At 39.8% G+C, this 71,162-nt stretch overlaps 1 protein-coding gene across 1 annotated transcript; it reads left to right on the top strand.

Moving 5' to 3' along the window:
* Positions 1–22,780: 22,780 nt before the first annotated feature.
* Positions 22,781–59,781, top strand: SNX30 (sorting nexin family member 30). Its single transcript, XM_081316263.1, has 9 exons — positions 22,781–23,439; positions 41,935–42,123; positions 43,306–43,416; positions 44,929–45,087; positions 45,702–45,897; positions 46,546–46,745; positions 51,936–52,022; positions 56,184–56,336; positions 57,562–59,781. Exons 1-9 carry the CDS (start codon positions 23,266–23,268, stop codon positions 57,619–57,621), a joined length of 1,329 nt encoding a protein of 442 aa, XP_081172389.1. The 5' UTR covers positions 22,781–23,265; the 3' UTR covers positions 57,622–59,781.
* The last annotated feature ends 11,381 nt before the right edge of the window (positions 59,782–71,162 follow it).

Here is a 71,162-nt window from a genome sequence, read left to right as displayed (position 1 = left end):
GTTATCAGTCAATGGTTGACAATTACCTTTGCAAATGTATGGACCCATCCCCTAGTCACAACAAGGACATCATCTCAGTTGGTGATGCCCCCATGGTGGGCAAAAAGATTTTTGGACCCCAGCCTTCTAACCTTCTGGAACATCTTAAAAGGCAGCTTTTCCCCTAGGCCAGGGGTAGGCAACCTCGGCTCTTTTATGACTCATGGACTTCAACTCCCAGAATTCCTGAGCCAGCATAGCTGCCTCAGGAATTCTGGGAGTTGAAGTCCATGAGTCATAGAAGAGCCGAGGTTGCCTACCCCTGCCCTAGGCTTTGGAGCAGGATGAGGCTGAAGCCCAGTGATTGATATTGCCTAGCTACTGACGGGTGTTATTTCAGGGAGCTGGGGGAGAGAATTTTTAATATGGTTACCAGTGTTGCTGTGAGCCACAATTTTATGGCTCACAATTTTGTAGCATAAGTGTGTATGCTGCACTGAGGTTCTTGAAGTACTGTATATGTGCCCCTCCCTCCAATATCTGGATGGTTATTTAGTTACATCCATTTGTTTATTGTATGCTATTGAGTCTAATGTTGCCTCCAGTCTTAAAAACTTATCGAATGAGGAAAAAATGTAGATAAAATGAAATATAGGAAGAGGAATAGGCTGTTTGATTAATTCTGGCAGGTCCTACCATAATGATCCTACTGTACTGGGCCATTCATTGTAGGATGGGCCTTCTTGTGGAAGTTTTAAATACTAACACTTGAGTTCACAGTGGTAACAACTGAGATCATTTTCATTCTAATATGTACCGTAGTTGAAGTTAGTCCAATAGTGTTATTTAAAAACAGGAAAATTAAAACTATGGAAGATTTTAAAGGAAAGTTTTAAATCCACCCTCTATTTGTCATGTTATCTGGGCAGCATAATACATTTAAAAAAGACTTGTGGTATTAAACTATTATAAATAATGACCCATTGATTATAGTAGAGTCACTTCCCACATTATCTCTGGCTTTTATTGCCATCCTTTTGAATAGTTTTCCCCCTTATTTTTTCTCCAATTCTGGAAATGTTATTACTTTGCATCTTTTATTTTGGAATATCAAACATTTGTACTGCCTGCAAACCGTGACAAAATGACAAATAAAAAAAGCTTATTTCTCAGGTTTAATTATGTCTTTGTAATTAAATCTTTAGACCCACATGAAAATCTCTGAGTTGGTTTCAGAGTTACCTAATATAGTAATCTATGTCTTTTATCAGAAGAGTGTATACAAGCCCTAACTAAATTGAAAGAATTTTGTGTAGCCTCATAAACCAATCTTTGCTGAAAAACAAAATAGAGGTAGCATCATTATGGTCATCAGTTTTGACAATTTAACAATGAACAGTAAGAATAATGAAAACAGATCTAAAGATATATTCTGATTATGTTGCTTATACAAAACACTCTTTCAGAACTAAATCTTATATATTACATAGTTAGGTATTCGCACACTCACTTTAAGGACCCAAGCTATGTTAACTTGGGGTTGTTTTAAAAAATAGGTCCATTGGTAACCAAAAGAATAAAATATTTAAAATTAGATGAACAAATGACCAGACTTTCATTCCACCACAACAAACCTCTGCTTGGTTCATTGTGACTCTGGAACCATAGTGATGTCATAGAAAGTGACACAAAAGGCTGGGGGGGATACAGTAAAGCTCACTCAGTTTCTTGTGAAGTTGGGTACTTTTGGTATTAACCATGGGACCCTCATTTCACATGTTTTTATATTTTCTAGTATATCTAGGAGCAGTTGCTAAAGGTACAGATCTATGAAATCTATCTGTCTTTGTTAGGATATAAATTTATTCTGAAATAATAATTTTTATCTGCTAGATTTATATTGTGACTTTCCTCCAAAAGTCTTATAATGGTATATGTTTTCCATTTTTCAATTTTTCTCTATAATAATTTTTAGGGTAGGCTGAACTGAGAATAAGTTAATGATCTCATATGAATGAGCTTCCAAGGCTCAGGGTAGAGTTCAACCTAGATTTCCCTTATTCTAGTTCAGCACTTTAGCCATGACTACAATGGCTAAAAAATGTGTTTTTGAAGTATACATCTGAGGAAGACTTTATACTTTTCAACGATTTTGCGGTTTAACCACCGTGGCTTTTTAGATTCATTAAAGTAGGACTTGATCACAAAAGAGTTAACACGTGCACAAAAAAGCAAGCAAGCAAAAGGGACATCCACCTACTCTCCTAAGAAATATATGCTCAAAAATACAGCAAGCATAATTTGAATCTTGGATTGGACCTGCAACACTATTTAGCTGAGTGGAGAGCTTAGCATCCTCCAGTGCTGCTATTCATTCATACTCTAAACCTAGACTATTCATCAATCTCAGTATCGGTACCTGTATATATATATTTATCAAGTGACTCTGGGTGACTTACATCATAAAAGCAAAGGTACAAAACATTAAATAATTATACCTTCCATTGTTCTCGCTCAGCTCTCTCTTAGTATGTCTTGGTGAGTTTCTTTCTTTCCTTTCTTTCCTTAGGAATTCCATTAAAGAATTCAGCAGTAAAAGAAAATAAAGATACCCGGAAGCTAAAACAAAGCTTGAAGATCTTGCAAGATTATTGTAAGTTGTTCTTTCATTGCATAACCTATTTGATTTAACCATCTAGCTCCCAACCAACCCTATAAACCATAGTTTTTACTGTTTGGAATGGAGTTCCCAGGATAGAGAAGTTGACCTTTCCAATAACATTTTCTTAGATTTCTCTAGCCAACAACTTTCTGATGGGAGAGATACAATACTACTTGTAGCAGACAGCAAACAACTGAGTCCTCAAACCATCTTCTTTAAATAGAAGAGATTTTTGCGGGAATTTGGTTTTTTTTTGTGCTTTTTTGGGGGGTGGGGTTGTTTTTTTTTGAAACTGAAGGTAACTCTTAGAGAGGAAGGAGATAAGCCTGAAGTTGGGTACTGGGCCTAAGAAGTATCGTTCCTCTGTTGGCCCCCTATTCTTTAATTGATTGAGCACCTGATGTTATTTCAATATATGATTGAGCTGTTTAAAAGACAGTTTATACAATACATGGACAATTGTAATGAAATATGGTCAAGCCACACATATACACACACACATATACACACACACATAAATTATACATACAATATCATCTGCAACATCATCTGATTTGCAGATGACGTTGTTCTCACAAGACCCAGAATTGCTACAAAGACACATACAAGAGCTGCACAAAGCAGGAGAACCATTTGGCTTAAAAATAAAGCTGAAAAAGAGCCAGGTTATATTTAATAAATTCACCAAAGAAAGAAAAAAAATATATATCTGAAGAAGAACTAGATGGAGTAGATCATTAATAATATTCCTTGGCCAAAGGCTCTCAATGGAAGGTGATACAATAAAGGAAATTGAATGACGTATTGAGTGTGGTTAGTAGGTATCCGGCAAGCTAAGCATAGTATTCAAGAACAACCTCTTCCTATCCCTGAAAAAAAAGTTTTTTTTATTGAAAAGTTTTGAAATACATTTTAAAATCATAAACTCTCTCCCTCCCACTCCCCCCCACTTCCCCTCCCTCCCCCTCCCCCCCGACTTCCCAGAGCTGAATACAGGGTATTAACTTTTACAAACTTAAGCTAAAAGATGCTAACTAACTACCGTATTTTCCGGCGTATAAGACGACCCGGCGTATAAGACGACCCCCTACTTTTAAGAAGTTTTTCAAGGTTTTTTGTCTTATACGCCAGAAAATACTTACGTGCCCTGCCCTCCCTGTCCGTTGCAGAGGAGGCGAAGGCCCGACTGGCCCCGCCGGCCCTCCCGCTGCTCCCGTGCTTCTGCCGGCCCCCGAGGCGCAGCGTTTCCCGGGCGGCAGGCAGCGCCGGAGGGCAGCCGCCACCCCGCCACGGCCGGCGCCCCTCCTGCTTCCCCCCCAGGCCTTGAACTTCTCCCATTTGGCGCAGGGCGGGGCAGCTCCACCTGCAGCCTCTTTTTCATGTGCCGCTTCCCTCTCACCGTCGGCCGAGGCGTGCTCGGCCCGGGCTCCCGGTCCCTCTTCCTGGCCGGCTTCCCGCCCTGCCCCTCATGGAGCTGGACTGGGCGTGCAGCCTCTCGGTGTGGCTGCTTTTCCTGGGCAGCCTGGCGGTGCGGCTCCTGTGCTCGGACCTCTTGCTGAGCCGGCGGCTGCTGCTGCGCATGGGGCTGCTGGCCGTCCTGAAGGTGCTGGGCCGTCCTGCCGCTGCCCCTCAGCGCCGCGCTCACAGCGGCTGCCTGCTGGCTCGTCTCGGCCAGCACCGCACGGCGGAAGCGCAGCGTCGGACGGGAGCAGGACTTCCCTGCTGGCTCCCGTCCGACGCTCTTCCCTCTTGAGGCAGCTGCTGCCTCAAGAGGGAAGAGCGTCGGACGGGAGCCGGCTCTTCCCTCTTGAGGCAGCAGCTGCCTCAAGAGGGAAGAGCGTCGGATGGGAGCCGGCAGGGAAGTCCTGCGTGCGCACGCATGTGCAGGACCTCCCTGCCGGCTCCCGTCCGACGCTCTTCCCTCTTTTTTTTTTATTGAAAAGTTTTAACATACAGTTTATCTTTAACAGTCCCCCCTCCCCCTCCCTTCTCCCTCCCCCCCTACCTCTCCCCCCTCCCCCCCTCCCCCCCGACTTCCCAGAGCTAAATACAAGGTATATATATAAAAAAACAATCATAAACAACCATATACTAACAACCATAAACTCTAAAATCCATCACTCTCTAGCTTATATAGGATAAAACAAACCTTAGTAATATTAAATATATATAGAGAAGCTAAAAGAGAGGGGAAAAAAAGAAAGAAGACTTATTCAAATGCTACATGAAACTTCTTAACCCTATACTTGTTCTGGATATACTCAATCCATTTTCTCCATTCCATAATAGAACGTTCTTGCGAGTGATCTTTCAAATAAGCCGAAATCTTCGCCATCTCTGCCAGGTCGGAAACCTTTAAAGTCCATTCTTCTATGGTCGGCATTCCTCTTTCTTCCAATACTGACCTATCAAAAGTCTTGCTGCCGTAATTAAATTTAACATCAACTTAGTGTCCACAACCGTAGCATCCGTGATTATTCCCAACAAGAAGAGTTGCGGACAAAACTTTATCCTTTGCTTAAAAATCTTCTGCATATTCCACCAAATTTTTATCCAGAAAACCTTGATCTTTTTACAAGTCCACCATACATGAAAATATGTTGCATCTTCATCACCACATCTCCAGCATTTTGGCTGATAATTCGGATACATACTTGCAAGCTTTTTAGGATCTAGATGCCATCTATAAAACATTTTATAAAAGTTCTCTCTTAAATTTTGAGCTTGTGTAAATTTTACGTTCCTCACCCAAATCTTTTCCCACGTGTCCATTGTGATAACTTCCTGGATGTTTTGGGACCATTTTATCATACAATCCTTAACAAGTTCTGTTTCTGAATCAATCTCTATCAATACAAGATATATCCGTTTAATATGTGCTGGTCCCTGATTTCTAATTTGCTTTATCAGATTTTCATCAGTCATTGTGAAACCATTTTTCTGATCTTCTTTCCACCTGGCCCGTAGCTGAGTATATTGAAACCAATTTTGAACAATCTTCTCGTCTCGCAAGAGACTATATGGCTTCAAACACCAAACATTTCTTTCCAAGCTTAGAATCTCCTTGTACGTAGTCACATCATGTTTGAAACCAGCATGTATATTTTCTATTGCGTGTTTTGGAATTGCCCACAATGGTATCTTACAATCTAGCTTGTGTCTGTACTTCTTCCAAACTCTCAGCAATGCCTGTCTTAAAATATGCACTCTAAACACATTATCTACCTTCTTATCATACAACAAATATGCATGCCAGCCAAACAGCAAGTCGTGGCCCTCAAGATTTAATAATCTCTCTTGTGTCAAATTAATCCAATCACTTATACCTGCTAACGCAGCAGCTTCATAATATAATTTAAGATTAGGCATTTTAAGACCACCTCTTTCACGAGTATCCTGCATAATCTTAAGTTTAACTCGTGGCCTTTTCCCTGCCCTAACAAATTTGTTGATACCTCTCTGCCATTCCTCCAAATTAGAATCTTTCTTAAGAACCGGTATCATTTGAAATAAAAATAAAAATTTAGGCAGGACATTCATTTTTACTGCTGCGATTCGCCCCAACAAAGACAATTGCAGTTTTTCCCAACTCTCCATTTCTTTTTGGATTTTACCCCATAATTTTTCATAGTTATTTTTATATAGTTTTGTATTAGAGGGCGACAAAAACACCCCCAAATATTTAACCCTTTTGACCATCTCAAATCCAGTTAACCCTTCTAAAAGGTCCTTTAACCCTTCTAAAAGGGCCTTAGGAGCCGGGGAGCGATGCTGCCTCAAGAGGGAAGAGCGTCGGACGGGAGCCGGCAGGGAAGTCCTGCACACGCATGCACTCCCCAGCTGCTAAGGAGCAGCCGGGGAGTGCGCGCGTGCGCAGGACTGCCCTGCCGGCTCCCACCAGACGCCACCCACTGATTTTACGGCGTATAAGACGACTGGCCGTATAAGATGACCCCCCAACTTTTGAGGTGATTTTCATGGGTTAAAAAGTTGTCTTATACGCCGGAAAATACGGTACAAAAAACACTTTAAATTCTATCGCACTTTAACTCCCCTTAAACATAACTAAATAACTAGATAATAATAACTAAATAATAATACATCTTATAATACTAATGCTCATTCATATGCTAAATGAAACTTTTTAGTCCCATATTTATTCTGAATATAATCGATCCATCTTCTCCATTCCAAAATATATCTCTGTTGCGATTGTTCTTTCAAATATGCTGAGATTTTTGCCATTTCTGCCAGGTTTGAAACTTTTAAAGTCCACTCTTCTATCGTAGGCAGGTCCTCCTACTTCCAATATTGAGATACCAAAAGTCTTGCTGCCGTTATTAAATTCAACATCAATTTGGTTTCTATAACAGTACAATCCCATTTGATAAAAAGTGTCCACGAAAGAGACCTAAAGCAAGATGGATCAATGACATCAACACGTATTGCGGGCCCAATTGGCAAAAGAAAGCTTAGGGCCGAATTGGTTGGAAACATACGGAAGAGGCTTTCATCCTGCAGTGGATAGACAATGGCTAAAATGATGATGACACACAACGCCACAACACACACACACACACACACACACACACACAGAGAGAGAGAGAGAGAGAGAGAGAATGAGAAGACCTTATATATACATTTTTCTTGTTCTGTTTGTTTTTCTTTTCCATTTTTTCCCCATTTGCCATTGTTTTATATTTTTCTCTTTGTTGTATTTTATTAAATAAGTTATAGGTATACTAAAGAAACATACATTATTTTGCAGTGGAAGAGCTTGGCATCAAACAACCTCCAGAGACACAAACCGAGTACCCCATTTTAAAAGGTAAGGTTTACTGAGGAATTATCAGATTCACAAATCATACAACAAAAGCCATTGTAACAGGCTAGGTAGACGTAATACCAAAGTACCTGGAAACGTTTGGAGGTACTTCTCCAGCAACAAAATCAGAATGTCCTTCCTGAAGACATCAGGATGTTCCTTATGGCTGATTAGTTTTTCCGTTTTTGGAAAGATCTAGAGCCTTTTTAAATCAGTGGGGAAAAAAGATTAGAATTTGACATTAGAGAGAAATCTCTGGTGGGGCTGCTTAATAAGAGCATCTATCTAGTGTTACATTTCCTTTTATTAATTTGATGGTTAAAATGCACTGTTCTATAACTTGATCTTATTAACATATTATTTATTTATTTATTAAATACATAAATATTAGGTTATGTTCCTTGAGTCTGTGAATAAGAACAAGAAGACTGGTATACAAATGAAGCAGAATGATGACCAAATGAAAGAGTTCTGATTTTATAGGATGGATTCTGGCTACAGTGACTATGTTCTTTATTATAAATAATAGCCCTTTATTTTAGAAAGCTGTCTTTGAATTTATTTATTTTCCAAAGTTCCAAAATGTATTTGGGTCATTTAACTTTTAATGTACAAGTCCTACCACTTAATGCAGTATTTTGCATTCGTGTAAAAATATGGAAATTGAATTGTCTTTTTAAAATACATTTATACTGTTTGATATAAATACTGTTTGATTTTCAATCTTTATTTTTATAAAAGTTTTCTTTGTTTTGTCCTTGAATTTTCTCTTGTAAAACAACATTATACATATAAACAATTAACATTTTTATCCTTATAAACCTCTTTCAGATTTGCCCCTTTTTCAGTCTGACCATTTTTTTCTTTGTTTAATATAACTGCATTCATTTTCAAAAAAAGTACAAATTTAAAAGATAAGCAAAAAAAATCTAAAAAAAGAAAAAAGCTCAGGAAATGTAAAAGTAAAAATGCAGAGAAGGAAGAAGAAAAAACGTAAAGAAAAAGAATGACTTCCAACACCTTTGGTACTGATATAGATTTTAAAAATATTAAACTCTTACTCTAAAGTTAATATTTGTCTCCATTCTTTCCATATGCTAATCATTAAACCCCAAAATCAGCTTTTCATTTGTTTCAGTTTCTCTCAAAAACTCCAGAAGTGATACCTGAGTAGAAGTATAATTTGTCAAAGTTTTTCTTTCATCGATTGTTAATTTCACCATTTCTGCCAATTTCACCAGCTTCACCATCCAGAATAGAATAGAATAGAATAGAATAGAATAGAATAGAATAGAATAGAATAGAATAGAATAGAATAGGAATAGGAATAGAATCTGGAAGGGACCTTGGAGGTCTTCTAGTCCAGCCCCCTGCTCAGGCAGGAACACCTATACCAGGGGTCAGCAACCTGAAACAGTGAAAGAGCCACTCGGAACCGGTTCCCTCACAAAAGGAAAAACTGGAAGCCGCAAAAAATGTGTGCACATGCACGTACATGCGCGCATGCGCAGAACAGGGTTTGACTGAAGAGTGGAGCCAAGGCGAGATATGCACCTACCCTGCATATTTGAATTGATTGGTTGAACTTTTTTAGTCCCACTTTTTTTGGGGGGGACTGCACATGGCAGAGGTCTGGGAGCCGCAGGAGACGGCTGAAAGAGCCGCATGCGGCTCTGGAGCCGCAGGTTGCAGACCTGTGACCTATACCATCTCAGAGAGGTGATTGTCCGGTCTCTTTTTAAAAACTTCCAGTGATGGAGCGCCCATGATTTCTGGGGATAAGCTGTTCCACTGGTTGATTGTCCTCACTGTTAGGAAGTTTTTTCTTAATTCCAGGTTGCTTCTCTCTTTGATCAGCTTCCAACCATTGTTTCTCATTTTTCCCTCTGGTGCTTTGGAGAATAACGTGACCCCCCTCTTCTTTGTGGCAGCCCCTCAGATACTGGAACACTGCTATCATCTGTCCCCTATTTCTTATTTTCTTTAGACTGGCCAAACCCAAGTTCTGCAGCCGTTCTTTCATTGTAGATATTTGTAAGTCCTCCCCACTTTGACCCCATAAGAATCTTGCTGCCCTTAGCATATAAACAAAGTTGCATCATGTTTCCATCAAATCAAAAAGAAAAGCCTTGGTTTGAATTGTACATTTGCTTTTAAAATTCTTGGCATCAAAATGCATACTTTATAGCTTTGTTGCACGTCCATCAAAGATTTTAAAAAATCCCTCAGTTTGACTGCATTTCCAAGAAACTTTTGAAATTTCTGTACACATTTTTGACAATTTATCTAGTATCATGTACCAACAATACATCGTTTTGTAAAAATTCTCTATATAAAATTCTTGTTTTGACTTTATAGGATGGATTATACATGTCACCATATAATTATAAAATTATAATTAATTATATAATTATAATTATATAACTAATTATATAAGAATATAATTCAATGTAAATTTCAACCCTTTCTTCCATATATTCTCCCATTACTCCAGTTACTGTATATTATTATATTTTGCCTATTTGATCGTACAGTCCTTCAGTTGTTTGTCCTCTTTCCATTTTCCATAAAAGTTTGTAATATCTTAGCAATAATATTGCAAAGATAAAATTCAATCTTATCTTTTTCAACTTCATAATTCTTCTTATCCATCTTGGATCTTTACATTAGCTGTACATAAGGAAACCAATGGCATTTAAAACCTTCCATCTCCAAGTTTTCTCCTGCTTTTAAATTAAACTCTCTCATAACAAATATTGTGGTATCTGAATATTACAAGCACTGTAAGTCTATAAAGTTTGAGCATCAGTTCAAAAAGTTTAAAGTATCAAGTGGATTGATAGATAAGCTATAAGCAGACTGGGAACTAAAGAAACTCATGTTACCTTGCAGTGGATGAACCTGGAATCACACAATCCCCAGAGACACAAACTGAGCATCCCATTTCAAAAGGTAAGATTTACTAAGGGGCTATCAGATCCATTTTTTTTACTAAATCTATAATAGTCAACAATGGAAATATTTAGATAATTTAATAATTGGAAACTGGAATTCATTATATATAGTTAGGAGCTATGGTTGGAAAAAAAAATGACAAATACAATTAGAATTTTAAATACCAAGAGGGCCGAATCACAATTTTATCAAATCTGGTACAAGTAATGTACTATCTGGGGTCTAACAAATATTGTGGTATCTGAATATTGAAAGTGCTGTAAGTCTATAAAGTTTGAGGGTCAGCTCAAAGAGTTTAAAATACCAAATGGGTTGATATATAAGCTGTACGTAGACTGAGTTTTACTAAAGAAACCCATGTTGTCTTGCAGTGTCAGTGAAGTTGTTTGGTGTGAGCCAATCCCAAAAGATACAAACCACAGAATACTCTTCAGAAGGTAAGATTTTCCAAGGGGACATTTTTATTTATTTATTTTATTTTAATTCCATTTATATCCCGCCCTTCTCTGAAGACTCAGGGCGGCTTACAAGCTTAGCAGTAGCCTTCATTCTATGTATATGCCTGCTTATTAGGGCTTTCACACACACCCCAAGCGGCATTATTACAAAGTCAGCTTAATTGCCCCCAACAATCTGGGTCCTCATTTTACCTACCTTGGAAGGATGGAAGGCTGAGTCAACCTTGAGCCTGGTGGGACGCGAACCTGCACTAATTGCAGGCAGCTGGTGTTACCTAAGGAGGCATTAGCCCACTGCTCCACCAAGGCTCCTATTTTGTTCTGCAAAATAATCTTATTGAAATGCTAGGTTAAGCTTCTTGAATCTATCAATAAGAATAATAAAAAAATAGTTACTATACTTATGCAGAACAATGATCTACTGAAAAAGTCCTGACCTTTCAGAATGGATTATATCATTTCAGCCTGCAGTTGCAGGTTTATATTGCTTCCTTTAAAAAAAAAATCAGAAAATTACTATACAATTGCTTTACCACTTCTGCATTATTAGAATGTTTGCACTCCTTTCAGTTTTCATTCAGAGTGAGAGATCATCTGTACACATTTTTGACAATTTATCTAGTATCATGTAGCAACAATACATCGTTTTGTAAAAATTCTCTATATCAAATTCTTGTTTTGACTTTATAGGATGGATTATATCTAGTGACTACATGTCACCGTATAATTATAAAATTATAAAATATAATTATAAAATTATATAACTAATTATATAAGAATATAATTCAATGTAAATTTCAACCCTTTCTTCCATATATTCTCCCATTACTCCAGTTATATTATTATATTTTGCCTATTTCATCGTATAGTCCTTCAGTTGTTTGTCCTCTTTCCATTTTCCATAAAAGTTTGTAATATCTTAGCAGTAATATTGCAAAGATAAAATTCAATCTTATCTTTTTCATAATTCTTCTTATCCATCTTGGATCTTTACATTAGCTGTACATAAGGAAACCAATGGCATTTAAAACCTTCCATCTCCAAGTTTTCTCCTGCTTTTAAATTAAACTCTCTCATAACAAATATTGTGGTATCTGAATATTACAAGCACTGTAAGTCTATAAAGTTTGAGCATCAGTTCAAAAAGTTTAAAGTATCAAGTGGATTGATAGATAAGCTATAAGCAGACTGGGAACTAAAGAAACTCATGTTACCTTGCAGTGGATGAACCTGGAATCACACAATCCCCAGAGACACAAACTGAGCATCCCATTTCAAAAGGTAAGATTTACTAAGGGGCTATCAGATCCATTTTTTTTACTAAATCTATAATAGTCAACAATGGAAATATTTAGATAATTTAATAATTGGAAACTGGAATTCATTATACATAGTTAGGAGCTATGGTTGAAAGAAAAATGACAAATACAATTAGAATTTTAAATACCAAGAGGGCCGAATCACAATTTTATCAAATCTGGTACAAGTAATGTACTATCTGGGGTCTAACAAATATTGTGGTATCTGAATATTGAAAGTGCTGTAAGTCTATAAAGTTTGAGGGTCAGCTCAAAGAGTTTAAAATACCAAATGGGTTGATATATAAGCTGTACGTAGACTGAGTTTTACTAAAGAAACCCATGTTGTCTTGCAGTGTCAGTGAAGTTGTTTGGTGTGAGCCAATCCCAAAAGATACAAACCACAGAATACTCTTCAGAAGGTAAGATTTTCCAAGGGGACATTTTTATTTATTTATTTATTTTATTTTAATTCCATTTATATCCCGCCCTTCTCTGAAGACTCAGGGCGGCTTACAAGCTTAGCAGTAGCCTTCATTCTATGTATATGCCTGCTTATTAGGGCTTTCGCCCCCCCTCAAGCGGCATTTTACAAAGTCAGCTTAATTGCCCCCAACAATCTGGGTCCTCATTTTACCTACCTTGGAAGGATGGAAGGCTGAGTCAACCTTGAGCCTGGTGGGACGCGAACCTGCACTAATTGCAGGCAGCTGGTGTTACTTAAGGAGGCATTAGCCCACTGCTCCACCAAGGCTCCTATTTTGTTCTGCAAAATAATCTTATTGAAATGCTAGGTTAAGCTTCTTGAATCTATCAATAAGAATAATAAAAAAATAGTTACTATACTTATGCAGAACAATGATCTACTGAAAAAGTCCTGACCTTTCAGAATGGATTATATCATTTCAGCCTGCAGTTGCAGGTTTATATTGCTTCCTTTAAAAAAAAATCAGAAAATTACTATACAATTGCTTTACCACTTCTGCACTATTAGAATGTTTGCACTCCTTTCAGTTTTCATTCAGAGTGAGAGATCATCTGTACACATTTTTGACAATTTATCTAGTATCATGTACCAACAATACATCGTTTTGTAAAAATTCTCTATATAAAATTCTTGTTTTGACTTTATAGGATGGATTATATCTAGTGACTACATGTCACCGTATAATTATAATATTATAAAATATAATTATAAAATTATATAACTAATTATATAAGAATATAATTCAATGTAAATTTCAACCCTTTCTTCCATATATTCTCCCATTACTCCAGTTATATTATTATATTTTGCCTATTTCATCGTATAGTCCTTCAGTTGTTTGTCCTCTTTCCATTTTCCATAAAAGTTTGTAATATCTTAGCAGTAATATTGCAAAGATAAAATTCAATCTTATCTTTTTCAACTTCATAATTCTTCTTATCCATCTTGGATCTTTACATTAGCTGTACATAAGGAAACCAATGGCATTTAAAACCTTCCATCTCCAAGTTTTCTCCTGCTTTTAAATTAAACTCTCTCATAACAAATATTGTGGTATCTGAATATTACAAGCACTGTAAGTCTATAAAGTTTGAGCATCAGTTCAAAAAGTTTAAAGTATCAAGTGGATTGATAGATAAGCTATAAGCAGACTGGGAACTAAAGAAACTCATGTTACCTTGCAGTGGATGAACCTGGAATCACACAATCCCCAGAGACACAAACTGAGCATCCCATTTCAAAAGGTAAGATTTACTAAGGGGCTATCAGATCCATTTTTTTTTACTAAATATATAATAGTCAACAATGGAAATATTTAGATAATTTAATAATTGGAAACTGGAATTCATTATACATAGTTAGGAGCTATGGTTGAAAAAAAAATTGCAAATACAATTAGAATTTTAAATACCAAGAGGGCCGAATCACAATTTTATCAAATCTGGTACAAGTAATGTACTATCTGGGGTCTAACAAATATTGTGGTATCTGAATATTGAAAGTGCTGTAAGTCTATAAAGTTTGAGGGTCAGCTCAAAGAGTTTAAAATACCAAATGGGTTGATATATAAGCTGTACGTAGACTGAGTTTTACTAAAGAAACCCATGTTCTCTTGCAGTGCCAGTGAAGTTGTTTGGTGTGAGCCAATCCCAAAAGATACAAACCACAGAATACTCTTCAGAAGGTAAGATTTTCCAAGGGGACATTTTTATTTATTTATTTATTTTATTTATTTTTATTACATTTATATCCCGCCCTTCTCCAAAGACTCAGGGCGGCTTACAAGCTTAGCAGTAGCCTTCATTCTATGTATATGCTTGCTTATTAGGGCTTTCGCCCCCCCCCCCAAGCGGCATTATTACAAAGTCAGCTTATTGCCCCCAACAATCTGGGTCCTCATTTTACCTACCTCGGAAGGATGGAAGGCTGAGTCAACCTTGAGCCTGGTGGGATGCGAACCTGCACTAATTGCAGGCAGCTGGTGTTACTTAAGGAGGCATTAGCCCACTGCTCCACCAAGGCTCCTATTTTGTTCTGCAAAATAATCTTATTGAAATGCTAGGTTAAGCTTCTTGAATCTATCAATAAGAATAATAAAAAAAATAGTTACTATACTTATGCAGAACAATGATCTACTGAAAAAGTCCTGACCTTTCAGAATGGATTATATCATTTCAGCCTGCAGTTGCAGGTTTATATTGCTTCCTTTAAAAAAAAAATCAGAAAATTACTATACAATTGCTTTACCACTTCTGCACTATTAGAATGTTTGCACTCCTTTCAGTTTTCATTCAGAGTGAGAGATCATAGTCAAAAAGCCAAGCCTTTTGCTCAAATGCAGTCTGGAGCTTTTCATCTTCTTCAGGAGCGCCAATGTATTTGCTTGTATGTGTGTGTGTGTGTGTGTGTGTGTGTGTGTGTGTGTGTATTATATCTGTGTGTATGTGTATGTATATGTGTGTATGTTTGTGTGTGTGTGTATAAGGCCTGGAGGAACGTTATCCATGGGGTCGCAATGGGTCAGACACGAATTCGCAACTAACAACAAAGTGTGTGTATGTGTGTGTGTGTGTGTGTGTGTTAAAGAAAGACAAAACAAAATAAAAAAGACCAAGACTTTAGTTTTACAATAACACAGGCATCTGTGAAGTTGACATGGAGAATCCTGAATAAAGGATATTCTTGTTGGTTTTCCACACAACCTTTTTCTCTTTAATTCTTTATATACCGTAGTGTAGCTGATGAAATGTTTATAATTCATATTTGTGATTTAACCAAAGATCCTTTCCAAAACTGAAATAAAAGGTCCTTGGTGCATGTGCTAAGGACTTAACCATCTAGACAAAACTAGAATATGTATGACTAGTCCTAATGGTCCTACTGTTCTGGGACATTCTTGGTAGAAAGGGTCTTCCTGTGAAGTTTTAAATAATTAACTGTTCCAGGGGATAACAGAGGGAGGGAGGGAGGAAGGAAGGAACATGAAGCTGATACAACCAAACCTATCACAAAACATAGCTTAACTTTCTTTCCAACTAACTTACATGCAGCATCTTTCTTTCTAAAGGCTTGTTTTGATCTTTTTGTTTTGAACTTTAGAAGATGTATTTGGCCCTCATTATCCTACAGTGAATACAGACGAGCCACCCATGGACCTGCCAATAGAAGGTACAATTTTGTGAAGACGCTTGTTGTAGATCCGATGACAACTTTTGTTACTAGCACCTCCACCATTATTTTCTCAGCTGGACTGCCTTCTTTAGAGGAGCAAAGATACCTCAGAGTCAAGGCATTCGGGTAACATTTGAGGAAAAGTGCCATACGGAATAAGACAATGGATTTAGTATCTGAGTTTGTTTTCAATGAGACACTCTTAGTTTGTTTGAATTAGCTACATTCTTCATGTGGGTGATGAGGCCTAAAGAATGTTTTACAGCACTGCAGTTTATGTAGGCTATGCTTAAAGATACCAGGAGTGGACAATTTCTGTCCGTGGGCCTGGGAGTCTCTGAAATTGTACAAGTAAACTTTTGTGGAACAATTGCCAGTTGTATTTAGGTGTGCATATATATATTGTAGGAAAAAGATGCACAATACACACATTAAGATTCTGCATGTTTTTCCATTTTAACCCTGCCAACAAATATAAAGGACCCAAAATGTAAACCTCACCCGCAGATGTTAGTGAGTTACAAGTATGCCTTCTGAGTTGTCTCATAGATATAAATAAAAAACATGATCAGAAAGAACAGAAGTATTGCCCAGCTAAGAAATAACCCAAAATAAAGGTAATTTACTTTTTTTAGAAAATAAACATGCATCGTTCTGGGTATTTTAATTGGATTCCTTATTTACATTTGTTACAGGATTACGGGAGGATCAGGATATTCCTCATAACTTGTTTTTTCAACCAATACCACGTAAGAACATGATTTAACGTAGTTAAAACTCAGTGCCATTTGAATCTAACTACACGTATAATTATTTGCCAGAAGAATTATATAATCTGTAAAACCCATATTTACTGCTAGAAAAGAAATCAAATTCTAAGGAATCTGAACTGAACTGTCAGAAATCAGTACTGTTTGTGAAGCATTAAGAATTGTTCAAAATCCTTGGCATTCTAGGCAGATTTTTTTAGGCATCAGAACGACAATGTCCACAACCCTATCCATATGCCTAAAAGTATCTCTGAGAGGAATAAAAATGTATTTTTGCACACATTTTATAAAGCTGGGGATCCAGCTTTATGCTGTATTTTTCCGTCTATAAGACGCACCCTTGTATAAGACGCTCTGGCATGTGAGTTTCTTTGTGCCAATCAGCTGTTCGTCAGAGCGCCAAACATCTGAGCCAGCAAATCTGGCTGAGCTGGCTGGTGATCTTGCCCCCTCTCCCCTCCCGTTACTGGCAAGCCCACAGGGGCTTGACACCTGCACCAGGCAGCATGGCAACCCAGACAGGCATGCCCTGGGCTGCGGAGGTTACCATTATTTTTCCATGTATAAGATGCTGCACTTGTATAAGACACACTTGATTTTTGAACAGGGTGTTTACAGGAAAATATAGCATCTTATACATGGAAAAATGCGGTAAATTGTTCCCAAATTGTACTTTTCTCGAGATACATTTCATTTTGGTTGACACTCAAGGTATACTAATACTCCCACACTTCCTCATTAAAAAAATGACATGAAAAATAGCAATTTTCACCATAAATTTACAGAATGAGTTTAACATCTAAGCGTTCATTTTATAATTTATTTCTAATTCTCATTTAGTTCTAATTCAAATTTTACTATCGGCACAACAGAGGTGTGTAATCTGGGTAAACTTAGAAGCATCCAGCATTGTGTGCAAGATAGCATTCTGGACCAGTTGTAGCTGTGGTCTTCAAAGGCAGCTCCATGTAAACTACATTGCAGTAATCCAAACAGGAAGTAACCGAGGCATGAATGTCCGTGAACATGGCTTCCTAGCCCAGAAATGATGACTCTGTGCAAAGGCAGATAGAATAAGAGCCATGAGGGCCCTCAAATTGATATCCAGAGGCAGAGAGGAAATATCACCAAATTCTATGGGTGGGCAAAACCCAAAGCCACTCCCATCTTCCCAGGATTGAGTCAAAATCCGTTCCTCCCCATCCAGAACTTCACATTTTATTTACTTTTTACAAAATCTATCATATAGTAAAAACCCATAGAAGCCCCACCCTGCTCCACGGCAGCAACAACAATCAAATTAACCACTTCTTCAGCTCCGTCTTCATTTGTGGTCCCCAGGCCCACTGACCTAACCACATTTTTAGGACTTTTTGGAAAAGCAGCAGGGTGGGGGCAACTGTACCTCAGTTTTGGTCATATCTGTATCATATGCAGCGTTTGTGGCTAACAATAAGAACAATACTAGTCTGTTTTTCCACATTTGAGCAAGTATGCTGCCAACATAATTAAAGCTCAGCTTTTATCTTAGAGTTAGACCATTCACAAAATTCTGTGCTAGCTAGAATCTCTAATCTAGAAATTATCCTGAAAACCATCATACTTTTCTATATCTCACCAAGAGGCATATGCAGTGTACTGACACAAACTTATATGCTAGGAGAGATTTTTTTCCCTGTTTCTTTTTCATGCAAACACTCACACACATTCACATAGACACTAAGCCATGCTAACAGATAAAACATAAGAAATGGTAGAATTGTTCTGGTAGTTCTAATTTCAGGCTATGAAAGTGGGGGGGGGAGTATTTCAGTATTTCCACATTGCTTTACTTCTTATCCTCTTGTATAGACACAAAACCAGCATATGCGGGGTGGGGGGGAAACTAGCCTGGAGTGTTAGTTTTACAATTGTGATTAGTTTATTTTTATTTTTTTTACAAATAAGGAGAGGATGTAATTAATCCATGCAATGCTGAATTATGTCCACTTGACTCATTTAATAACATTTTTTTCATCTTCCCCAACCTCCATTATGCTTAAGTTTCAGACAGAATACATGAGATTAAAAAAAGTGGCCAAGGACATCGGAAAAAGGGAATTGAGGAAAAGATACTGCTTCCCATCTCTGTCATTACATTACTTGTTTCATTGATTCTTCTTGGGTGTTCTGCCTTTGGAATATATGAATGTACCAAAGAAAAGGGGTAGGTTTACCTGTCATGTATCCCTTCTGAAGGGGTAAATTGTTTTCCAACTATGCATTCTTGTGTAGCACTATTTGTAGTCTGTAAATATCGTAGTAGAGTCAGATATGCCATTGTTCATGCAATGGAGGAAGGATTTAGTAAGTTACCAAAGGTACAAATACAGCACCACGGGATTAGGGGGGGGGGGAAACCAAGAAACCGCTGAATATAGCGGTGTTTCTCAACCTTGCAACTTTAAGATAAGTGAAGGTGAAGTCTGAGAATTCCCCAGCCAGCAAGAATTCGTCTCAAGGCTGACTGATTAATTTTGGGAGTTGAAATCCACTCATCTTAAAGACGCCAAGATTGAGAAACACTGGAATACAGAAATGGGATATAATGGACCTAAGAAGTGGTTTTGCTCACTTTCCTGTTGTTTTTTTTAACAATTTGGGCCCTTGCTGTAGGCACAACCAAGGAGAGCGTGTGTATATGCACGTACCTGGTGGCTTTTAAAAATGTCATATAGCAAGATACATAGCAAGGTATTTTATGATTAATGGCATTGAATCATGTGATAAATTAACTGGACTTAAGTACTTTAGTACTTAACAGTAACTAAATACCATTCTACAACCCTAGAGGTCAGACTCCGGGTCAGACGAGATGTACGCAAACAGAGGAACTTGAAATAACATCCTTCAATGCTATTGTGAATATTGTGGATGAGGTATCAACATTTTCAGATGACTCCACGGCCTCGCAAGACAAAAATGAAAACAGGCCACATCATTAGTCTAGAAAAACAGCTGGACCTGCTTAAAAGAAGTAACAGCAGAAGCAGTACTTATCTATATAGCTATATATCTATAACTCTTTCTTTTAAATTTAAAGAATTTCAATACTTTTTATTCTTCTATATATAATGTAAAATAATAGAGCTTTGTTTAAATAATGGTGTAATTTAACTTTTAAGCAATTGTTGTAATTCTAATAAACGTATATGATTTTTGTTCTTTTTTTGGGGAGGAGTACTTTTTATTTATTCTTTCAATTTATCTAGCTGACCATCTCATACATATGACTGGGCTGCTTACAAAACAGTTAAAACAATATAAAATGACTGAACGATACAACATACAGTAACAGTTTGAAACAATAAAAACACTTTGTAGGTAATCAGAATTACTGCTGCGTTTGGGTTTTTTTGGATATTTGAAGTCATATTGCTGAATATTGTGTTTTAACATTTTTTTCCCTTTCAAGTCCTCCTACAAAAAAAACCTGAATAAATTGAGCTGAAGAGAAGCTATCTCTAACAAGGCGCCAGCTTAACTTTTGAGGCCAACCAAGATCATGTATGTTACTTTGGATTTCAGATCTTTTCCTTAATCTGCCCCACTGAAGCAGAGATGGGGCAAATACACGGATTTGTTCACAAATGCCCATTTTATATTTCCCAAGTATGTTATCTCCGCTCTTCTTATGGACCTGGAGGGGAGCTGAATTGATCTCACCGGTGGACCTCCTCCTTTCAAAGCTCCCTTTTAAAGAAAAGCTGCCATTTGTAAGGTTAAACTTTTCTGATATGCTTTAATCAGTCCACCTGGGATGTTCTTGTCTTTTACCCTACCACAGAGGTCTTCAAACTTGGCCCTTTTATGACTTGTGGACTTCAACTCCCAGAATTTCTGGGAATTGAAGTCCACAAGTCATAAAAGGGCCAAGTTTGAAGACCTCCTGCCCTACAGACTTCTCTCACACATTAAAAAACAAGGCAGAGATTTGATTGCATGGTTGCAGCTGCCATGCTGATTACACCCTGTCCCAGTGTTGCCTTATCATACATGTCTTAATTCCCTCTCTCTTTTTGGAAGGCACTTTGAGGATTAAATAAGGCCCTTGCAGTACTAATCAACTTTTATGGAAGTTCAGGTGATATTCTGCTTCAGTCAGGAGACAATTAATGGTGATTTCCAGAGGGACTGAGAAATTCTGCTCAACCACCATTGCTGTCTGTGGTATAATACTATCTTTCTGCTCAATATATCTTGTTCCAGTTTTTTTGGAAAAGCCAATGTTGCACTTTTCCTTTTAAGAAAACTACTTTCATGGTATTTTCTTGACTGTGTTACAGAAATGGCTTACCGCTGCTTTCTTCATAGCCGTTTTTGACTTCCAAGAGTTTCATATCTCAGGCGGTCCCTTACCTAGTTTTGACTCAATCTTGATTAGTTTCTGAGTTCAGCTGACATCTTCTTGGCTACTGACATTTCTGAAGCACACGCAGATGAGGGTAATTCAGTTTATACACGGGAAACCTTATTTTATAGGCAATTATGCATCATCATTATCAGCATCATCATGGATTCTTGAGGCTACATGCTCTGGCAAGTCACCCATCCCTACAAAAGTGTTTCACATGCAGATTTTTATGAGACAGAACAGAGAACTTTTCAGGATTGGTTTTAGTTACAACTGGCAACCCAAGGGTGACATGGTGTGGAAGAAGGTATTCTTCCTATGAAAAGTTGCCTACTTTTCCCCCTTAAACCAAATCTCCTTTATGTCTATGGTAGTTGAGAAGTAGTAGAAAAACAGAAAAGAATAACAGAGTTGGAAGGGACCTTGAAGGTCTTCTAGTCCAAACCCCTGGTCAGGCAGGAAATCCTATACCATTTCAGACAAATGGCTGCCCAATCTTGTTAAAACTTCTAGTGCTGCAGAATCCACAACTTCTGGAGCCAAGCAGTTCCACTGATTAATTGTTCTGTCAGGAAATTTCTCCCTAGTTCTTGATTAGTTTCCATCCATTGCTTCTTCTCCTGCCTTCTGGTGCTTTGGAGAATAGGTTGACCCCCTCTGCTCTGTGTTTTGGAACACTGCTATCATATCACCCCTAGTCCTTCTTTTTCAGCCACCTCTCCTGGACTAAGTCCTTTTAGTGGACTGAACTGCCAGTACTAATCATTCCCAACCAATGCTATCTGGAAATGATGGTGCAGGTAATCCTCAACTTACAACAGTTCATTTAATGACCGTTCAAAGTTACAACAGCATTAAAAAAAGTGACTTATGACCGTTTTTCAGTCACGACCTTTGCAGCATCCCGGTGATCAAAACTCAAGATACTTGGCAACTGGTTCATAATTATGACCGTTGCTGTGGGCCAAGGTCACGCGATCACCTTTCCTGATCCTCTGACAAGCAAAGTCAATGGGGAAGCCAGATTGACTTAACCACCGGGCCACTAACTTATCATCTGCAGTGATTCGCTGAACAAGGTAGGCAAGAAAAGTGGTAAAATGAGGCAAAACTCGCTTAACAGAAATTTTGGGCTCCCCTGTGGTCGCACGTCGAGGGCTACCTCTATCGGGAGCCCACGAACTGGATGGTAAGGTGGTGGAGGAAGGGAGGTTGGCACCCCGCGTAAAGATGGTATTATCTTTTTAGACCGTCTAAAGCAGACCTGTCAAACACAAGGCCCAGGGGCCGGATCCGGCCTGCGAAGTGGTTTCATGTGGCCCGAGAAGCCATCCTGGCCCCCACTGTCTTCGCCCTGGCCCAGAGACCCTCCTTCTGCCAGAGACCCTCAGATCTGTCCCACTCCTGCCCAGACCCCCATAGGCACCCTTGATGCGAACGATGTAGAGCTGGCCACGCCCACCCAGTAGGCCATACGCACTCTAGCCACGCCCACCCAGGCCATACCCACCCAGCCCCCTGAGGGCAACCGCAATACTGATGCGGCCCTCAGTGAAATTGAGTTTGACACCCCTGGTCTAAAGCAAGGGTAGGCAACCTTGGCTCTTTTATGACTCGTGGACTTCAACTCCCAGAATTCCTGAGCCAGCATGGCTGGCTCAGGAATTCTGGGAGTTGAAGTCCACGAGTCATAAAAGAGCCAAGGTGCCTACCCCTGGTCTAAAGGCAGTCTTGCAAGTCCCAGCCAGGCCGGAAGAGAATGCCTCCAAACAGTCCCAGGACGAGCCGCGGAGGGGTCGGGGCGCTTTTGTGAAGCTTCTTTCCCTCAGAGCGTCGGGAAGGGAGGCGGCAGCCCGCGTCGGAGGGGCAAGCAGCTGCGGCACATTCCCCTCCGCCTAGGGCCGCCCGCTCTCAGCCGAGGGCGGAGTCTCCCCGGCTGAAATTGCTCTGGGGGCCTCCACCGCCGCCTCTACGTTGTATCTTCCGCGACTTCGCTCAGCAAGTGAGGGGAGGCGGAGGCGGGGGGGGGGGAGTCCTGTTGCCTGCGGCGGCGGCGGCGTTACAGCTTGCAAAGCCGCAGCCGCGGCCGGCGGAGCTCTGCCGGCGTTCCCTTCTCCGCTTTCTCCCTGCCGACTGCCCGCCAAAAGCGGAGGCAGCTTTCCAAGAAGCCGCGGCTCCGGCTGAGCCCAAAGCGGCCTCTAAGCGGCGGCGGCAACAGCGGCAGCGGCTTGGGGAGGCTTCCGCTGTCCCCCTGCTCCGCCTCCACCATGTCTGGAGCCGGGGACGGCGGGGCGGGGACTCCCAAGGCGCTCCCTTCGTCTGGACCCAAATCCCTGCAGGACATCCCGCACCCGCTGGCCGTCGCCTCCAGCAGCGAGGAGCTCAGCCTGGAACTGACGCCCAGCCCGGATTTGCAACTGCTTCGCAGCGTCGCCGACAAGGTAAGCGGGCCAAGAGCGCCTTTCTCCGAAAGAGGCCTCCGGGACTGGGTGGGCTACGGCGGGGAAGGCGCAGCAAGGAGCTCGCGAAGGAGGAGAGGCACTGCACGGCCGGGTTGCGGTTGCTTTGTTTTTGTGATGGCGAGGAGCTCCCGGAGACGCAAAACATTGGAGGGGAAAGGAAAGAAGAGTGAGTGTGTGTGGGTGTGGGTGTGGGTGTGGGGGGGCTTTAGTTACTTGTCCCTTGAGCCAAAATGGTGGGAATCCAGCTCTCGGGGGAGAGAGAGAGAAAAAGAGCCAGCTGGTCTCGTCCTCCTCGTGGCAGGCAGCCTCTCTCGGTCGAGTGAGGAGGAGCGCGAGTTGCGGGTCAGATCGGGGTAGCTTTTTATGACTTGTGGACTTCAACTCCCAGAATTCCTCAGACAGGCACGCTGGCTGAGGAATTCTGGAAGTTGAAGTCCACGAGTCATAAAAGGGCCAAGTTTGAAGACCCCAAGGCAGGGGTCAGCAACCTGAAACAGTGAAAGAGCCACTCGGAACCGGTTCCCTCACAAAAGGAAAAACTGGGAGCCGCAAAAAATGTGTGCGCATGTGCGTACATGTGCGCATGCGCAGAACAGGATTTGACTGAAGAGTGGAGCCAAGGCGAGATATGCACCTACCCTGCATATTTGAATTGATTAGTTGAACTTTTTTAGTCCCACTTTTTTTTTTTGGACTGCACATGGCAGAGGACTGGGAGCCACAGGAGACGGCTGAAAGAGCCGCATGCGGCTCTGGAGCCGCGGGTTGCAGACCTGTGCCCCAAGGGATCCCGCGGAAAGCGGCGGGTGCGCGCGCTGGTCGAGCTTGTCGAAGCTCGGGGCTCTTTATTTGACACGCGTCGTGGGAGTCGCGAATGTTGGGGGGGGAGGAGGAGGAGGAGGGGGGGAGGGTCGGTGCAGAGAGCTCCTCCGTTTCTCCCTAGTAGTTCAAGTTTTGCCCTGGTCTCCCTAAGACAAGGGTAGGCAACCTCGGCTCTTTTATGACTCACGGACTTCAACTCCCAGAATTCCTGAGCCAGCCAGGCTGGCTCAGGAATTCTGGGAGTTGAAGTCCGTGAGTCATAAAAGAGCCGAGGTTGCCTACCCCTGCCCTAAGACGTGGAGTAGCGTGTTGTAATCTGCCAGCGTGTGGCGAAGCGACCTCTGTGTCGGGGCCTTTTTTTTTTTAAAAAAAAAAGAGCCGGTTTTGGTCATCCTTCAAAGGGTGGCGTAAATTTAGTGGCTTGTATTCCTCTTGAGTTGCCTCTCTTGTTTTCAAGGCTAGTTCCCTCCCCTCCCGCCCCCCCTCTAATAGCTTCAAGGAGAAGTGTAATTGTATAGTTCAGGGGTAGGCAACTTTGGCTCTTTTATGACTGGTGGACTTCAACTCCCAGAATTCCTGAGCCAGCATAGCTGGCTCAGGAATTCTGGGAGTTGAAGTCCACCAGTCATAAAAGAGCCAAGGTTGCCTACCCCTGGTAGAGTTGATCAAAAGATGCTTGACACACTTTATCTTTGAAGGAAAGGGTACAAATTAGCAGAGGAAAGGTAAAGAGCCTTGGTGGAGCAGTGGGCTGATGCCTCCTTAAGTAACACCAGCTGCCTGCAATTAGTGCAGGTTCGCATCCCACCAGGCTCAAGGTTGACTCAGCCTTCCATCCTTCCGAGGTAGGTAAAATGAGGACCCAGATTGTTGGGGGCAATAAGCTGACTTTGTAATAATGCCACTTGGGGTGTGTGTGAAAGCCCTAATAAGCAGGCATATACATAGAATGAAGGCTACTGCTAAGCTTGTAAGCCGCCCTGAGTCTTCGGAGAAGGGCGGGATATAAATGTAATAAAAATTAAAAAAAAATAAAAAACAACCAAAAATAGAGCCTGGAGAAAAGAAGGGTGCAATCTCCCTCCCCTCTCCTCCTCCCCCTTAATCTAAGCTTCTCTTCCACTGCAGGAAACTGCAGTCAGATGAAGGTAGTAGCCAGTGCTTTTTTTGTAAAAGAAAAAGGTGCCGGAACTCACACGTGTCATACAACCCGCCTTGCCTAGCCTACAAGGTTCCATTCAAAAAAGGTGCTGGAACTCCGTTCTGAGCGTTCTATGACAAAAAAAAGCCCTGGCAGTAGCTGCTCATACCTTTCTCCGTGTGCTACAAGGAGAATTAGATCTTTGTGCCATGCCGCCTCCTTCCTTTGCCTGAACATTCACTACTTCTGTTCTTCTTTCACTGAGGAGTTGTGAGGGGGAACAATCAACCTGTTGCCATTGTCTGCGGCTGTTCCCCTGCACCTTTCTGTTAAACCTTTTGCTCATATATCTTCTCTTTGCGTAACAGAACAGGAAGGATTGGGCTGACCACCACCAACTGATGGTGAGAGAATAAAGAATAAGCGCTGTTCCCCTTACTAGCCCTCTCCCACTGAGGGGGAACCAGCAGAGTAATTGCTCCTTGCAGACGCAGCTGCTACTCAGCTGGTTGCCTGAGCGGGCTCATCAGTGAAAAAGTCCATGTGAGGATGATGTCACTGCATCTTTGTCAAAACAGGGCAAGCAGATTTAACAGGAGTGGCTGTGAATAGTAATCCGCTTCTCATTCCCAGGGTTGCCTAGAGAAGGCTGTAAAGATAACCATGTCTGCCTTTTTTTTCCTGTGCCCCATTGGTAGACTGCAGTAATAGCTTGTGAATAGCTTGACCTAAAATATTCGACAAGGCACAAACAGCATTGCACTAAATCAAGTAGTGTATTTTATTTGTCTTTGGTTCAGTGCGTTATGTGGACTGACCTCCTGCAGCTTTTAAACCATGGTTGGTTTATTTTATTCACATTTATATGACTGCCCATCTCGCAGACAGTGACTCTGGGCAGTGTACAAAAGTCCAGTAAAACAAATATATAAACAGTTACATAAATCTATTTTATTTTTTTCAAAATAATTATGTAACTGTAAAAACAACTGAACAAGATAGAATAATAGATGGAAGGATGTTAATAACAGTGGTGCTAGCTCATGAGTTCAACCATCCCCTGGGGTCCCCAGCCTTCTGGGATAACTAGGTCTTTGATTATGTACTACGAGACAATATAGGCTGATGTTTTGCGAGTCACGCTCCTTTCTTTATCGGAGCTGATCTGAAATCATTTGGCAACAGATATTACTTCTTTGTAGATTGCCTGTGGAGCATGATGACTGCAACAAGTAATATTATAGTTGGGCTGAGATATAGCATCATTCCTTTTCTGGTTCATCTCCTGCCAACTTTAAGAATATGTATGATATTGTGGCAAACCTCCTTGACCTAATTTTCACAGTTAATGGCTGTTTCCTGAGAAATGGTACCTGTATTGATTGTTGTATTTATTACAAGTATTTCCAAGCCGTTGATCAACATTTCAGTCTCCCAAAGTTGGGGATAAGAAGAAAACAGCTTATATTTTCCACATAATAAATCTGCAATGCTATACATAAGCCATTAATTTAAACCAGGCCGGCCGTAATAAAATAAAATCAGACTCCAACATGTAACCAGCCAAACAGCTAATGAATGAATGAGCTTAGTATTGTCAGTAGGGATCATACATGGATTGATAAACTAATGCTGCAACATTAGTGACTGTAACGAATGAACGAAATAAGAAATGGCTTTGTTTTGTGTTGTTTTACAATTTGGAAACCTCAATTAAAGAGAGGATCCTTTCCAAATGGGTGCATCTTTTAGTGCACATTCAGGCCTTAAATTATTAATTGAGGTTATTGTACAGACAAGATAATTACAGTAATCACAGAGCAGATGCCTTATAATGTTAACAATTCTACATGGTTTTTGCTGAGGTATCAAATAAGTTTGGCATGTGAACAGGCAACAGGTTTGCATTCATTTTGCTGTTGTGGTGACAGAATTAGTCATGCTTCAAGAGCCTGCTTTGCAACCTTTGCTAGGAATTAGTGTACCAAGCCTCTTATTCCTGGCGAAAGACTTTCTCCATCTGTCTGTCTTCCAAATGGTCTGGATTAACACAGCTGGAAACGGCAAGTGTGTAGTGTTGCTATCAAGGGCCATAGTTCAAAGTTCTCTTTTCAAGCGGCATTTGTTCAGTATAACCTACACAGTATGCCATTATACAAGTAGTCCTGGAGTTTTGACCATTCGTTTTAATGATGGTTTGAAGTGGTGAAAAAAGGAACTTGTCGTCTGTCCTTGAAGTTGCAACCATCGTGCCACTTCCCATGGTCATATGATCACAATTCTGGTGCTGGGCAACTGACTTGTATTTACATACGGTTGCGGCATCCTTTGTTCATGTGATCATGGTTTGCAACCTTCCCAGCAAAGTTAGTGGGGAAAGCTGGATTGCATGATGATAGTGTGATTCACTTAATCATGCGATTCACTTAACCATGGTAAAAATGATAAAATCAGGTCTGATCACATGATGACTTACTTAAGGAATATATTGCTTAGTGACCAAAATTCTAGTTCCAATTCATCCATTCAAGGACTACTTGTAGTCTTATTGTCTCAGGGGGCTATGTTCTTCTCATTCTATTTAGATAATATTGCAGTATATAGATCAGATGTAAGAAAATTATTTCTTTCCTGAGATGGAAGAAGCAGCATGATGTATTCATATGATCTTGTGTCTTGAATTTTAATTAATAGAATAATCTAGGCTTAGCAGACAGTGTCCTAAATTCTCATAAAGTCTTCAAACAAGACATAAATATAATTCCAGGCATTTGGTGGTCCTTTGTTATAGAGAAGATCAACTGTCACAAAATGTCTAGTAGACAGACATTGTAGGAATAAGGCACTCTACCCATCCTAACTTTTCCTGTGCCAACAATTTAATGTGCATGCATCTGAGACCTTAAAAGTATAGGTAAAGGTAAAGGTAAAGGTTCCCCCGCACATGCGTGCTAGTCGTTTCCAACTCTAGGGGCCGGTGCTCATCTCCGTTTCAAAGCCGAAGAGCCAGCGCTTGTCTGAGGACGTCTCCGTGGTCATGTGGCCGGCATGACTAGACGCCAAAGGCGCACGGAACGCTGTTACCTTCCCACCGTAGTGGTCCCTATTTTTCTACTTGCATTTTTACGTGCTTTCGAACTGCTAGGTTGGCAGAAGCTGGGACGAGTAACAGGCGCTCACTCTGCTACGCGGCACTCGGGATTTGACCCGCCAAACTGCCGACCTTCTGATCGACAAGCTCAGTGTCCTAACCCACTGAGCCACCGTGTCCCTCCTTAAAAGTATATTTGGAGCTTTTTCCCAGAGACACCAAATTCCAAGCTTTTGCAAGGAGTGTTCCTGGCTTTGCTGCTGTTGATGTCTGCCTTTGATGTTGGTCCCTTGTGTGTCAAAACAACAACTCTGGAGATTGGAGGGGATGGTGTCTTCAACTGCCCTCAGGAATTTCCCTATATAAGCAGTTCTTGCTTAGCAACCATAAGTGAGACCAACAGCTCCATCACTAAGTGTTGCGATCGCTAAGTGGAAAATCATGATTGTGACAGACTTAGTGTCATTTATCATTCGGTTTTTAGGCAAAATATGTGACTGCATCTTGAGAGTTTACTTTAGCATCCTCCGGTACCTCTGCTTGTTGTAAGCTAGGATGGATAGCGAAGCTATTTTTATTTAGACTGTCATAATTCTGAATAATTGCTAAATGAGATAATTGGTTAAGTGAGGACCACCTGTGATGTTGTAAGACAAGAGTGAGAAACTTGTGGCTCTCTAGATAATGCCAAACTAGTACCTGGTAGCTCCAACCAACATTAAGAGATTCTTAATGCGGTACTGGAGGTTCACAGATTCATAAGATTCCTCATCCTTTGTTTAGATGTTAGAATTCCAAGAATTTAGATCAGACTTCCCTAGTGTATTTATTTTTATTTATTTTTATTTTATTAGACTTATATACCGCCCTTCTCCCATAGGACTCAGGGCGGTTCACAAGGTTTTTTAAAAACAATACAGCAATTACAAAAATTAAAAACAATTAAAATGATTACATTAACCTTGAAATAAAAACCCCAATTAAAGTACAATTGAAACCCCAGTTAATACTCTCAGTCCAGGCCAGAAAGCTCAAAGAGCCAGGTCTTCAGTGTAGAATGGAATGGGATAGGAGTAAGGGTGAGGACTAGGACTAGGAATAAAATAGGGATAGGGATAGAATAGGGGTAGGGTTAGAATAGGAATAGAATACTTTATTTGGCCCAAGTGTGGTTAGACACACAAGGAATTTGTCTCTAATACAGAAGCTCTCGGTGTACATGCCAAGTAACAGAATAATGATAACCATAATAATAATACCAATAGGAGGGGGGAGTAAGAAGGATAATAAGGATAAATAATACTATAGCCATACTACTTGGGTAAATACACATAGACATCAGATACGGTAGCACTGTGAGAATTAGGTGTTCTGGAGAGTGAGGGCAAAAAATGTCCCTGTGTCTAATTGTTTTTGCCTGTGATGCCCTGTGGTGCCATTCCGAGGGGAGTTTGTAACAGTTTACGTCCAGGATGTGAGGGATCTGTAGATATCACTTCAGCCCTCCTTCTGCCCCTCGCAATATACAGATGGAAGGCAGGTTGGTTGCAATGATTCTTTCTGCAGTCTTAACCATCTGTTTGAGTTTGTTCTTGTCGTATTTGGTTGCTATATCAAACCAAACAGTTACAGAAAGTGCATATGACAAGGTCAATAAATCCTCTGTAAAACAGTATCAATAGCTCCTGGAGCAGTCTGAATTTCCTGATTGACACAGAACATCATTTTTAATGATGGCTCTAATGTTAAGTGTCCATTTCAAGTCCTGGGGGATTATAGAACCCCCAAATTTGAAGGACTCTATGGCTGATACTGTACAGGTAGTCCTCGACTTATGACCACAATTGAGCCCAAAATTTATGTGGCTAAGTGAGATATTTGTTAAGTGAATTTTGCCCCATTTTCTTGCCAAGTGAATCACTGCAGTTGTGAAGTTAGTAACGATAACCAAATCGGGTTTTATCATAAATATGAGTCAGTCGCCAAGCATCTGGATTTTGATCACATGACCCCGAGTATGCCGCAACAGTCGTAAAGTATGAAAAATGGTCATAAGTCACTTTTTTCAGTGCTGTTATGACTTTGAATGGCCGCTAAAAGAACTGTTGTAAGTCGAGGACTACCCGTACTGTCAAATATGGTAAGTGGTGGTAAAATGGAAGGTCTTCTCCTAAGATCCACTCTCTTCTCTACGGATTTAAACATATTCGGCTCTAGGTTGTTAACAGCTGCATCACAGGGCAAATTGTTCAACCTCGCGTCTACATGGAGAACTCCTCACCATCTTGAATAAGGCCGATGACCCTTGTATTGTTGGCAAACTTCACTACTTTAACAGCGGAATCCTGTGAGGTCCTATCTAGGTCCTATTTAGGTAGGTTGAATAAGGGAATGCTTGATTTTTATTATTATTATTTTTTTGTTAGTTTACAGATTCTACTGAATTGGCCTGCCTCCCATAGGGAGTATACTTACCAAGAGTAAGTTGTGAAGAACTATAGCTCATCTGCTGCCAGAGTAAACATCAATACTACTTGGCTTTTACAGTCTAATAATGTAGGTTGCTTTATCCTTTTTTAGCCAATATCAATATGGAGAAAGTTAATTACAGTAACTGCAGTCTGATGCTGGATACTGTCCGGAGATAAATCTATATATTTTAAGCCAACAGGGATTTAACTTAAATGATTTTTTTCCCTCCCTCTACAACGAGTGTTGGTTTAGGTGATTACAGGCTTTCATTTACAGCTAATTTTGGAAAAGGGACCTTGAAAGAATCAAAGCAGTGATAATACGTCAATGCTTTAGCTAAGTATTAGGTGTCACAGGATAACATGGAAGCTACAATTATTCTTATCCTCTGTAGTTGTACATTGAAGAATGTTGAATTTTTTTCAGTCCCTCCCGATTGAAAAGAGTAGAAATAACTACATGAGGACTGAAATCTTTCAGCTTCTTTCTTACAGCTACTGGTTTTTAGCACCTTTTTAATCTTGTCTAGGTTCAGAAATGAAGGAAGGTTGAACTCGGGAATTCTAAGGCCGAGGATAGACTGGAAAGTTGAAAAATATTGGAAAGGAAGGCAGTGGGAAAACATGGTTGCCAAGAAAACTGCATGGTTATACCTATGTAGTTATCAGAAGTCAAGCTTAAACTTAATAATAAAGTTGGAAGGGACCTTGGAGGTCGTCTAGTCCAACCCCCTGCTCAGGCAGGAAACCCTATACCATTTCAGACAAATGGCTGTCCAGTCTCTTCTTAAAAACTTCCAGTGTTGGAGCACTGGGAGAGATCATCCATGGCTTCGGAGTAAGGTATCATCAATATGCTGATGATACCCAGCTTTTCATCTCCACCCCGAACCAACCCAGTGATGCCCTCGATGTGATGTCCCGTTGCCTGGAAGCGGTACAGATTTGGATGGGAAAGAACAGGCTCCGGCTCAACCCGGCCAAGACTGAGTGGCTTTACGTACCGGCATCTCGTTTAGTCCAAGAGATTCCATCTTTGGTTATAGGAGGAGAGATGTTACCTCCCGTTGATAGAGCACGCAATCTGGTTGAGATTTAAGGTGCTGGTACTTACCTTTAAAGCCCTACATGGCTTAGCTGGGATACTTGCAGGATCATCTGCTGCCAGGAACGAATTCCCATTGCCCAGTACGCTCACACAGAGAAGGCCTCCTCAGGGTACCGTCGGCTAAACAATGTCGGCTGGCAACCCCCAGGGGGAGGGCCTTCTCTGTGGGAGCGCCAGCCCTGTGGAACCAGCTCCCCCATGAGCTTCGGATGGCCCAAGATCTCCGGTCCTTTCGCCGCGGCCTCAAAACACTCCTTTTCCACCTGGCTGACCTGGACTGACAGGGATTTTAATTATGTTTTTAATTTTTAACTCTAACTTTTAATTTATTTTAATTTTAATTTTAATTTATTGTACAGAGGCCTTTAATTTTAATTTTTTATCTTAACTTCTGTATTTATTATATGTTACTGTTGTTAGCCGCCCTGAGTCCTTCGGGAGATAGGGTGGCATATAAGTCCCAATAATAAATAAATAAAATAAATAAATTCACAGCTTCTGGAGGCAGGTTGTTCCACGGGTTAATTGTTCTAACTGTCAGGAAGTTTCTCCTTAGTTCTAGGTTGCTTCTCTCCTTGACTAGTTTCCATCCGTTGCTTCTTGTCCTGCCTTCGGGAGCTTTGGAGAATAGCTTGACTCCCTCTTCTTTGTGGCAGCCCCTGAGATATTGGAACACTGCTATCATGTCCCCCCTACTCCTTCTCTTCATTAAACTAGACATTAAGCTAGACCAGGGCTTTTCAACCTTTTCACCCATTGTATCACTTTTAGGATATCTGAGTACCACCAGTTGCCTAGCAAGGTGTCAAAAACTTGATGACAAAAAAAAGGAAAAAAGTGATGAAGTACAGTTAGTCCTCAACTTACAACAGTTCACTTAGTGACTGTTCGAAGTTACAATGGCACTGAAAAAAGTGCTCCCCAAGCCACAGCCGAGCAAGACACCTGCCTGCCAACTCGGCGGCACTCTTCCTCCTGTCCGAGGTTTTCATTGTTGTGAGCATTTCTGTTGTGGATTGGGGGGGTGGGGGGGTGTTTGGTTTTTATTTCCCCCCCCTCTGCTGGTTGGTTGCAGCAGGTTTTGGTCACTTCACATAACCCTGGGACACTGACTGTCATAAATATGAATCAGTTGCCAAGCATCTGAATGTAAATCACAAGACCCTGGAGATGCTGCAACATTCCAGCTGATTGGTGCTTCTTCTGGGCTCAGCAGAAGTGCCAGGATCAGCGCTGAGCTCCAGCTGGAGCCTGGCACTGATCCTGGCGCTTCCGCTGAGCCCTGACAGCCCCGTAGAATCGCTGATCCTGGCACTTCTGCTGAGCCCTGACAGCCCTGCAGCTCCGCAGCTCCAGCCTCCCCCGCTACCACTTTTCTAGGATGGTCCCCTACCACCTGCCAGGTGCCAATGTACCACAGGTGGTACCCGTACCACTGGTTGAAAAGCCCTGAGCTAGACAACTTGATGTCTTTACCTTTGGATATTGCTGGGCCAATGCAGCAGCAGGGGTTCAAATTTAGAAAACCCATAATCAAATGCCAATATAGAACAGAAGAATATTTTGCTCATGCCGGGATGTGTGGAAGTATACATGTCTTGGATATTTCTCAAGCTGATACAGTCTTGAGGAAAATTGAAAGTTTGCATAACTTCAATAAGTCGTACGGTACGATAATTGACACACAAGATGTGCTGCAACGTGGACATAAAAATCTGTCCAGATTGGCAAATGTTCATTTAGCATAAGCCCTGTTGCAGAGATGGGAAAAGAGGAAGTTTGTGATGCTATTCCTTCCTCCAGTGACTCAGGATCATTTGCAACTACCGTGTTGGGATGTCCTCTTTCTCTCAGAGTTGTCAACTTCTGCTTCTCCGACAAATAACATCTCCGTCAAGACGATATTTGGCTAAGTTGTAGCTTTTGGTGAGGTTTTATTTAGCAGCTGTGGTTTTTAGTTGCGTGCAGTCTTTCTGTTTAAGGAAGACGGCGGCGGATTAATTGGGCTCTTTAGTCATTGGGTGTTAAAGCATAATGAAAGGTTAAGCAAAACCAAATAGCGTTGGCGAACCTTTTGGATTCTGGGTGTCAACAATTCAGAAAACGTCTAACTTGACTCTGCTGGTGTGTCACCCACCCCTCCTCCTGAACAAAAGAGAAACAACTCTTTAGGTCAGGGGTGTCAAACTCAATTTCATTGAGGGCCGCATCAGCATTGTGGTTGCCCTCAGGGGGCCGGGTGGGTGTGGCCTGGGTGGGCGTGGCCTACTGGGTGGGCGTGGCTAGAGTGTGTATGGCCTACTGGGTGGGCATGGCCAGCTCTACATCGTTGGCATCAAGGGTGCCTCTGGGGGCCTGGGCAGGAGTGGGACAGATCTGAGGGTCTCTGGCAGAAGGAGGGTCTCTGGGCCAGGGCCAAGGCAGTGGGGGCCGTTCCCTCACTGTTTCCAGGATGGCTTCGCGGGCCACATGAAACCACTTCGCGGGCCGGATCTGGCCCCCGGGCCTTGTGTTTGACATGTCTGCTTTAGGTAGTCACTTATAATTCAGCAAACCTCTCAGGCACTTATTTCGGAGGCTGTGCTTGCAGATATCCAGTGCTCTTGCACCCTGAAAATGAGTGCAAACCATCACCCTGTTGTGCGGCATTTGGAAGACAACTGAACTGTGTGGTTGCCACATTCCTGTCACATTTTCGAAGGTACCCTTTCGTGTCGCCACCAATCACAGTCCTGAAGAGGACAGAATCGCATGCTGATGCAGATGGCGAAAATCCATTTTTAAGCTCTGCTTGGCTGCAGGGTCATGTATTTTTGGTGTTTTTGTTCATTTTGGAGGGTAACTCGGGGAGAATAGACATTGTCAGGTGTTGATGAATGCTGGTGTGTCACTCTAAATGTGGCATATCACCTTTGACATCTGCGTCAGTCATAGAAGCATTCAGCTTTTCATAGGGTTGTTGCCCAGTGGTTTATTTGTATATCTGTAGCGCTGGCACAGAATTAGCAACGTTATGAAATAACACTTGAAGAAATAGGACTTTAGACAGGAATGTGGTGCTTGGAAATTCATTACCATACGTTCTTAAAATGTCACTCAGAGAGAAAGTTATTACCCCTCTTTTGTTCTTTCCCATCCTCTTTGAGGAAAAAGGAGACTTGATCTAATTTCCCACTGAACTTTTTCAAGGATTGCTGCAAGGTACTGCTGGGATTTTCTCTGGATATCCTCCTTGCAGAAGAGAAAGGAGTGGCTACAGAGGTTGATTTTGGCCTGAAGTGGAAAAATGGCACTGCTCTTTTCCACTTTGGTGGAGGAAAAGAAAGCTGGGTTCTTTTCCATGAACGTGGCAAGCGTCATTTTCTTGGATGCATTACCAAGCTGGGGAAGGGGTGTTCGCATCTGGTGCATATATGGCATTCTGCTTGAAGACAGAATCCACCTAGAGGAAACTGCCCTTTGATAGTACATTCTAACAGGAGTTACTTAGCATAAAGCCTGAAGTTAGATGTGCACGTAAAGACCATCTCATATTTATGGTTGAGATGTTTCTTGGTGTATAAGAAATACTGTACAATATTCCAAGCAGAAAGATGCTAGACCAGGGGTCGGCAACCTCGGCTCTTTTATGACTCGTGGACTTCAACTCCCAGAATTCCTGAGCCAGCATAGCTGGCTCAGGAATTCTGGGAGTTGAAGTCCACGAGTCATAAAAGAGCCGAGGTTGCCGACCCCTGTGCTAGACGTTGTATAGTAACAGAACGTGTCACACTGATTAAATGGAATGATGCAGGAAATTGACGTGGCGTCGCAATCTTTCTTATTAATGAAAGGTCCCTATTCCAAAGAAGATTTGCATTGCCTCATAGTTTCTGCTGTTTCTTGAGAAGTGAGCTACATTGTTCAACAAACCAAATAACCTCTCTGGTAATTTATATAATGTAGAAATGAGCCAGAAAAAAAAAGTCCATGTGTATTTTGGGGGAAAGATACTGGAGAATGTGGGCAGGAGTTACATAAAAACAAGTGTATTTGTAGTTGCAATTCAAATGTGATGGGAAGCTGAAACCTGAACATAATTTTGGGAATTGCGATGCCAAAAGTATTCTGGTTGCTTAAATGCAGAAGCCAATCAGTCATTCATGATTTTTGGGACATTCTTTGTAAAGATGTGTATGTCAAGAGTGAAATTGGTGGTTTCTTTCATAGCACACTAACATTTATTCTTTAAGTAGCAACAGCACTAGCACTTAGACTTATATACAGCTTCACAGTGCTTTACAGCCCTTTCAAAGCAGTTTACTGAGTCAGCATATTGCCCCCAACAACACTGGTCTACAAATTTTGGGAAATTATTGACCTCCAAGATAAAATGTGCTAATTCTTACATATTTTGATTAGGTGAATCAGAAAACAGGTATTCAAGGTGCTGGTTGGCTAAGGTTTTCAAGATATTTCACAATAAATATATTTCACAATAAATAAATATATTTGCCTACAAGGGAGAGAGGTGTCTAATGATCATGATGTCTCGTAACTTCTCGACAAAGTATGGTAGAACAGTGAAAATGGTACCGCATGGAAGTGTATAAATTTATCTTCACTTTGGAACTAAAGATTATTACCTAACTGTAATTTATTGTTCTTTTCTTACAAGGCACATTTGTCTGAGTCAGATCTACACAGCATATAGTTACATCTGGTGGCTTGAAAGTATCATTGCCTAACATTTCCAGTTGTGTGAAGCCAAGATGCCTCAAAACTGTGTAAACAATGGAGGTATCTTTTGCTTCAGTTGTGGTGAGGTTACATTTGCATCCCAAAAGTGCAGTATGACTGCCGTGATAAAAAAGGCATACCACCTATATTTTGGATGCAAAATAGGGGATCAGGACAAGAGTTAGGCCCCTCATTATTGTTGCATTACATGTGGAACTTATCTGCATCATTGGCTAAGCAACAAGAAAAAGTCCATGCCTTTCACAGTCCCAATGGTGTGGAGGGAACCCACCAATTATAGTAGTGACTGCTATTTTTTGCACGGTTCCCCCAATTGCAAAAGGGATCTCAAGAAAGGAGAATTGGACTGTGGAATATCCAGATATTCCATTCGCACTGTGTCCTGTACCCCATGGTGAGGATTTGCTAGTGGTATCAGTAAAAAGATAAATTGGTGTGGCACCATTCTCATTGCCGTATCACATTCTGTAGAAAAGTTATAGAGCATAATCGTACACCCCCCTCGTAATTTTGAATTATTTTGATGCAATTTTGTCCTGAAGTTGTATCTTGGAAACTGGAGCCAATGAATACTCAGGACTTAATTTTCCTTTATCAGTGGCCCAATTCTTGTAAAATTTAGTTGCTTTCATTTCCAAGGCTTTCTCCTTGTAGATGAGTGCAGTCTAGGTCCTTATTTTACCGAACCTCTGAAGCACGGAAGTCTGAGTCAACCTTGAGCCACGGTGAGGATTGAACTGCTGGCAGTCGGCAGTCAGCAGAATTAGCCTGCAGTACTGCATTCTAACCACTGCGACACCACGCCTAGAAGATTCTAAAAGTATTGTCAGGTGGGGCACAAGCACGTTAATGCTCTTGGATACTGGTGTGTCAAGACCTCAGTATAACTAGAAGACCAGAATTGTTTCTAGCCTTTCTTCCATTGGCAAGTATCTTCCTTTGGTAACCCCTTCCTTAACAGAATCAACAGATCAGCTAGCATGGAAGAAATCAGCCCATCTAGAACAGGGCTTTTCAACCAGTGGCACGGGTACCACCTGTGGTACATTGGCACCTGGCAGGTGGTACACGACCATCCTAGAAAAGTAGCGGGGGAGGGGAATGAGCTGAACCGGTGGTAGCATCGCACAAGCCTGAGCGAGAGATGGCTGGAGCTGCAGGGCTGTCAGGGCTCAGCGGAAGCGCCAGGATCAGCACCAGGCTCCAGCTGGAGCTCGGCGCTGATCCTGGTGCTTCTGAGCCCGGAAGAAGCGCCGATCAGCTGGAATGTTGCAGCATCTCCAGGGTCTTGTGATTTACATTCAGATGCTTGGCAACTGATTCATATTTATGACGGTCACAGTGTCCCAAGGTCATGCGAAGTCACCTAAACCTGCTGCAACCACCCAGCAGAGGTGGGGGGGGGGAATAAAAACCAAACACACCCCACCCCACCCCCGCTGCTCACAACAATGAAAACCTCGGACAGGAGGAAGAGTGCCGCCGGGCGGGCAGGCAGGTGTCTTGCTCGGCTGTGGCTTGAGGGGCACTTTTTTCAGTGCCATTGTAACTTTGAACAGTCACTAAGCGAACCATTGTAAGTCGAGGACTACCTGTACTTCATCACTTTTTTCCTTTTTTATTTTTGCGTCATCAAGTTTTTGACACCTTGCTAGGCGACTGGTGGTACTCGGATGTGGCCATATCCTAAAATGGGTGAAAAGGTTGAAAAGCTCTGATCTAGAAGATCTTTCCTTTGCCTGTCCCTAGGTCTTCAGTCCCCTTTAGCTTTTCTTTACCTGTCTGGAGCGTGTATTCACCAGATTAGCTACACGCTTTTTATGTGGCAAGACAAAAATATGGTTTGCATAAGTAACTTAAAGCAGTTCAGAAAACAACTGGCAAAAATTCAAGGTTGACTCAGCCTTCCATCCTTCCGAGGTAGATAAAATGAGGACCCAGATTGTTGGGGGCAATTAAGCTGACTTTGTAATAATGCCGCTTGGGGTGTGTGTGAAAGCCCTAATAAGCAGGCATATACATAGAATGAAGGCTATTGCTAAGTTTGTAAGCCGCCCTGAGTCTTCGGAGAAGGGCAGGATATAAATGGAATTAAAATAAATAAATAAATAAATAAAAATAGAAAAGGTTGCTTCAATGTAACTGTCTAAAATATTAGTAATATTATTACCTAAGGAAGAGGGTTATTTTTTTTACAAGCAAAGATACTCATTATTCCAAAGAGCCAGGAAAAAAAATTCTGAAAGAAAAAATCGACTGTATAATGCATATCGCAGTAGGGGATACTCTTATTCGGGTGACACATGCCACGTCATCTTCAGAGATGGTTGTTTCCACATCGCCAATATTTCATTCCTGTCACAAACACTTAGTTCTCATTTGGCTACCATTGAAGTCCATACCTTACAGCAGGGTCCCCATTGCTGGGCTGTGGCCTATTTGGAACTGGGCTGCGCGAGTGGTGGACCAGCGCCTACTCCTGAGTGTGCAGCTCGACTTGCATGAGCGGTGGGCCAGCATGCTTGCACACGCAGCTCAACTTGCACAAGTCGAGCTGCCCCAACCTTTGCAGCTCATGTGGCCCAGTTCTCCCACCCCCACCCCCCCAAACCGGTCCGCCAAGCAAAGATTGGGGACCACTTCCTTATAATTAGTACTTCTAAACAGCCTTAGCTCTATTTAGGCAGTATTTCGTATATTGCTCTTAATTCATGAGGAACCCTTTCCCTTTTGAAGTCAATCTTAATTCCTGAGTAGCTACTTTTGTCCCGAAGTCGTCTTAGCTCTTGTCATTCTGCAGATCTTGAAATTCTTGTAAGCCAGTAATAATAATAATAATAATAATAATAATAATAATAATAATAATAATAATTATTATTATTATTATTATTATTATTATTATTATTATTATTATTATTATTATTATTATTATTATTATTATTATTATTATTATTATTATTATTTATTTATTTATTTATTTTATTGGATTTGTATACCGCTCTATTCCCGTAGGATTCAGGGCGGTTTACAGGGCAGTTAAAACCATGAATACAAAAAATTAAAAACAAATAAAACAAATTAAATTCAAGCCCCAAGAGTAAATCTAAAATCCAGTTAAATTAACAACCCCACAGTCTGGACCAAACAGATCGAAGAGCCAAGTTTTCAGGTCCCGGCAAAATGAGCGAAGGTCATTTAATAATAATAATAATGATGATGATGATGATGTAAGTAAGTTGGAAGGGACCTTGGAGGTCATCTAGTCCAACCCCCTGCTCAGGCAGGAAACCCTATACCATTTCAGACAAATGGCTGTCCAGTCTCCTCTTAAAATCTTCCAGTGTTGGAGCATTCACCACTTCTGGAGGCAGGTTGTTCCACTGGTTAATGGTTCTAACTGTCAGGAAGTTTCTCCTTCGTTCTAGGTTGCTTCTCTCCTTGGCTAGTTTCCATCCGTTGCTTCTTGTCCTGATGCTTTTGCTATGGCAACAATTCTGTACAGTAGTATTTGGACAATGCGTCCAATATAAACATTTAGGATATACTTTATATATACTGCGGTATCTGGATTTCATCTTCTTTGTAATATAAAGCAGACTGTAAGTATCATGATGGGGTAGAAACTTTTTCCTTCCGGATGTTTGTTTTATCTCATCTGCAGCCCTGAGCCTCTGTTGTTTTAAAAACGTGACAGTTAAGCAAAATTGACAATAACATGTAATCTCTGATGAATAAGATTTACTTTCAATTTATTTAATAAAGAAGCAACAAAAGCGAAGAATTGTCTTTGCTTTTCATTTCATATTTTTTTTAATCCATATGCAATTCTGCAATTTGCACTGGAAGGTGGAAAAACAAAACGAAACAAAAATGTTTATGCATTAAAAGGATTCCACTGGTCCTTTTAAAAATGCCAGGGCTGTGGGCTAAATTGGAAAGTGGGGAAAAAAATATCAGAGAGAAAACCGTGGTAAACCACTAATGTGTCACTGCCAGAAAAGCTACGTCGTTTGAGTTTATGAAAATCTTAGGAGTGTTAAACATATTTTACCTTTATGTACAGACAGAGCTTTCGGAAACGAAAAGGTCATTTTTAAATTGTTACAAGAAAAACAAAAGAGAATCAAAGTCCACGGTGGTAAAAAGCTCATGAGTTTGAGAACAGAACGTTCCATTTCCTCTTTGGGCCATGCCAAACCTCTTCCACCATGCTGTTGTGGGTATGGTTCAGACTCAAAAGGATTAATTTTTGGAAATCATTGAAATGCCTTTAAAATGGTATCCAAAGGAGGCTCAGCATGGTCTAGAGGGGGAATGAATTTTTCTATGGAAAAATCTCTTTTCCTGAATGGGTGAATTTTGCATATCTCTGCAGAGGATCATAAATATTCCTTTCTTAATCCAGTGGTGATGGGGTTTGTTTGTTTTTGGTTGATTTACAAATCTCAGAATTTCCAGAGGTCTCGAACTGAACATGAGGAGGATCCCCAAATGCTGGAAGCAGCAAGAAAAAAATTCTTAGCTAGAAGGCAACCATCCTCTTTTGCAGAGACTGCTGCAGAAATAGCCCTTCCAGCCTCTGGAGGAGTTGGAGAATGTAGAATATATTGGCTTTAGAAGGAAATTCCTTAGCTGAAGGTTTTGGCTGTAATCCATTTCTCTAAAGTTATTAGGGAAATATTGGCATTAGTAATTGAACTCTTATCTTAAAGACTAGAGGAACAGAAAACAAATAAGCACATATGTAGCTGGCAGAAGAGAATGGAGGAAACTAGCAAACGATCCTTTGAAAGTTGACTTTTTGGATTAGGAAGGGAGAACAGTGGGTTGGAAAAGAATTGGCCTCATTCTGCTACTAGTAAAGATAATGGTTGCCTACCCTGAGATCAAAATCACAAGATAACATAAAGCATCAAACACTTGAAAGTCTGTATAAAATCTTAATACTAAATATTATTATCAGATTATACTAACATTCTCAACAAATGAATATCCGTTCGGATCCAACGTGTGGATCTCTCTGCTGGTTCATCTCGGTGGCTGAACTTCAGGAACTGGTTTTTGTCTCTTTCCCACACCTGATTGTTGTGTCTTCCTCCAGGATCTGAGTTTGCCCAATGGTACTCCTGTAGATACTTCTAGTCCAGCCTCTTCCTCCTCGCTTCTTAATAGACTGCAGCTGGATGATGACTTGGACGGGGAGATGAGGGACCTCTTTGTCACAGTTGATGATCCCAAAAAGCATGTCTGTACGATGGAGACTTACATCACTTACCGCGTCACAACTAAGGTACCACAAGATGAGTTGCCCTGTTTGGGAATCTTATTTATTTATTTTTTATTAAAAACAACTTTATTCTGTTTCGCGGTCCCTTGAAATGCTTAGTAGCAGTTGGATTCCCGTGCATTCTGAAAGTTTGTTTCCTCTTGTTCTAAGAGTATTTGTCAAATTTGTCAAGTCAGAATTGATTGCTTTCTTCTTGTAGAAGAAAATAAAATAATCTGCCCGTTGGAAGCAGGCAAGAGCTCCTTACGGCACATTTTGTTTCCTTCGTTTGGTTAAGATCTAAAATACTTTCCATGTCTAATTGGGGTTAGTTGCGTGTTTTGAACATCAATAACGGAAAGGCTTCTACAGACCTACCCAGTTTCAAATAAGAACGACAATCTTGGCCCCAACCCATTGGAGACCACGGTACCTTTCCCTGTGCTTATAGTCTTTAAAAAAAAGGACAAAAAAATGAATGGGGAAAAGGACAGGGAAGTAAGATTATTTAGGTAAAAATAAAATGGTTTGCGTGGACACCACCGTATTATGTCCTTGGCATTCTTTGAGGATTTTTCCTTCTGGAAATTTCAGAACTGTGGCTACATGAAAAGTACAATAAAACACTATCCTAGAAGAAAACACTTGTGTATCACATCCAAGTAAACGAGATAAGTGTGTGTGTGTGCAACCACCAGGAGCTGAGCTTAACTCGAAAAAGACATATAGGCATGGCTTGTATCTATAGATGAGACAACAACTTGATTTTGGATTTGTGACAGAAAGAAATTCATTTTAAAATCAGAAGAGTAGAATTTTGCATAAATGTCGTACAGACACATTGCATAAGTGTAAATAATCTTTGCCCACAAATTTGCTCTTGCCAAAATTCAAACTTTTCTCTCTCTACACCTTTTTCTCCTGTCTTTTGTGCAAATCCTAGTAGGACCATAAACCCGAAAACTATCATAACACTGTATCTCTGCAAGTTGCCTGAGAAGGGAAGATTCAGAATTGGTTTGGTTTTCTTCAGTTGCTTGAGTGACTCAGCTTGTGAAATGCTGCACGGTTTGCAAAAGGAATTAAAAACAAACTTTGCAGCATTCAGAAAGAATGTATTTTATTTAAGAAGTGCAGAACATTAACTTTCGTGCACTAGACTTTCTTGTTCTCTTACCACTTTTGATGTTTATTCTTTTCTTCCAGACCACTCGAGCTGAGTTTGACTTGCCAGAGTATTCAATGCGCCGAAGATACCAGGATTTTGATTGGCTCAGGAATAAACTGGAGGAATCTCAGCCAACTCATCTCATTCCTGTAGGTAGTAAGTCGAAGTCACCAGCACACTTAAAAAAAAACACAACAAAAACAGTGTTCATTTCCCATTATTATTAGTCCATACGATCCCTGAGAATTGGGCACAACTGAATGGAGGAAAAAATGGATTCAGGCGGTATCAAGATGTCAATTCTACACTGAACATTTTCCGTTGAACTTAAGATTCAGAGTTTGAATTGTATAAAATTTGATTTATAGCTTTCTAATAATTGATTTAGATTTAAATTCCAGAATCTCACTGGACTTCTTGAAACTGCACGTTTTTATGAACGTGCAGTTCATAAAAACAAGTCTTTGCTTGTGGTTGATGTACTACAGGTAGTCCTCCACTTATAACCATTTGTTTAGTGACTGTTAGACATTACAGTGGCACTGAAAAAGTGACTTATGAACCTTTTCCACTTTTACCACCATTGCAGCATCCCCACGGTCATATGTTCAAAATTCAGATGCTTAGACACTGACTCACATTTATGATTGCCGTGTCCCAGGGTCATCTGATCACGCTTTATGACCTTCTGACAAGCCAAGTCAATGGGGAAACCAGATTCACTTAACAACCACATCACTAACTTGACAACTGCAGTGATTCATTTAGCAACTGTGGCAAGAAAGGTTGTAAAATTGGGAAAAATTTACTTAACAACTTTCTCACTTGGCAACAGAAATTTGAGACTCAATTGTGGTTGTACGTCAACTACCTGTATTAAATTTTACACTCACTTTCAAATCATTTTATCTAATAGCACTTTCTTTTTTATAAAGTGGGTTGGTCTATTAGATTCACTTTGTCTGCTGGGATCTTTGGGATTTTTAACATGCATTTTAATTCATCTTCTACTCCCTGACATTAACAACTTGAAGGTGACTGAAAATTGCCACTTGTGAGATTTAAAATGCATGTTTGGGGAGTCCTAGTGGCAAAATGGTATTCCTCATAAACAACAATATTAATATTCAGAAATGGAAAATAATTTGCAGTTGACGTGATCTTACAGGGTTAGCAGTGCAGCCTTAACTTCATTTTATTGTTAACTCGGAGATTGCAATGATAAGCTGGCAACTAACAGCGGGCCATGATGACTAAGTCACAACTTCTCTTACTGTTCTGCGGGGAATAAAGTGTTCTTAAAGCAGCCAGATGTCTTTGAGATAAAACAGAAGGACAAGGCGGGCTGTGGGGAGGAAGTATTGTCTGGTTAATTGGCCTGAAAGTCTGAGTTCAGACAAATTCAAAGAAGTTGTAAAGTGTCTGACTCATTCTGGGTTGGGACCAAGGGAAAAACTGGTTCTGCTACAGAACAGGTGTATCCTGAACCTCAAGGAGAGATGTTGGGTTCCAAGGTAGATTTTAATTCCCCCACAATTATCTAGATATTAATGCAAAAATTACCGTACACACACAAGCACACGTGTGCATATACATATATGCATGCATACACACATCCCTATGAATTTTGTTTCCTGTAACTTTCTTTCTCCCCTCCCCAGCCTCTTCCAGAAAAATTTGTAGTCAAAGGCGTTGTTGACCGTTTTTCAGAAGAATTTGTTGAGACGAGGAGAAAGGCCTTGGATAAGTTCTTAAAAAGGATTGCGGACCATCCAGTACTTTCTTTCAATGAACATTTTCATGTATTTCTTACAGCCAAAGTAAGTGAATTTGAACCCACGCAGAATTTCTGATTTTCAAAACTTGTAATTAGAGGTGCAGGCCCTTAGAATATGAACATTTCCTTGCAGCAACATAAGTGCACATTTCTTTAATTCATAAATGCTAGCTTTAGATTCTGGTAGGTGTTGGGTATTGTCTTTTAGTATAGAGCAGACATGTCAGACTTGCAATGTCACATGACGTCGTGCAACGTATCGGGACAGTTTTGCCATTGCTGGCAATGAGGTGGGTGCGGCTTCCAGATGACACGTCCGGCCCTGAGGCCGGCAGTTTGATACCCCTGGTATAGAGCTTGTAGTGTTTAGAGATACAATAAATAAAATAAATAAACAAAATAAACACAACTGAATTTTTCAGTAGCCAAGAATACCCTTCTTTTCTTAGTTGCTTCACTTTGATGTCTTCACTGCTTTAAAAATAGTCACTTAGGTATTGCTAAGGATTTTCTACTTTTAAAATCACCCATATAGTCCACAGTTTAACAATAACAAATTCAGTGGGATGAACGTGACTGTTTCTTGATCAGACAGTTCTATGAGGGTGGATACTTTGAGCAGAACTGTAAATTTATTAACCATTCTCTCAATACCAGGATCTTAATGCTTACAAAAAACAAGGAATGGCTTTGCTTACTAAGATGGGGGAATCGGTAAAATATGTCACAGGAAGCTACAAATTAAGAAGTCGACCGTTGGAGTTTGCTGCCATGGGTGACTATCTAGACACGTTTTCGCTGAAGCTAGGAACTATTGATAGAATAGCACAGCGGATAATCAAAGAGGAAGTGGGTAAGTAGGATTTATAGTTTCCCTTGTAACTTTTGTGTGTGTGTGTGTGTGTGTGTGTGTGTGTGTGTGTGTATTTAAAAACTATGCCCAACGTGTCTTTCCAAAACCTTTTTGCACAGCTCCTTATGCAGCACAACAAATCTACATCCAAGAGAGGATGAATGCATACATCTTTCACAATTTGTTTCTTGAAAACGTGTGTGTGTGTGTGTGTATGTATAATGTGTATGTGTGTGTGTATATATACACACACACACATACATACACACATATACATATACATATACATATACATATACATATACATATACATATACATATACATATACATATACATATATATATATATATATATATATATATATATATTTAGAGAGAGAGAGAGAGAGAAAAGATTTTGGAAAGACATGTTGGGCATAGTTTTTAAATCGCTAAATTCCTATGTATCTCTTCTCCTTATTTTGCTTCTTATGATACTGTTTTTCTCCAAAGTTTTCCCCAAGTGTGAATAGTTTCTGATTTGCTCAGTGTCTTGCCAAATGTGAATATTTCCTCTCAAAATTGAATTTGATTTTTTTTAAAAAAAAAAAAAAGTTCTCATAATCTTGAAGCACACAATTTTCTGTCCCTCGTTTTTATCTGCTGCAGAATATTTAGTGGAACTACGAGAATACGGTCCTGTTTATTCAACCTGGAGCGCGCTAGAAACAGAGGTGTCTGAACCTCTTGAAGGAGTATCAGCCTGCATTGGAAATTGTTGCACAGCCCTTGAGGAATTGAGCGAAGATATGACTGAAGACTTTCTGCCTGTTTTACGAGAATATATCCTATATTCAGATTCCATGAAGGTAATGTGAGGATTGCAAGACAGATTTCTGTACGTGCCTTGAATAGCTCTCCAAATCTTTCCTTTACAGGAAAGGTAACTCTCTGTCCCATCACTTGAAATTTTACATATCTTAATTAAAAAACTCTACTTTAGCATCCTTGAAACTATGTGTTTCTGCCTCAAAGAATACAAACTATCGGAAAAATGAAGGCAAACTCTTATTGCTGGCATAGATGTAAACTGGCTTTTGATTAATAATAATTTCCACCGTCAGAGCTATTTTCAGAAATATGTTCTTTTCTAGAGCAAATTTCCTTTTTTCTATTACCTGATGTGATTTGCTCTCAGTTTAGTGACATTTATAGTTAAGCAGAGTTATTTGAAACTTTGAGCCTGGAATGTAATTCATGGTTTTATTCTTCAAATCTTGGAACAGTTCAGGTCTGGCTCTTATCCCATGTGGCATCTCTCAGTTTTGGCTAACTGTGGTTCACGCGTGACATAGGACTTTTGCAATGTATAATGTGTTTTTTCTCTTAAAATCCCTGTCTTCAAAATATATACATATATACATGTGGGTTGTTCCCATCAGAATGGAGAGCTAAAATCTTGCTTGCTGCATATCCATCCTATATTTAGATTTCACGACTAACCACAATAGAGGGCTTGCTGTTTAAATGTAATCCACTTGTGTGTTTCTGGTATATGACTTAACCATGTGTAGATTGTGGGAACTACAAAAGGGCCAGGTTGTGTGGTCTTCACGCTGACTGCTGTTGCGTTTTTGTTTTGTTTTTTGAAAAAAGCAGAGCAATAAGAACTCTTGCAATGAGACAGAACCAGCTGGGCAGAGTTAGTACAAACAGTCCCCAATGGAATGTTTGGACATTAGGTAAGGAGTTAGTTTTCAAATATTAATATTGTTTGTGCTAGAGGAGATTTAAAACATTTGAAATACTCTCGATGGGCAAATGCACTCTGTTGTCCTCGGCTCTGTCTTGAGAAACTGCAACTGTTTTGTTTCAGAAATCTGCAATCTCTCCAGGCTTAATTTTAAAAGAAAAAAAGTTGATATCTTTTTTTTAGCAATAAAACACAACATAATACAGGGGTGGGCGATTTAATTTTTCCCAAGGGGCTGCCTTACAAGCTAGGATTTTGTGGAGGGCTGAACCAATAGGCTGAACTTAATTCTGCTGCCACCTCGTGTTGACGGAGGATGGAGCTTTGCCTCACCACTCTTTTGCCGCAAGCGCAGAAAAGTGTCAAGGCTGCTAACATCGAATGTTATTGCTTGACATGAGATGCTATTTCATATGTTAAACTTGTCTATTGCTTTAAGACTTGTGTATTGTTTTAGTTTAAAATTGGTGGGAGGGAAGAGTAGGAATGCACTCTGAAGGCCATTTGTCTCTCTAAAGAAGATAAGACTTTGGCGGTTCTTCTAACGGAAGGAAAGCTGATTCTTTAAATTAATTGGAGAATATGATTAATGACAAAATTAGAAAGGTGGAGAATTGTGCTTAATTATATTGTGCAAGGGATGGAGATTTCAGATTCCAGCTTCCTTCGAGCAAGCATTTGCCGGTGTATTAGGCTAATAAAGGACTTTTAAGGTAAACAATGCCTCAGAGTCACTTGAAAAGCCCATGCGTCGGAAACTTGACAAAAAGCTTCCTTTCACCAGCCAACCAAAGGAGTTGCACTCAGCTTCTTCTTCCTCCGCCACGTCACACTTATTTGCATTTTATTTTCTAATTTCTGATAGACCTCACGTGGGCTAGACAGGGACAGTCGAAGGACTGGATGTGGCCCGGGAGCTATAAAATGCCCAGGTTTGGGCAGAATATACTACTTGTTTTGTTTTGATTAGTCATCTTGGCTAAAGAATGACCCAACTTGCTTTCTCCTACCCTCATTTAAACTGAAAAGGAATAGCTAGCATGTAGCTAACTTCTAAGACTTTTCTTTTTTTTTTTTTGAAAGGGAGCTCGATAAGCAGTACAGCACATCTTTTGCATGCTGGGGACTTGGGCTTTCAACCCCTGGCACCTTCATTTTTTAAAAAAAATAAAATTTAGCGATAAAGTCTTATGAGAACACTGCAAGCTGCTGCTGCTGCTACTGGGTTATGTGGTTACATAATTTGACCTGAATGACTTTTGTATTTACAGATAGTCAGTTAACCATTTGTTTGGCCACCGTTCAAAGTTATGATGGCACTGAACAAATGATAGTTATGCCTGGTCTTTGAATTTATGGCTGTTGCCGCACTCCGATGGTCACTTGATCAAAATTCTGGCTCTTGGCTGCCTGCCAGGACTTTGTGACTGTGTTGTGATTCCATTCCAGCCCATGATCCTGGCAGCTGAGTCCGGGGAATCAGAGGAGGAGGAGAAGGGGCTTGGGGAGCCATCAGAGTCGGAGGAAGGCTCTGATGAGCCCCCCGATGTACAATCTGATGAAGAACCTGGCCTCTCCTCTTGTGCTCAGGATAAGACTCAGATGTGCTGGGAAGCTAAGTCAGATTTTGAGGACGCACAGCTGGAAGACATAGACGCTTGCAAACGCTGACAGGTTACAAGAGCAGGACAGAGGGAGGCAATGGGGCGGCTCCAGGGGAGGAGGAGAAGGCATTGAGAAGCCACGCCTTGGGGTTGCATAATAAAAAGGGAAGGTGTGGGTGGTGCTGGTTGCTGAAGGCAACCGTTTGCAAAGGATTCCAGTTTCAAGGGCTCATGTTTTGTTTGCTTTGCCTGTGAACTATTTCCTGTTTGATTCGTGCTCCGTTTTGCTTTTGGGACAATTATCAGGTCTGTAACTCAAATAAAAGGGGTTGGTTTTCCAGCCCACTTGTTAAAAGAGGGGTTTGTCTTTGTGAAGTAACAAAGACGTAGGTAGGCTGGGACAGAACAAACTGCAGGGGTGCTTCAATTTTCTTTACCCACCTCTTTGGCCATTTGGTCACTTCTGCCAGCCCCAAAAGAGCAGACATGGAGGAGAGAGGGGCAGGGGAACTAAAGAGAATGCAGTTCCTTATTTTACTGTGCTTGGGTCTGGGAGGGACCAGGCTGGGATGGTGACAACTGGGACTGCCAGAATTATGGTCACTTAAGTGGTCACATGATGTCATGCTTTACAATGGAAATTTAATTTAATGGGAGTTCTGGTTCCAATTACTCGGCTGTCAGCTGAGGAGCACCTGTACTATGACAAATAGCTGAAAATCCTTGGCCTAAATTGCACTCTTAACTTAATTCTGTTCAAGCTGATTTCTTTCAACTCTGCAAGCCATCTCGCCGAATATATATTTGTAAAAAGGCCCCCAAATAACATTTTAAGATGTAAGTGAGGAAGAAGATAGATGTAAATAAAGGAAATAGATTTCCTGAGTTTGTGCATTTATTGGCTACGCATCCATCACAAGCTGCCTGCCATATTTCGGTGTGATTTTCCTGGTTGGGTAAACGGAAGATGAATGCGTTAAGGCAATCTGAGGCATTTACATTGTTAATGATTGCTGATGGAAGGAAGTATTAACGCTGATATGACCAAGCCTTATTTATACATTGATCTGCACACATCAGGCTTAAATGGCGAGGGAGACTGAGCTGTGAATATTGCATCTGTTCTCTGTATTTTTTGTCCTTTGACAACCTTCAGTCTTAGACTTGGTCCACTTAAGTGATGAAGATTGTAGTTCATATATTGCTGAAGTGATGATGCACTGACTCTAGGCATAAGAGTGGAATAATATATGGATGGATGGATGAATAAATAAAATATGTATGCAAAAGCAAAAGAGTTGTACACTTATTAATAATAACAAATAAGGGGATCTTTGTTTAAAAAAAACTAACTGGTGGGGAGGCTGACGGATGCTATTTTTGAAGAACCCTCTGCTCCCCATCTTTTATAAAGAAAAAAAAACCCTGTATTTTCAAACTGTATTGGAGTGTTGCAGAATGTGAAAAAAGAGGAAACTTGCATTAGTTCTCAGTATTTTTTTAAATAAAGCAGAGGCCTGAATCAAAGACTTGCAATGCCAACTTTCTAGGATATCTGGATGAATTTCAGGAAATTAGGAGTGAGGGCCAAGCATAGCATACGGTGGGGAACCAGGACAGGGGGCTACGTCCACCTATCAGTTTAGATTTTAGCCTATGCAAAAGCAGCATTCATTAAGGTCATTCGAGATTCGGTGACATTACTTGTCTGCTGTTGATCACACCTTTGTTTCTCAAAACTGCATGGAACAGATGTGATCTTCTGTTATAAAATAAAAGAAGGTGATTTATTCTCTTTTCCTTCCTCCTCCTCCTCCTCATGGCCTTGCAGGGAGTCCTCAACTTACAACCACAACCGAGTCCCAATTTTTCTGTTGCTAAGCGAGACAGTTGTTAAGTGAATCTGACTTCTCCATTGACTTCGCTTGTCGGAAGATCACAAATGGTGATCAAAGAATCCTGGGACACTGCAACCGTCATAAATACACGCCAGTTGCCAAGCATCTGAATTTTGGTCATGTGACCATGGGGATGTTGCAATGGTCGTGTCAAAAAGGTCATAAGTCACTTTTTTTTTAGTACCATTGTAACTTTGGTCACTAAACGAATGCTTGTAAGCTGAGGAATACCTGCGTTATTTTTTCTGAATCACGGTGGTTTCAGATGTATTGTGTTTGTCATCACAGTGCAGAAAACGAGATCTAGAAAAATGTACAGACAGTCTTTGACTTACCACTCTCTAAGCTTGCTTGTTTCCTTGTAGACTTTTCGTACCCAAACTAGGTAACATCATCAATGCTAGTAAGGAGCGTGGTTTGCTGTCAGTTTATATGCTGCTGACTTGTCCTGTCTGTGTTGGTGGGGGTGGTCTTAAGAGATTCTTTGGTTGGGCTGTTTACTGTTAACTTTTAGGCAGTTTCTTGATTGGGGTATTGTTTACTTGATTGTTGATCAGAAGTTAACCTTGGAGTTAATCTACGCTGATCTGGGTGCTGATTGCTGGTGGAGAGGTACTTGGGTTGTTTTGTTCCCTTTTGGGCTGGTTGTGTGAAAACCGTCTTAAGTCACATTTTTTCAGTGTTGCAACTTCAAACAGTCATTAAACGAACTACAGGACTACCTATAGTACAACGAGAGACTTATTGATTTTTACAATTTCTTTAATTAATCGTAGCATTTCTTTCTCTCTTCTCCCCTCTTAGAATGTGTTGAAGAAAAGAGATCAAGTTCAAGCAGAATATGAAGCCAAACTAGAAGCTGTGGTCCTCAAGAGAGAAGACCGTCCCAAGGTTTGCTCTGAGAGAGAAGCTTTTAAATTGAATGAGGAGTCTGTTCAATAGCTTATTTTACTGAAGGTTTCCAATAACCTTTTCTATTCATTGGGTAGTAGGGTCTTGTTTCAATTAAATACCAACACTATTGAACTGCGACTAAGGATGTGGGTGAGGTTAGTGAAGGAAGTTATTTTGAAAATAAGAAAGAATTCTTATGAAGTATAGCCAGTGCTTTTTTTCTAAAAAAAAAAAAGGTGCCAGAACTCTCATCTTGGCAGGTGGGGGGGGGGCGCTGCTGCAGTCACGGGTGCGAGGGGTGTTGGCGGCGGGCTGCCCCCCCGGGGCCGGAGCCAGCGCGGCTGGTGCTGTGGGAGCAGCGGAGCCCGCTTTATATGGCAGGGCTGAGCGTGGCGGGTGGAGGAGGTGGTGTGGGCCAGGCGATGCAGGGTGGCCACTTAGGCATGCAGGGCAAGGCGATGGTGGCGCAGGTCCAGCACCAGGTAGGCCAGCAGCCTGGCTGACACAGATGAGCACAAGGAAGGAGTGCACATGGACTCCGCAGAACCCACCTCCCACTCCTTGTCCTCTCTTACTTACCTAGTTGATATGGTGTAGTTGGGCAGCAGGGAGAGATGCAAAGTTCCTGCCAACTCGCCTTCGCTGCAGACAACTTGCCAGTGCAACGTTTGCCGGCCAAGTCTTTTGGCACACTCAGCAGCAATTCCCATTGGTTTTCGAAAGCCAATAGAGGGAGTAGCATACATAGCTTGTGCAAAAAGCTATGTGTGCAAAAAAGGGTTCCAGAATGCCATTCTGAGCATTTTATGAGAAAAAAAGCCCTGCTTTTATGTTTTAATCTTATGATTTTAAAAATATTGTAAGTTGCCCCAAACCTCGCCATGTGGATTGCATACAAATATTATATAATCAGTAAATAAAGGTAGAACATATGTTAAATATGCATCAAATGATAATATGCTTACCTACAAACTCAATTCTTGCTCAATGACAGAACAAGGAGTTAACTTGGAAAGGCAAGAGGAAAAACTAGAAGAGATTTGTGCAACTTGTAGAAGGGAAAGGCCCACACTGATAAATTAAAAATCTTTGTGGTCTGCAAAGGAATGCTGGTGGGCTAATCAATGATTTGGTGACTAGAGGAGCATCTACAGTGTTGGAGTTCGTGGTCATGATAAGCCATGGAAGCAACATGACTTTCAGGGCAACATGACTTTCAGGGCAGTGGTGGTGATTTTATTACTTTTTTTAAAAAAAAGTCTGTGCTCTGTCCAAGGGTGCTTGGTAAGCTGCATGTGCAGGCCTGGTCTAGAATTTATTTTGGAGCATTCAACTATCTAGAGCAGGCATGTCAAACTCATTTTGTTTGAGGCAACTTCTTATAAAAGAATTGCCATTAATTTGTTTTAATAAAATAATTTAAATCAATTTTTCACTTGATTTCAAATTAAATGAATTATATTGGTTGACAATGAGATTTTTTTTACTACAATTGCCAAATGCAATAAACTGGTTTTAGGTATATGTTACTGGAAGGAAAAAGCAATCCCTGCTGTGTTACTGATTCCAAAGAAGCATTTGCATGTATGCAGGTATCCTTAGGGTGCCATGGTTATGGATGAGAAATATTGGTTGCAAAGTTGGCATTTCTGGATGTAATACAGATATTTTGGACTTAGTTTTGTTTCTTTGCATGTTTGATATTTGTAAAAAGGCATATGCTACTGACTATGCTTATGCACATATGTAACATCTTTTGCTAGGATACATGACCAGTGCTTGTCCAAAATTTTAATGTACAGATAATACCACCAGAAATTATTTTAGCCTTTTTAATAAATGTTATTGATGTTAAGCTCACCATGGAAAACATCATACATTGTTATGTATATACTAGGTTAATTATTTAAAGACTGAAGTGCAACATAACTAGACTCTAAATAATCTATTTTTCAAAACACACAACAGTCCAAACAGTAAAAGTAAAGTCAAAATTAAGAATATTTCATTCTTAAGAATTGTTTAATTTAAAGTGGTTTAGTTGTAATAGATGGTTAGATTCAAAATAGTTTTCAAGAGTATGTACAAAAGATACTTTTTTTCCTAGCATCAGCTAAATTAGACATATTACTGAGAATGTTTCTCATTTCTTTCCTGTTAACTTTATGAAATCATCATTGCAGAGATGTTAACATAGGAAATAGATTATTTTGTTATCTAATTTTACCTTCCAAAAAACACTAGCAGATGAAAAATGTGAGGTTCTTTCCTGTTGGCTTTTTTCAATTAGCTGTTTTAGATTCTAAAAGTTTAGTTCCTAAAGAAGTAACCCTGTAAATAATTTTAATGTCCTCCTCTAGTGCAGGCTCTTTTATGACTCAAGAACTTCAACTCCCAGAATTCCTGAGCCAGCATGGCTCAGCTTGGAAACCTCTCCCTTTCCCCTCAGCATGGCTGGCTCAGGATTTCTGGGAGTTGAAGTCCACGAGTCATAAAAAAGGGCCAAGATTGCCTAGTCCTGCAATAGGCTTTCAGAGGGAGGTGTTTTTTTTTTCTTTTGGCAAAAAAAAGGTTCCGAAACGCTGTTCTCAGCGTTCTATGAGAAAAAAAGCCCTGAGTATAGCATCTCAACTAATTATAATTAGTACTATCTGATTTAATTATAAAACTTTGTCCTGATAGAAGTAGCTTCTATAAATAGTTGAGGCATTGTGAGTCACAATGAGATGAGTCATTGATTTTATTTATAATATATTTCCTTCAGTTTATTCTTGATAACTGTTGTGTGTTTGTTTTGTTGCTACAGGTAGTTCTCAAAACTTATAATCACAATTGAGCCTAAAATTTATGTTCCTGAGAAATTTATTAAGTGAGTTTTGCCTCATTTTACGACTTTTCTTGCTACATTTGTTAAGTGAATCAGTGCAGTTGTGAAATTAGTTACACGGGTGTTAATTGAATCTGGCTTCCCCATTGACTTTGCTTATCAGAAGGTCGCAAAAGGGGATCGCATGACCGTGGGACACCGCAACCGTCGTAAATATGAACCAACTGTCAAGCATCCAAATGTAAATCACGTGTCCATGGGGATGCTCCAGTGATCATAAGTGTGGAAAATGGTTGTAAGTCACTTTTTCCAGTACCGTTGCAATTTCAAACGGTCCCTAAACAAACTGTTGTAAGTCAAGGACTGCCTGTATTTGTTCTTGTGCAAGAATCTACAGGCTTTTTTAAAAAAAATCAGTACTATTTTGTGGAGGAAGTATTAACTCCTTGCTTGGGAGTAAGTTTCACTGGATTTAACATACCAAATTCTGTGTGCAATAGCTTTAAAATCTCTCCCAGGGCAACATGCAGGAGTAACTCCATTTTGTTCCCTGAACAATCTCATGTTGAAAGAAAAATTCAGTAAAGCTACCCAATATAATATATACCCAAAGGACTTAAAAGCCAGCCATCAACATACCCCAATCAACATCTAAAAAGCCACTTACAACGAACACTATAAATAACACACACACTCTTCTAGAGAGATGTTCACTGAAAATGGGCTCCAGCACCAGTCCAAAAGCTCAGAAAGCAAAGACTCTTGTCCCGGTGACCGACTCAGATTGGATCCTGCTACCCAATATTCTTTAGATCTGTGCTGAGAAATTTATATCCATGCAACCTTGGTTAAAATCCAATACCTTGTCTGGTACATTATCCTTAACTTAGACTAGGGGTAGGCAACCTTGGCTCTTTTATGACTCGTGAACGTCAACTCCCAGAATTCCTGAGCCAGCCATGCTAAGGGGAAAGGGAGAGGTTTCCAAGCTGAGCCATGCTGGCTCAGGAATTCTGGGAGTTGAAGTCCACCAGTCATAAAAGAGCCAAGGTTGCCTACCCCTGACTTAGACTATCCTGACATTTGCCTAGGTAAGAAATAAAAACCTCCTTAGTATACAGAACTCTCATTCATACTTCGTACTTGGCCATTATATATAACTGGCAATCAGTTCAAGAATAAGTGGAGCTTTAGGAACTCTGCAGCAATCATTAATCGAGGTACCTGTGAAAAATTGGAAGGTATTTCTGATGCTTCTCAGAGGCATCTCTTTATGTCTAAAAAGCTTTCAGAACCTATTTCCACAGCACTGCTTTGTTTCTGTTTTCCAGGTGCCCACAGATGTTGAAAAGTGTCAAGACCGGGTAGAGTGCTTTAATGCTGACCTGAAGGCTGACATGGACAGATGGCAGAACAACAAGCGGCAAGATTTTAGGCAGTTGCTGATGGGAATGGCAGATAAAAACATCCAATATTATGAGAAGGTAATGCTCTAAATTTGCCACTAAAAGATGCAGCAAAGCAGTTGAATGTAATTTTACTGATTAACTTGCTGATGCCCATTGAGTATAAAGCTGATGTAATAAGCTTTAGAATTGCGCTCTCTTTCTTCCTGGGTGCACTAATCTTGTTAAAGCTTTAGCTGTTTTATACTGCCACTGATGAGGCTGAATCCTGTCCACACAGATAGAGCAGGGAATTACACTTGCAGTTTACCAGTAAGTGACGGCCCATAGCATAGGTTGACCTTGCATATCATGGGCCAGATTGGCTGCAAATTCTGGGAAGGCTATTTGCAAGGCCACCATTAAATCTATTTTGGTTAGGACCTTGCAGAGTTACACTGTTCAAAAAGACACGTGTGTACGTTAAATGATTAAAATCTGCCAGTCAATATTGGCACTGGTGTGCTGCCCAATCTGTTTCTTTGTTTTGCTTTCAGAAAATTTTAATACTTAAGTTTCCTTGAAGAACTTCACAGCTCAGATATCACGGCATGCTTTGCTGCTGTCAAAGTATATATTCTTTTTAAAATGGCAGAGACAATTTAGGACTCAAGCAGCTGGAATGGACAGTGTTGGACTTAAAATCCACTGCGTTTAAAATAGGATCTTAGAAAGTATCAAAACTTTCAGAGCAATAGTGTGCTACTACCCACAATAAAAATGACAATAAAGGTTATCCATCCTATCTATCTACCTACCGACCTACCTACCTACCTACCTATCTAGTGTGTGGCAAAAGTATGTGAACTTTGATAGGTGGGAAATCTTGAAAATTTAAGATCCAGTGCATCTGGAAGGTGATAGAAAGACAATCTACAACAGGCATGTCAAACTGCCGGCCCGTGGGTCAGATGCATCATGCCGAAACTGCGCCCACCCCATTCCCAGCAATGGGGAAAAAGTCGCAATACATCACACGTGATGTCGTGAGTTTGACATGCCTGATCTACAAGGTGTAGAATAGCCTATTATTTAATAGAATAAAGGGTTATTATCAATTTCATTGATCATATCGTAAAATTGTCCCTGTGCAGCTGCTGTATTGGAAATGCAGATATTGATAAAATTGTTTAATCCACAAATTGTATTATTTAAGGCCACTTAAGCGTTAAATGACATTATTATAAGATCAGTCCTTGTGACTTATTTGATTTAGACTGGCATTGTTAATTAATTGTTGTATCTGTTTCTTTCATTCAAATAGTGCCTTACGGTGTGGGAGTCTATTATACCACTGTTGCAAGATAAGACCGAGACCAAATAAGTTGCAGCTTTTTTCTGAATTTTTCCCCTGAATCACAGACATTGACCAAATGCCCAGAATCACTACCACTAATTATACTGAAGATTATACATCTTGATGAAATATTTTTTTTTTCTCCTGGAGGAACACCAAGTGTGCTAATTCTGAACTGTACATTTTTTTGCCACTTTTTAAGCAAACCATCTTGAACATTCTTACTATGTGAACTTTGGATGATGGAAGTTAAAACAAGAGCACTTTTTCTCTTGGACCACTTTATATTAAATGAAATTGATGAATGGAACACTAAAATCATAATAAAAATAAAGACTCTTAAATGCAAGGTGCCAACTTGCCCTTCCTTTTTTTTAAAAAATCGGTCAGGATAAAGTATGTTGATTGTGAAACAACAGGAGTTCCATCTTTGATACCGTCCTGATTTTGCCTCCCTTGATATATATTTAGAAAGGGGATATGATTGATGTAAGACACCTGCTGGATTCTGTAGCATCTCTTTAATGTGAGCTTTTCATGCAGAATGGGAAATATTTAATTTAATGTAGAAACAGGAGTTGTTATGGTCTCCATGTAATATATTGGAAATGTATAGAATATTTGTGAAATGTTTCTAATCTAACCTATGGATATGGTGCACACTCTGACTTCAACTTTGGGATGGTAGAGGAAAGAAACGTATATGATTCCCAAGGTTGGTATCCAGTATTGCTTATGGTTTGTGTTTTTTTTCCTTTAAAAAATAATGAAAAGCCAGGTAAATTCTTGATTTCTCAAAACGTTTGGTTTATGTGTGCGATAAGCTCTTTATGTCATGGCTCAGCTCATGCCAAACTTCTTCTTGTCACCTAACCTTGCTTTTTACTGTGGGAATCAACTTCAAATAAATTAGTAAAAGGTATTTAAACAAGCACATAGTAGCTATAACTACAGGTTTTGTTTTTTACTGATCGGTTCTGAAATAAATTGACACATTTAAGGAATCTGGACAGAAGCTACTCCTTTTCCCTACTAAATGGATCAGCTCAGCTTTTCAAGTGCTTTTGATATTGTCTTTGTTCTTGGTTTTGTGTGTGTGTGTGTGTGTGTTTTAGTTCAGTAGATATTTATTTTGGGGCATTCTGTGGTCATTGTACCTTTGAAAGAGAAAAGTACAACCAAAATGGAGCCTTAATCTTAAGGTTTCTTGCTTCATTTATTTTATAAGAACACCTTGGATTTTTTTTTAATACAATAGCCATAAAAGCCCAGAAGGGTAAGATTTGAAAGTAATGTTTTGCTCAATTGCAAAAAAAAAAACCCACATCCCTACAACATATTGAATTAAATCTGAATTTATTCGTGTACAACATTAGTGAACTAGAACCTTACATGGACAAAATAATGGGAACTCTAATCTCTGAAAACTTTCTGCCTTCTTCGGTGTATTGTTCTCCAGACCGGTTAGGCTACATTTCCTGTCCTCAAGCAATTTGGCTGCTATGGTTGGTTGGGCTGATAAAAAGTTACAGATCTGCATAGTACATAATCATGTTAATGAAAAGTAATTTTTTAAAATCCCATTTATATCCTGCCCTTCTCCGAAGACTCAGGGCAGCTTACAATCTAAAGCACAATGTGCTTAGCAATAGCCTTCATTCTATGTATATGCCTGCTTATTAGGGCTTTTGGGCCCCCTCAAGCGGCATTATTACAAAGTCAGCTTAATTGCCCCCAACAATCTGGGTCCTCATTTTACCTACCTCGGAAGGATGGAAGGCTGAGTCAACCTTGAGCCTGGTGGGACTCGAACCTGCACTAATTGCAGGCAGCTGGTCTTACTTAAGGAGGAATTAGCCCACTGCTCCACCAAGTAGCTTAAATAATGCTTTAAAATACTTTGAAACATTTTGATGGTTGATTGCTAAACAGAGTAACATAGTTTTGTCAGCATTGCTCTGTAACAGCTATAACACTGTTTAACTAGCATTTTTCTGTTCATCTTATGTACGATCGCAGAGTATTTAAAACTATTGGAATGCCAGCCACATAAAATTCACAAAGCATTCTTGAGCTTCAGTTACATTTTTCTCAAGTTTTAATTGTTTGGATACAAATCTCTTTGTTAACTTGAAGGAAAATTGAAAATCTGTGTCAGGAGAATTTCTGGGAAATGAACTTCTGAAATCATGGCAGTGTTTAGAAGCTGTGATACTTGAGTCTAAATTAAAATCAGTAACTTAAAATGTATTTTTTTTTGTATGTTAATTCAGGCACATTTCTGGTGGAGCATCTCAAATGTGATATTTGCTTAGGTAAGGAATTTTCACCTGCTCTAAGTTTAGACGATTAGATTTACATAAGTATATGATTAAGCAGTGACCACCAGATTGAAAGGGTTAGGGTTCAGATAATAGATATTGCCATAAAATCCTTGCTTGTTTGTAAAAGAAAAGGAGAACGAAAGAGGAAAAGAAAAAGGGGAATTGTCTGTTCCAACACCCACAAAAGCACCATAGAGAAGAGGTGCTATTGTTAAGCTTGTCGATCAGAAGGTCAGCAGTTTGGCGGGTCGAATCCCGAGTGCCGCGTAACAGAGTGAGCGCCTGTTACTCGTCCCAGCTTCTGCCAACCTAGCAGTTCGAAAGCACGTAAAAAATGCAAGTAGAAAAATAGGAACCACTACAGTGGGAAGGTAACAGTGTTCCGTGCGCCTTTGGCATCTAGTCATGCCGGCCACATGACCACGGAGACGTCCTCGGACAAGCGCTGGCTCTTCGGCTTTGAAACGGAGATGAGCACCGGCCCCTAGAGTCGGAAACGACTAGCACACATGTGCGGGGGAACCTTTACCTTTACCTATATGGGTAGCGCAATTTAATTGTATTAGAAAACTCCATTCATTTTCATTGCTGGGAAAAAGTCATACTTCTTCCTGCCATGTTTTCTTTTTCTTAACTCATTAGTGTTAGAATTTAGCAGCTTCTCTTATTCCAACTGCTTGTATTTTTAAATTACATAAGCAGATTTTCTTACATATTAGTTCATTTTGCTCTAATTAGAATAGACAAGCTGTGGGTTTTTTTCTGCTGTGGCCTGCTCACTCATTTGAATGAATACAGTAGGAGCCAATTTGGGGGCTAAATGGACCAAACAAAAATAAGGCAAATACTCTTGCTTACTCCATCTTGCCCCCACTCCATTGCTTCACAGATGTATCACAATTGCCAGCCCTGTATTTGTTATCCTAAAATCAAATTGAATCCTAATGTCGATGATTGACCACTAGGGGGAGAACTAACTTTTTTTCAGCAGTTATAAAAGTTTTCAATTTATAGCCAAAAGTTTTTATTTTAAATGTCAACTTATACAATTATAAGTGCTTATTTTTCCCCATTAAAATGTTTATTTTCTTTTTTAAAAAAAAATCTGGTTGTTTTTTTTTTACATAATCACCTTAACATTTGGTAAACATCGTGTTGTCTGGGTTTATATTTAAAAAAACAATAACAATTAGTTTCTATAATTCTGTAGTCCACATAACAGCTTTGCTTGATGTTCTCTTCTTCCAAAAATGTTCTCTTTTGCCATCCTTGAATTAATACAATTCTTATTATTTGGATAAATAACAAATACAAACATTTTTCTAATATTTCTGCAAATAATAACCACATTGATATAAAACTTCTTTTCTAACTGATCATCTTGATCAATTATAAGTGCTTATTATATTTGTTAATTATAACTGTTTGGCTGAGAAATGGTCTTTTTCTTCTGAGACCCTATTTATTCTTTCTAACCCAGGCTATGGCTTCTGTGTTTCCTACATGCATGCTTGTAGATCAGACTTGATATTTTTATGAAAGAAATATTAGCAATTAAAACTTGGCAGTAGATTTGTTAACTCGCAAGGGATTAGTACCTTACCACATAACAGATGATGGAACATATTTACTTCTGGGGTTTTAAGCAAGCCTTTTGTTTTTGTGTCAGCTTGCAAACTCTATAATTAGAGAAATGACCAATATATTGCTAAGAAAAAAAACATGTCAATTACTTTCTAAAGAAATGATAATAATGTCATACAGTTTTTCTTGTAATCAATGTAATTCTCTGTGTCTGCATAACGCTGATGGCCTTTTTTTTAACTACATGTAACATCTGAGGCTATATGTTGGCTTGCACTAGGACAAATCTGCATACCTGGTTGTCAGGCTGGGTCCTGTCTCAGTAGACAATCTCTCCAACACATTCAAAAGTTGCTACCACCTCACTTCCATAACCAGCACATGAAGACTTTGAAATAAAATTCTTGTATATTTAACCAATGCCAGATTTAGACTTCGTGAGCTGTATAAAGCAGAGCCCTTTGCTAAAATGTTACACCCAAAAGTCTCGTGAAAGTGTATACCAAAATAGGACTTTGGATCACCACAAAAAAATTTGAAAACTTGTATATGCCTTTTAATTTTTCAGTAAGGTATTTAAAGTGAAAAATACAAATCATTTTCATTTTTATTATATAATAAATCATTTGGCTGGCTTGAGAATTTAGAATAGAATAGAATAGAATAGAATAGAATAGAATAGAATAGAATAGAATAGAATAGAATAGAATAGAATAGAATAGAATAGAATAGATAGAATAGAATAGAATAGAATCTGGAAGGGACCTTGGAGGTCTTCTAGTCCAGCCCCCTGCTCAAGCAGGAGAACCTATACCATCTCAGACAAGTCTAGCCTATACCATCTCAGACAAGTCTAGCCTCTTTTTAAAAATTTCCAATGATGGAGCACCCACGATTTCTGGGGGCAAGCTATTCCACTGGTTAATTGTCCTCACTGTCAGGAAGTTTCTCCTTAATTCCAGGTTGCTTCTCTCTTTGATCAGTTTCCAACCATTGTTTCTTGTCCTGCCCTCTGGTGCTTTGGAGAATAAGTTGATTCCCCTCTTCTTTGTGGCAGCCCCTCAAATAGTGGAATACTGCTATCATGTCTCCCCTATTTCTTCTTTAAACTAACCAAACCCAAGGCCTGCAGCCGTTCTTCGTATGTTTTTGTCTCCAGGCCTTTGATCATCTTAGTTGCTCTTCTCTGAATTTTTTCCAAACTCTCAACATCTTTTTTTGTGATATGGTGACCAAAATTGGCTGCAGTATTCCAGATGTGGCCTTACTAGAGTTTTATAAAGCAGTACTAATACCTTGTGTGATCTTGATTCTATGCCTCTGTTTATACAACCCAGGATTGTATTAGCTTTTTTGGCTGCTGCTGCACAGTGCTGGCTCATAGTCAAGTGATCGTCCACTAGGACTCCAAGGTCCCTCTCACAGTTACTGTTTTTAAACCATGTCTCGTCCAATCTGTACTTGTACCTTTGATTTTTCCTGCCTAAATGTAAAACTGCTTTTCTTCCTATTGATACTCATTTTGTTGGATAGGGCCCATTGTTCAAGTTTGTCAAGATCTTTTTGAATCCTGAATTTGTCTTCTGGGGTGTTGGCTACTACTGCCAGTTTGGTGTTATCTGCAAATTTGATGAGTTCCCCTTCAATTCCCTCATCTAAGTCATTGATGAAGATATTGAAGAGTACTGAGCCTAGGATGGAACCTTGTGGTGCCCCACTGCTTACTTCTCTCCATGTGGATGTAGTGCCATTGAGGACTTCTCGTTGAGTACGGTTTACCAGCCAGCTAGAGATCCATCTGGTGGTGATGTTGTCTACTCCACATTTTTTTAGCTTACCAAGGAGTAGGTTGTGGTCTACTTTATAAAATGCCTTACTGAAGTCTAAGTACACTATGTCCACAGTATTTCGTTGGTCTATTAGTTTAGTCAACTTTGTCAAAGAATGAAATAAGATTGGTTTGGCATGATTTGTTTTTAATAAACTCATGCTGTCTATTAGTTATAACTTTGTTTGCTTCTAGTTGTTCACAGATCTGTTTTTTGATTATCTTTTCCAGGATATTCTCAGGTATTGATATTAAACTGATTGGTCTGAAATTTCCTGGGTCCATTTTTCCCCCCTTTCTTGAAGATGGGAACCACATCAGCTCTTTTCTAATCATCAGGTATTTCCCCTGTGCTCCAGGATTTTTGAAGGATGTGGTGCAATGGTTCTGAGATAACATCTGCTATCTCCTTCAGAATTCCGGGATGTAATCTGTCAGACCCCGGTGATTTATATTCGTCAAGTTTGGATAAGTGTTCTCTTACCATTTTCTTATTTTAATTTTTGTTTCTAATTTGTCTTTTGCAGTGGTTTTTTTGGGATGTTGGGCTATGGTTTCTTTTTGAGTGAAGACTGATGTATGAGTTAAGCAGCTCTGCTTTCTCCCTGTTGCCTGTTATTTCCTTGCCATCTCTCTCTTTAGTGGACCTACAGTTTCCTTGACTTTTTTTTTGTTAATATGTTGGAAGAAACTTTTTTTTTTATTATCCATGATTTCTGTTGCAACTCTTTGTTCGTTCTGAGCCTTTGCTTTCCTGACTTCTTTACATATTCTGGCTGTCTGATGATAATCGGCCCTAGTTATGTGCCCCTTTCCATTTTTTGTATCTGTCCTTTTTGCCTTTCAGTTTGTCAGAGAAATCTTTGTGCAGCCATGCTGGTTTCTTCTTGAATTTCTTGTTTTTCTTTTTCAGTGGTACTGTGCTGGTATGGCCTTTTATGATCACATTTTTGAGAGTTTCCCACACTTCTTGGGTGGTTTTCCCCTTTAGGATTTTCATCCATGGGATCTTTCCTAGGTTCTCTCTGAGTTTGTTAAAGTCAGTTCTTTTGAAGTTCGAGACACTGGTTGGATTGCTTTCTGTTGCTAGTGTTTGCGTTATATTAAATTCCAATATGACGTGGTCACTTTTGCCCATGGTTCAGGCAACTTCAACTCCCTCTATCACTTCTTCTCTATTAGTTAGAATTAAGTCCAGTATGGCTTTACATCTAGTTCCCTCCTCCACCTTTTGGATGACAAAGCTGTCAGCTAGGTTGGTTAGGAATCTGTTTGATTTCCCACTCACTGCAGAGTTTGTCTCCCATTTGATATCTGGATAGTTAAAGTCTCCCATTACTGTTGTGGTATGCTTCCTACATACATTTGTTAACTGGTTGGCAAAGAGTTCATCTATTTTTTTAAAAAAAATATTGTACATTAAGAGGCAAATCAAGCAACATGTCTTTGTAAAAGGTTTTTGCCCCTTCATAGTCATTGAAGATCCTGTTTTTTCTTTCTCTCTTAGTTTCTCTCATCATCCCTTGTCTCCCCATTTCTCATGGTACTCTCAACAACTCTGCAATCCATTTTGTCAAATCTTTTTTCTTATCCTCAGATTTATTTTGTGGTCTTAGAGCACAAATTATCTTTTCCATGTCCAACATTTCTTGTAAGTCTTCTCCACTTGAGTCAAGTCATACTTCCTTATATTATTAGGTTACATCTTTAAATCTCTTTCCTCCAATTTATATTCAGTTATCTGCTTTATCGGCTCCCTCTCCATTATTATCTTCTGAGGTTTTTTGCCATGAAGACAAATTAGAGATGGATTCATTTATACTTTCAAAATTATTTTTAATTTCCTCGTGGTTTAAGAGCATTGTTGTTTGAATTAGTTGCAACACCTCATATATCTCCTCTTGGAAAGTATTTGGTTTTTTCTTGATACATTCTTTCTGTAGATCTCTGATTTTCCATAATAGCCAAAAATCAAGGTTTTCCTTTCTCTGCAAACAGATTTAGAGTCACAAGTTAACATTTGTAATCAAGAAAGGTCATTTTTAAAAAAGTTTATAGTTCTCATTTTGCATGTAGCCCAGAGTGTTTTCTTTTTTTGTCATAGCTGTTCTCTATTATTAGAACTTTGAAGGTCATAAGAACAGATTAGCTTTTCTCGGGCTTTAGTCTTGTATTAGAGCAACTATTGTTGTAATTTTCATCCACCACTAGATGTCAGCACCATTTCATTTTTTCCAGTTTTCAAAATAGTTATCTTCTATTTTCATAGTTTAAAATGAAGATCTTAAGAGATTTTAGACAAATAACAAACTTATCCACATTTAGGTCTGATATTCATTTCATTTCAGTATATTTCGCCCCCATAAAATGTTTAATTTGCCGCTTCCATCTGCAGAAGGGTGGAACAAAAGTCCCCCTCCTCACTTTCAGGTTTTTTGTTTTCTTCTTGCGACTTTTCCCCCAGGAAATTAGTTAACATGTAGAATAGAGAAAATCGATGTTCTTATCCAGATCCAAGCACATTGTTTACAATCAGCTTAAAATGGTGCTTTTGGGCTCCAGTTGCTTGTAGCTTGGGCTAGACACTTGAAGTTAGGCTAGCCTTTCTCCTGTTGGTTTCTGGAATGCTTTTCCCAGACCGACCGCCGTCTCTTCGTGGTCCATGGGACTTCTTCCTTTGCCGCCACTTTGGGGTGACTTCTGGCCCATTTAGGGTCTCCAAACAGAAAATCAGCCGTATGGTACCGAGCCCCGCAGTCCCTTGGCTGCTGCGCTACTGCGCAAAACTGGAAGCCTCTGAGTTCATCTATTTCTTCTGATTGATTGGGTGGTCTGTAATATACACCTATGGTAATGTCACTTTTATTCTCTTTTATATTGACCAATATGGATTCTGGAGAGATTCTATCTTTGATCATGTGCATTTCTGTAGATATGTAGTGTTCTCTTACATATAGTGCAACTTCCCCTCCTTAAGAGTTAGTGTTGGAATAGGGCTATTTAACGAAGGGAAGGGTCTGCTTTCTCCACAAAGAATTTGCTTTTAGCTTTCTGCTCTCTGCTTAAAAATTCTTCGCTATACTTCTTTGTCTTAATTTGCTCCTTATTTATCTCTGTCCTCTCTGCTTTGGTTTTGACTGCCTTTCTGTGCTCAGCCAGTCTTTCTAGCTGCTTCTATGATCTCATAGCTGACAATATAGTTCACCTTGGAAATAATACTTAAATGTAATTTTTAAAATAATGTTAAGATACATTAATACACACACATACACAAAGCTGACAAAATAATCAGGATCATTTTTAATAAGTAATACGTTCATTTGCCAAATCAGAAAACCGACATCAGATACAATTTGTAACATTTTCTTTCTTGATTCCTCAAAAGCAAAATAATTCTGGCATTTTGTGAGGCCCCAAACTGAAGCTTGTTTAGCTTTTCTGCCTATATCTAGCCTTGTATTTAATTAAGCACACAGATAATTTCCAACATTGTGAAAAGAAATGACCCTTTAGGATTTGATTTCTTTGGAGCTTATGTAAAATGCAGCAGGATGTTTGATGTGTGTTTTTGACTCATGGAACTTTAATGCTAGGATTCTCTTCACTCACGTTCCCCAAATTGTAATATGCTTATATTTTGCTATTGTCAAAGAGTTGATTTGACAAACCTCTTATTCAGGGGTGATGTCTTTTCACAAAATAAAAATATTTCAAAAGACAGTACATAAATAGTGCTTTGCCCAATATTTGAGCAAACAAAACAGGAGTGAGTTTTTTCTCTCTCCAAATCTTATCCTAAAACCTATGGACGTGTATGGACATTTTTCCTTGCATTTTACATTCAACATTAAATTACCTTAATAATAGAAACCACCTCCATCTGGTTTGAAGTCTGTTTGGAAAGCAATCATATTTTAACTGTCTAGCATTTACAGATGTCCTGCTGTGTTGGCTTCTCAACTCCCAATGCTTATTCCAAAGATGATTGACAGATTTACTGAAATATATCTTTTGGCATTTTCACGTAAGCTTTTTAAAGTTCCAAACATTACACTGGAACTTTAGATTGCAATGCAGTTATGCATTTCCTGAACTGCACTACAAATGGTGTTGCCTGTTGTGTACCTGATAATAGTGTGCATCTTAAAAAGGGAAAAAAGGCCCTGTGAACATGTTCCTTTGCCACCCAATGGTTAACTACTGTTTTAATAGGCATGTTAAACCATTTGCTTGAGACCATTGTTAAAAATTGCATTGCCCCACGTAGACCACAAAAACTAAGGCCAGGTTGAATTTTTCCCCCTAGGAGCCTTAGGAAAGCTATGGCTTTGTGGGCACCATTATTAAATAGAAAAGAAAAGAATGTTAGGAAGTTGCCTTAACTCAGATCCTTGAGCCCGTTCAGGTTTTTCAGAAATATTTCACAAACATTTGCAGGAGGCCCGTGGCTAACTGCCTTTTTTTTGTACCTCTTAATTTTTAAAGCTCCCTCTGCCATCAACATCTAGCAAGAGGCACATATGACCATCAACAGCCTTTTTTCCTCCTCAAGTTGATGCCATGCAGTTTCTCTCTGAACTTGGCATGAACCGATTTAAATAGAAATACAGCTCCACCATGGGAGTTACGGTAAATGCTTTGCTGAAAGAGGGTATTCGTCTTCTGAAGCTGCTTTAGACAGTCCCTCTTTTGCCTGTGAAAGAACCTAATACAGTAAAAACAGGAGAAGAAAGGATGCAAAAGCCTAATTTAATCCCTCCTATATCCTTGTGGGCAGACGCCAAATCAAACTTCTTGCAGTGATGCTAAGCAGCAAACCAGGAGCAACACACTTGTACAATGCTTGCATAGCAAAGACAACTTACAAGCAGTGTTCAGAGAACATGACAACGTGACTTAAGATTAGATACAGATGTGCTTCATTGTGCTAGCTGGCTTCTCCCCAACAATCTGAGGACCCAGATTGTTGGGGGCAATAAGCTGACTTTGTAATAATGCCACTTGGAGGGGTCGAAAGCCCTAATAAGCAGGCATATACATAGAATGAAGGCTATTGCTAAGCACATTTGATTTGTGCTTAGATTGTAAGCCGCCCTGAGTCTTCGGAGAAGGGCGGGATATAAATGGGATTAAAAAAAAAAATCTCTAGTGGAGATTTGTATTATTATCTCTTGCTAGCCAGAAAAAAAGCATGGGAACAATACACCTTAAATAAGTGTATTCAAACTTATTTAAATGTTACACTGTATGCTGTGGGCAAACAAGCTATCTGAATGTGAAACAATTTCAAAGATCTAGCTCATGGGTAGGCAACCTTGGCTCTTTTATGACTCTGGACTTCAACTCCCAGAACTTCTGAACCAGCCATGCTGGTTCAGGAGTCCACGAGTCATAAAAGAGCCAAGGTTGCCTACCCCTGATCTAGCTGATTCAGTCAGCTATCTCCAATGAATAAATGACTTGGCATGTCATCTGAACCACATCGTAGCGATGTAAAAATTAGTTGTTATTCTTTGGCATGCATTCCATTAAAGATCCTCAGGTATCTGAAACCGAATCTCACAGATTCTGGAGTGTATTATATGCTAATTATTATATGCTATGGGTTGGGCCTTTTCAACCGTTCCTATTTAGGAAAATGTGTTGAGATGCAGTGGGACAGGAGTCTTCAAACCCGGCCCTTTTATGACTTGTGGACTTCAACTCCTAGTTTTCCTCAGCCATCGTGTCTGGCTGATGAATTCTGGGACTTGAAGTCCACAAGTCATAAAAAGGCCAAGTTTGAAGACCCCTGCAGTAGGAGATAGATAGCCTACGTCAACTGCTTGTTTGGACAAAATATGTAAGTAGATTTCACTTTTTGATCATATTTGGGAGATCTAAGGGCATACTTTGACAGAAAATAATTCCTGTGCATGTCATATTTTACACCAGCACTATGAGGTGAGGATTGTCAAATTTTTTCCAGTGAATTTTTGTCTAGGTGCTGGCATGGTCACTCATTTTTTTTAAGAAATATATAAATAGTATGTTAAAAAAAGGATCCTTGATATGTTTCTTATGTAGTTAATATTTTGTGGGGAAAAGGGAAGTAAAATAATGTATAAAACGTGGGAGATTCTTTGTGTATCTTCATGAATACAGTTTCTTTTGACAAAAGGACATTCAATAAATGTATTTTTCTCTACCAGCATGCTGGTGTTTTAGTGTATGATATTGGTCTAGATCAGGGATCTCCAAACTTTTCAGATCATCAATCAGATCAGATCATGACATTTCAGATTATTCATTAAACGCAAACATTTATTATATGGAAATGATTTTATGAATACTAGTACTAGGGGGAGAGCATTCTCTGTGGGCACGCCAGCCCTTTGGAATCAATTACCGGTTGAGCTCCGGATGGCTCCTGACCTTCGCTCTTTCCACCGTGATCTGAAAACTTACCTATTTGAACAAGCCGGCCTGGTCTAATAGGTTTGGGCTATTTTAATTAGTAATTTTTAATTATTTATTGTAATGGGCTAGTTCTATTTAATCTTATTTTTAACTTTTGTATATTGTATTTTTATTGTATTTTTATTGCCCTGGACACCGCCCTGAGTCCTTCAGGAGAAGGGCGTTATAGAAATTAAATTAATAATAATAACAACAACAACAACAGCTACAACATTGAACATTTAGATAGTCCACCAACACTTGGAGGTTGAGCACTTTTGGGAAACCCTGCACTAGATAATTCCTGAAATGTTGTCTGTTATTTTCCCCACTTCCTTCCAGATCTCAGGGTTCACTCAGAAAGCTCATCAGATCTTTTAATTCTTGGGGTGGGTGTGGGTATGGAAATTCCTGTGTTAATATTGTTAAGAATACAAAAAAAGCAAGCAAATTTTTCTCCATATTAGTCTAAATGTTAGCCATTTTCCCAAGGAATTCTGAAAGCATGGACCTTTGGAAACAACTTAAAACCTGTTTCACAAGAGACTTTTTAATTGTGGGTGGAAATGCTGGTTTTACAAACAAAACAAAACAAAAAAGCTTTCTTCGGTTATGATAGGCAGCAAATCTAGGTTGAGGGTTAGTTCAGGGTTCATGTTTAATGTGTTGATTAAGCTGAAGGCAATATTTGAAAAGGAATTTTCTATCTCCATTGCACTTTATTACTGATGGCACATTTTCCATTCTAAAGTATGTAAAGTACTTTACATACTAAAGTACTGTATTATTTACCACAAAAAGCCAGAGATTTGTAAACTCCTTCTTTTAAACCTTCTTTTAGACATTTTCATTCACTATCATAAATTCTAATCCAGTTCTAATACAATACCACCTAAAATAAGGTAGCTGAAGGCATTCATGATTTTTTTTTTGAGTTTTTGCTGTTTACCGCTGTGACTAGTTGATAGCTTTCTAACATTTTTATTTTTGTAGTTCCTTTGTGTTTATCGCCTGGCAATATTTAACTATTGAACAGTTACACATTTGAAGAATTTGTAGTGTTTGAACTGGTGGAAAGTTAGCAAAATTGGAACAGAACATTCTTAAATTAAGCTGTGGAGATCTTTCATTTGATTTTTATCCTCCAATGCACAACAATGAAAGCCTACTTGCCTGACAGTGCAGTCATTGTAAGCCAGTCACAAAACTACAATCCACTTTTTGTTCAGGAATGGACCGGTTCACTCTTGGTAAGCCCTACTGCAAGCAGAAGGGATATTCAAGTGCTATTAAACCTGGAGTCAACATGAATCATTCTAGATAAATTTCCTTCATCTTCCTCAGATTTCTGTGCAGTAATACACCTTTCTCAACTTAAAATCTTAAAGTGCCAT

This window comes from Vipera berus, assembly GCF_964194415.1.
Source record: "Vipera berus genome assembly, chromosome: 2".
NCBI lineage: Eukaryota > Metazoa > Chordata > Lepidosauria > Squamata > Viperidae > Vipera > Vipera berus.
Note: the sequence above shows the minus strand (reverse complement) of the source record. Positions and strands in the feature narration are given on the sequence as shown.

Bases quoted from the DNA above. Each gene is read 5' to 3' on its own strand.
- SNX30 (XM_081316263.1), top strand. From the start codon at position 23,266: ATGTCTGGAGCCGGGGACGGCGGGGCGGGGACTCCCAAGGCGCTCCCT. The intron at 42,124-43,305 runs GTACCACAAGAT...CTTTTCTTCCAG, and splicing joins CTTACCGCGTCACAACTAAG to ACCACTCGAGCTGAGTTTGA. The intron at 45,898-46,545 runs GTAAGTAGGATT...TATCTGCTGCAG, and splicing joins GATAATCAAAGAGGAAGTGG to AATATTTAGTGGAACTACGA.